The 67,691-nt window shown below is 63.1% G+C and overlaps 1 protein-coding gene across 1 annotated transcript; it reads left to right on the top strand.

Annotated features, from left to right (window-relative positions):
* The first annotated feature begins 2,729 nt into the window (after positions 1–2,729).
* KIF26A (kinesin family member 26A) lies at positions 2,730–46,989 on the top strand. The gene is made up of 15 exons (XM_064374516.1): positions 2,730–2,765; positions 3,027–3,263; positions 16,098–16,544; positions 22,110–22,297; positions 33,704–33,893; positions 38,489–38,701; positions 39,340–39,433; positions 39,785–40,047; positions 40,142–40,325; positions 40,513–40,675; positions 40,953–41,115; positions 41,783–44,708; positions 45,272–45,477; positions 46,373–46,523; positions 46,759–46,989. The coding sequence occupies exons 1-15, from the start codon at positions 2,730–2,732 to the stop codon at positions 46,938–46,940; spliced, it is 5,643 nt and encodes a 1,880-aa protein (XP_064230586.1). The 3' UTR covers positions 46,941–46,989.
* Positions 46,990–67,691: the final 20,702 nt, after the last annotated feature.

A 67,691-nucleotide genomic window follows, 5' to 3' on the forward strand; every position in this document is an offset into this window, starting at 1 on the left:
GTGGCGTGCGCAGGTCACTGGGCTCTGAGCGTTTCCACGGGCCAGGACCCCAACGCGAGGAGTCCTCAGGACGGACTGGAGGGGGAAGGGGCTGCGATTACGCCCCAGTCGGCAGGGTTTTACAGCAGCGGCGCTGCGCCCCCCGCCGGGCACCTGGCAGGAGGCGCCGACGTCTGGGGACGTGCGAGGCAGGTGGGTGCAGACCGCGACCCGATTCTGGCCCCCATCCTCGCCCCGTTGCGGGCGGGGCCGTCGTCCCCCACCTGCAGTCCGCGTGGCTGGTGTCTGGCTCGCCGCCCGGGCAGAGGGGGCGCTGTCGGCGCGGGCGGGCGGGCGGGGCCGGAGCGCGGGGGCGCGCGGCGCGGAGCGAGCGCAGGGCTCGGGGGCGCGGGCCGCGGAGGACCGGGGGTCTGGCGGGCGGCCCTGCGCGGTGCGGGGCGCGGCGGCGGCGGCGACGGCGGGCGCGCGGCCAGTGAGCGCGCGGGCGGGGCGGCGGCGGCGGCGGGAGGCGCTCGGGGCCGCTCCGCTCCTCCATGGCGCTGCCCGGGCCGCCCGAGCCGCCCCGCGGCGCGCCCCGCAAGGCTCCCAGCCTGCTGGAGATGGGGGCGCTCTGCCTGGACTCGGAGATCATCCTGGGCTTCACCAGCCACCTCCTGCGGCGGCGAGGCAAGGTGAGGGCTGCCGGGTGGGCGGGCGGGCGGCGGAGGCGGCGTCCCGCGACTTTGCGGCGCGGCTCGCGCGGCTGGGGGTGCGGCGCCGGGAAGGAGACGGCAGGTCCGGAGCCGCCTCCCGCAGCTCGGGCTGGGACTCGCTGCTGCACTTTCCCCCGTTAGCGTTGTCCGCCTCTCCCTCTCCCTTAGAGGCTGTGTCCCGACCAGACCCACCCGGAGGCTGTGGCTAGGGCGGAGAGCGCAGCGCGGGGACTCCCGGGCTCACCCTGCGCCTTGCTAGGATGGGCGAAGTAGGGGGTCAGGGGCTCCTGACTGTTGCTGAGCCCGCCAGGTGACTCCAGCCCCATCGTGCACCCCGTGTTCTGCGGATATGGGATGTGAGCTTGTGCTTCCCGAAGCGCCGCGGCGGTGGAAGCGCTGAAGTTGCGGGTGTGGCTGGCCATGGGCGCAGGACCCGGGCTCCCGATCGCCGCGAGCTCTGGGTCGCGTGTGTGGATGGGGGGACGGGATATAGAGGGTGTGTGTCCCGGAGCGGCGGGGGGCGGGGCTGTCTGCCGGCAGTGCGGCGTGGGATGGGGGTGTTGTCCTGGGTACCCAGATACGGATATGGGCTGACGCCCGTTTTCTTTCTCCAGGCTGCGATGCGATGGGTAGGGGAAGCGCTTCCGGGCCCCCAGGCAGGGTGGAAAGGGGCTGTAGGCTTACGGATCGCTGAAAGAGTGGAGAGCCCCTGCCACTTTATTGCACAGCCCCTTGCGTTTTCGAACCCCTAAGGTCATCAACGACCCGGAAAGCCGGCAGGGGATCACCCACCCCACTTTCTGGGGAGTGCATGCGTGGGCGGGGTCCAAGTAAAAGGGGGTGGGCAAAGCAGAAAGGGTCACTTTGGCGTGTTGGGTCTGCGCGAAGGCCTCACAGTAGGCGCCGCAGTCGCGTGTCCGGGTCTCCGCCGGGATCTCAACCTTCGGAGTTTCGGAGTGCGCCTCCAGGCCTGGGACGCGCGGCGCCGGGTGTCGCCAGTCAAGGAGCCGTGTGCTCGGCGGCCGGCAGGTGGCGCTCGCGTCACGGGGAGCCCGCCCGCCGCGCCCACCTGGCTGAACCCAGGCTTTGGGGCTGACCCGGAGCCTGGCCCCGGAGCCGCCTGCGGCCGCAGATGCCGGTAACATTTGGGGCCCGCTAGGGCCGGAGCAACTGGTCGCCAGGGAAGGGGGGCGACCTCCCAGCCGGAGACAAACAGGCAATTAATTCCGGAGCTGAGTTCCCATCTGCCAGGCCTGCTGACAACAGGTCCCGCGCACGCCCGCAGGGCCTCCCGCTTCCCGGGTGGCACGGCGCGCACATCCACTTGCGGGCACACGCGCGGCTGCAGACACGTGCCGTTCGCAGACTCGCCAAGGCGCAGACCGCGGCGACACTCACCCACGCATCACAGTTAGACCCAAAGTGGCCCACGACACGCAGAGTACGCTGGGCTTGCTAGAAAGGCGCCTGGGAGTCTGGGGGCCGGGCTCCCACCCCTTCCTCGTCCCGCCTCGCAGTGGGACTTGGGCAAGCGCGTCCCCTCCGCAGCCTCAGTTTTCCCGCCGGTTGAGGGAGGGGCGTCGGCTCCTCCTGGGAGACGCGCAGCCCCGGTGTCCCGGGAGAGGGGCGGGAGGCGCATGCGCGCGCGCAACTAGAGCCTCGCCGCCCCCAGCGCCCCTCCCCGGGGAAGGGACTCACCTAACAGGTTGGAGTCCTCGGAGTAAGAGGGGCGGCGCGGGGAAGCGGGGACCCCACCCCCCACGCGCCACCCAGCACTGGGCAAGGGCGGTGCACTCCCTGGGCTCCCGCCCCCAGCCGCCCGCCCAGGGAGCCCCGGCCCCGCCCCGGCCCCGCCCTCGCCTCCCGAGCTCGCCCACCGCGGCCACCGAGCGCTCCGCGCCACTCGCAGGCTCCGCGAACTTCCGAGCGGCTGGGCCGGGCCATGGGGGCGCCTCGGGGCCGGATCACTTAGCTGCGGCGCCCCCGGAGAGCCAGCGCGGCCCGGAGCGCCCGCCGGGCTCTTCCCGCGCCCCGGCCATGGTCGGCCGCGGCGTCCCTCTGTGCGCGGTACGCGTGGCCGGGCCTGGAGAGGGAGGCGGGTCGGGGGACGGCAAAGATACTCGCGGGGTGCGCGGCGTCACTGAGGGCTGGGCCTCCTGCTGCCGGTAGCGGACTGGCAGCCGGGACCTCCGGGGACGGAGGGCGGCGGTGAGCGCCGGTCGCGCCCAGCGCTCCTAACTTCGGCGAGAGCGTCACTTTGGGGCAGTGCGCGCTGGGGTCTGGCCCGAGGGACGTCCCAGGCTCACTGTCCGCTTCCGCCCCCACACCCTGCAGGTGGCCGAGGGCGGCCCAGCCCGTGCGCCGCCAGAGGTGTCCCCCCGCAAGAGGCTGCCCGCCGGGCCCGACCAGGACCCATGCGGCAGCCGCCCTGCGCCCGAGGGCGCCGGGGCCAGCGCAGAGCAGGGCCACTCAGCCGGCGGAGGCGGCTGGTGCCGCCACTGCCACACGAAGCTCGTGGAGCTCAAGCGACAGGCGTGGAAGCTGGTCAGCGGGCCCGGGACCTCCCTCCGGGTAAGTGACACTTCCTTAGGCCTACCCCTCTGGGCAAGGCCACGCTGAACTTGGGTAGACCTTGGGGCTTGGAGGGAAGCAGCGTTCCACTCCTTCCCTGCTGCGGGCTCCACGGAGAGTTTTCAGCCAGGCCTTCCCCTCTGCGGGCCTCCATTTCCCGGTCTGTAACACCCCGTGTGAGCTCGGGCAGCTCAACCCGAGGTGGCCTGCTGCCTCGGGTGGGAGGGGCCTGGGCTGGCGCTCCTCCCTCAGCCCAGATGTCCCACAGCTGGAATGCAGGTTTATGTGGGAGGGGGAGGGGAGAGAGCGGATGGCGGGGACTCCACCCAGGGTGGGACAGCTCCTGTTCTGCCAGCAGGGAGAGGTTAGCTGGTGCACTGTGGCCCTTGGGGCACCTGGGCTGCCAGCCAGGTGCCTGGAAATTACACACCTGGGGCCGCAGGGCCTGGCGGGTGAAAGAGTGGGCCACCCCCTGCAGCTGGGGGGTCCCTGCCTGCTCCTCTCCCAGGCTCCAGGTTAAGAACTGTTGTCCCACACCTCCTGCGACAGACTGAGGCAGAGGCTCCCGTAGGGAATGGAGTCTGGGTCTCCGGTTCCCCCGGCTCCAGCCTCAGGGGCGGGTGCTTGCAGAGGAGGGGTTCTCCTGGATTTCCAGCCAGTAGGCCTGCCTGGCTTCGGGGGAGCAGGGACCATTGTTCCAGGAACAATGCATGCTGGAAGTTTGAAAAGGCTGGGGGCCTTTGGGGGTCTCCAGAGGAAGCCCGCTGCCTGACCTTCAGCCTTTATGAAAGAGTTCCTGGGAAGTCCACATAATCCCCATTGAATCTAAATATAGCTCTCCAAGGAGGGCTGTGGGGGTTGGAGCGAGCTGAGACCCTGACTTCCCTGTCTGGGGCAGGGCAGGGTGTGGCAGGGTACCAGTGTGCTCTCTGTCATGGGCACCCTCTCTGGGCCCTCAGGAGTCTTGGTGAGGGACGGGAGTGCTGAAGCCTCTCTCTCTGGCCCGGGCCGGGGCCTGTGGGCCTGTCCTGGGGTGGGACTGGACCCGCCCTGTCGCTGCTCTGGGCAGCCTTGGCCACACTCTCAGAGACCCTTCAGGGCCCCCTGGAGAGGGCCAGCCAGAGCTAAAGGCCCATCTTGCTGCCCCATTAGGGAAACAGGCCAGAGACAGGAGGGGCATTAGTGACTGAGCTGGTCTCCCCAGTCTTGGAGTGGGCTTGGTCTGCTGACGCGGCCTGGCCCCAGGGCCATGGTCCTGGTGTGCACTCGTGGAGGGGAGGGGGCTCCCAGTCGTGGGCAGGACAGGGGTCCTAGTGGAGAGGGCTGCAGGCCATACTAGTCCCCGGCAGATTTGAGGTTCCTCATCTGGGGGGTGTCTTGGTGGTTTCTTTGGCAGACAGGTCATCAAGGGAGCCCCAGACCACCCATCTGCAGCCTCCCCTGAGCTTGGCCTTTGACACTGGAAACTCCTCTTCAGTGCCAGCTGGGGGCTCCCCCTTCCCTGGCTGGCGCTGGCACCCAGCACACCAGGGTCCTGGGCTGGGCTCAGCCAGGGCTATGTTCCGCTCTGGGCCCCCTTCTTCTGCTTTGTCGTCTCCTCTGTCACCTGGGGTCTGTTCTGAAGTGCCGTCCCGCCTGCAGGGTGCTATGCCCCCAGGAGAGAAGGCCCCATCCTCCACTGTCTCGCCGCAGGGTATAGGGGGGTGCTGTGCCTGCGACCGTGGGGCCTCACGGGTATCACTGTCCTGTTCCCTGTGCAGGCCTGGGCTGTCCTCAGCTTCCCAGCACAATTGCAGCCTGCGGCCCTGGCCTGGCCTCCTGGGCCCAGATGTACAGACATAGCTGCTTCTGTGTTTGGGTTTGGAGGGAAATCTCTGTGGGGCGGCCAAGGGGACCCCAGCGTGCTCCCCAGAGTCCGGTGCACTATTGGGGGCCCTGGCCTCTGCTCTCTGAGGCCAACGTGGCGAGGGGGATTTAGAGTTGGTGTTCTAGGATTTTCCCCAGGGCTCCATTTGGTATTTTTAGGGGAGAGATGAGCTTCCCTGAGGCTAGTTTACAGTTTACAGAGAATTTCATTAACATCTGTCTGTCTCATGCTTGGATCTTCAGAGGCCCAGAGAAGCGGGGAGGCTTGCTGGGACCCGGCCTGGCTGCTAGAGGCTCTCACCTCTGGGCTCCCTGCCTGTCTCAGTTGTAGATGGAGGCTGAGAGGGTCCAGGGCCAGCCTGCCGGGGTCCCCTTGAACGTGTTGCTCTTTTTTTTCTCTTTTTGAAATAGAGTCTTGCTCTGTTACCCAGGCTGGAGTGCATTGGCATGATCCTGGCTCACTGCAACCTCTGCCTTCCAGATTCAAGCGATTCTTCTGCCACAGTCTCCCAAGTAGCTGGGTTTACAGGCACGCACCACCACGCCCAGCTGATTTTTTGTGTTTTAGTAGAGATGGGGTTTCACTATGTTGGCCAGGCTGGTCTCAAACTTTTGACCTCATGATCTGCATCTGCCTGCCTCAGCCTCCCAAAGTGCTGGGATTATAAGTGTGACCACCGCGCCCAGCGGAACGTGCTGCTCTTTAGCCAGCCTGTGAAGACACACAGTCCCGCCTGCACTCACACCCTGCCGGGCCCTCGCCCACCCTCCTGGCGGGAGGCAGTTCCCTTGAGCAGGTTCCTGAGAGCTCTTGGCTACCGTTTCCTGCTCTGTGACATGGGACCGTCTTTGTGGCCGTCGCACAGGTGCATAGTAGTGCCCGGAAGGGGTGCACTCTCACCTTGGTGGCAGCTGCTGCTGTTTGCTGAGTTCGGGACCTCGAGTCACTGTGCCTGGGGCTGCTGGAGCCCAGCTGGCCGGCGGGTTGCCCAGGTTCCAGGCCTGCCTGTCCCTGGCTGCCGTGTGCTCTCATCTGCCTGAGCCTGCCTCAGTTCCCTTGTCTGGGCAGTGAGGGTGACCATGGTTCCCTCATCTGGGGACCTCATCTGCGTGGCGTGGATAAGACTGTGCCCTTCCCCCCTTTTCTGAGCCCTGGTGCCCGGCTGGGGGTGTGTGGGGGGGCACAGGTTGGGGCTCCAGGGGATTTTCTTTGCCGATTTGAGAAGGGTGTTTGGCCCTGGGTGTGGAGGGAAAGCCCCACGATGAGTGTGGCATGGCCCCTGCTCCTCCGTGCACCCCACACTGTGCACCCTGCTCTCACTGGGGTCCTCAGGCCTCGTCTCCAGGCTGACTGCTTCAGGACCCCCATGGCCTGGCCTCCCGTGGGCTCCAGGGCCCTTTCTCTACTGGGCTTCTCTGTTCTACCGTGCCACTGACGCTGTCCTCCTCCCCAGAGCCCCTGGCCTCCCTGGACTGGAAGCCCTGCAGTGTCCCCGCTCTGGCCTCCGGGGCCCCTTCTCAGGGGCCCCCAACTCTGAGATGTCCCTGTGGGAGGCAGCAGCCCGGTGCCTCCCACTCAGCAGGCAAAGCTGCGGCCTTCCTCTTTTTCCACATCCGAGGCCCCCTGCCCTCCCCATGCTCACCCACCACCTTGAACAGCTCCCCAAGTTCTCGCAGACCCCTTCCCTCTTCCCAAGTCCAGTCCTGGTTCCCCACAAACAGAGCTCTGCCAGGTCAGGCATGGGGTCCCGGTCATCTGGAGGTGTTTGTTGAATGACTGAGTGACCAGGGTTTTCCTCCCACACCCCACTTGCTGGTGGTCACCCCAGGCACTGCTGGGGCTGGATTCTGGCTCTCTGCCCCTCAGAGTGACAGTTCCCATGGAGGATGACGATCCCCCTCCCCCACAAAAGATAGTTCCCTGCTTCAAGGAGAGGGTCCCTGCTTGGGCATCCATTCCAGCTGCTGACAGACACGTCATGTGAGGTGTCGACCCCGTGACATTTGAAGCGTCGATACTGGCGAGGAATTGATTATCACCCCTGACGGGGAAAGTGATCAATTCTCATTTAGCTCCTGTGCGTCTCTTGCTCACCCAGGCGGGAGGCTCATCTTCATGGCCCCTGAGAGCTCCAGATCCGCTGCTGTGCCGCCTGCTGGTGCCATGCAGCTCAACAGCAAGGGAAGCTGCCCAGCTGCCCGGCTCTGGCTCTCCTCCCTGCGAAGCTCCGAGGCGGCCCCCGTGTGCCGGGAGTCATCTGTCGTGGGTCGGAGGCCGGGAGCCCTCCTGCCACTCTGTGTGGCCTGGTGGGTCCTGTTTCTCCTCGGAGGCTCCTCCTGGGCCTCTGCTTCTCCTGCTGCCTCTCTGCTTTGACTGGAGGTGACTCCTGCCAGCTCTTCATTCCTCTTCCGTCACTGTCCCCTGGGCAGGTGGAGGCACCTCTGTCTCCACAGCCCCCAGCCCTGATGACACTGTGATTTGGGGGTTCTGGGTCTGTTGCCCCCAAATAGGCGATGATCCTGGGAGGGTGGGAGCTGGGCTGAGTGGTCCAACGATGGAGGCTTGCCACCTGCGTTCAGAGTCCCTGGACCCCGGGCTGGGGCTGCCGCCTTCCCTGGCTGCTTAGAGCCTGGCCCAGCTTCCACTGCTGCTGTGGCCACCTCTGTGTCTGACAGTGGTGCCTGCTTTGGGGATCGTGGGGTGCCTGGCATCAGCAACATTCCCAAATGAGCCCAGGTGCCACCGGCTTCAGTGGTAGCCTGGGAGGTGAGAGGGCGGGGCTCCCTGGCTGGCAGGCAGGGCACTGCTGACTCTACTGGAAGGACTCTGTTCGGGGGGCCATCAGGCCCGGAGCTCCCAGTTACTGTTGGGGACGGAGCCTAGGCAAGGGCAGGGAGGCAGCCTTGCCGCGCAGCTCCTGTGGGGCCCGGGCTTTCTCCTCCCTGGACGGGCGGTGCTGCGTCCGGGATTCCCTGCGGTTCAGCCTGTGGTGGGTCGAGGGCCCGTCCTTGTGCCTGTCTTGTGCTTTTGTTGCTCTGGGGTTCCAGGGGTTGAGGGTGGGCATTTGGGATGTGAACCATTGTCCTGCAAACACCAGTCAGAAGCAGAGACGGAGCCCCAGCAGCTTCGGGTGCGAGCTTTGTGTCGGGGCAGGGACGCGCTCCGGGGGAGTCTGGCCTTGGTCACACGTAGGCTGGGTGGGGATGCGGTTGTGGCCTCTGGCCTCACTGCCTCTCTGCTGCCAGGTGGAGGACAGGGAAGGAGGGAGACTGCAGGCCACCCCCAAACCTTCAGCTGCTCAGTCATGTCGGAGGGGCTTGTGGTAGTTGGAAGTGGGTTAAGGGAATGGGTCTGGGGCTTTCCCAAAGGTCCCTCAAGTGCCCTGGAAGGATCTCTTATTTGGGAATCGGAAGAGCTGGTTTTTGTCTTAAGTAACAAAGAAAGTCTAGTTCTTCTCTTCCTTTGCCTGCCAGGAAGCTCACGACAAATGTGCTGCTCAGCTCTGGACCACTCGGGACTTTCCTTCCGTCTCTAATGGGAACCGTTCATTCCTTTTGTTCCGGGTGTGACTGTGGGTAGCCGCAGGTTTTTTTTAACTTAGGTTGTGTAGTTACATCTTTGTGCGGGACAGTGCTGGTTATCAGTAAATACAGAGCAGAAGTGGACTGACGGTGCTTTCGGCGTGTCGGCCTGCTCGTCTGGTCCGCGGAGGCGGAGCCTGTGCTGTGGAGGGGAGTGGCTATCAGGCCAGGCTTTCCCCGGCTCCTGGTGGCAGCCAGGCTGGATGGTCCGGCCTCGGAAGTCCTGGCCGAGGAACGGGCAGTGTTCGTCTGCTTCTGAGCTCTGCGCCCTGGCCGCTCCCTTCCTGCAAGGGTGAACGCTGCCTGATGTGACTTTCTCAGGGCAGGCTCTGGAGGCCACCACTGTGGTGTGGCCATGCCCTGCAGGGCCTCAGTTTCCCACGTTGGGCTGCGTCGTCACTGTCGCTTCTTTGGGCACTCAGGGCCACTTTTACTTCGGGTCACGGTGTCTCAGTTGTGCTCACGGGCGTGTTGTGGCTACAGCTGCCTCTCCAGGATGGCACCTTCTGGGTGAGAGCCGAGGGGCTGGGGCGGCCCGAGGCCGTCTGCAGGGCTGCACTGTGCTCTGTGCAGACCCCCCAGCCCGCCTGTCCCATCCCTGGCAGCATCCTAGGCTTCGGCTGCGGGGCTGGGGAGGGGTGGGTGGCCTAGTCCGGTGGCCGGGGCTGATGGGAATGTATGTCCTGCCGGCCCGGTACCAGGACACTCAGCTCAGTGTGCTGCATCGGGCCCGGGAAGGACGTCCCTGTGTCCCTCCTGCGCTGGCCTCTGACCCCATGTGACGGGTGCTGCCTGAGCTTCGGCCTCTGTTTCCGGTGGAGCGTGCTGCGGGCTGGCCCTTGCCAGGTGCCCTCCGGGGGGCCCTTCCTAAATGTCCTGTCCTCCCTAGCTCAAAGCCGCGGTTCACGGCCACAGCCCAGCTCTGCCTCCTGGCGGCCTCCTGAACGCTCCCCTGCTGCCAACATGGCCCCCACCAAGCCCACGGTCCCCACCAAGCTCACAGCCTCCAGCCGCCTGACCTAGCCTGTGGGGGCTGCCCTGAGCTCAGCTGAGAGGCCCCTCCCGCTCTCGTCCCTGGGGCCCCTCCTCCCCTTCCCCCACACTTACCTGAATCAGGCGACCTGGCTCTAAGCTTTATCTTCCACTTCTGGGTTTTTATCTTTTTCTCCTGAGGGCGGGACTGGGCTCCCCCATCAGCCCAGAGGCTCCCCAAGAGGGGACCAACAGGGCGGTGGCAAGGGTGCGTCTCTTGGCCCTGAAGTCACCTGGGTTTCAGTTGGAATCCCAGCTCTGCAGCCCGGGCAGTGTGTCCTGAGGCAGGTGTCCCAGTCTTTCTGAGCCTCAGTCTATAAAGGGGTCGAAGACTCAAGGCAGCCAGCGAGCCAGGTGCTGCTTTTGCGGGGTGGGGGGTGGCCCCCAGGTGGTGTGGGGAGGCCTGGGGTGCCTGGCAGGGGTATGTCTGGGTGTTGGGTCTTGGGCTGGTGCCAGGGGCCCAGCCTGCCTGCTGGGTGATTGGTTGATTGGGAGAAGGCTCGTCCTGGTCCTGCCCAGCCTCCTGGCTGCTGCTTTTGGAGCTGTGGGAGGGGCTTCACCTTGTGGGGGATGGCGTCCCTGCCCTCTGTTGATGCCCCAGAGGCCTGTGAGGGGAGGGGCCTGAGGGTGGAGGGCGGGAGGGCTGAACTCTTCCCTGTGCCCACTGTGCCACGTGGAGGGTGTGGAGGGCTCGGGCCGAGGAGTGGGGCAGCAACCACCACGGACCTTCTGTGCCCGCCGCTACCCCACGTGGTAGAGAAGAACTGGGGGCATGGGGTGTGAGTGGCTTCGCTCGCAGCCACAGAGCAGGCTCTCCCTGGCTTCTCCTTTGCCACTGTGTTCCATAAGCAGAGTGCTGTGGCCCCGGGGAGGGCCTGGGGAAGGTGTAGTCCCGGCATCCGAGCAGCTCCTGGGGCGGCAGTGTTTCCTCTGAGTTAAACCCAGGGACAGGGTGAGGGTCTCCAAGGGGTGGGCACGCGAAAAGCCTGCGGTGGGCCTGGCTGGAGCTCAAGTGGAGACCGTCACGGGGCAGGCCGGAGACAGGATGTGGGTGCTCTAGGGGCTGTGTTTGGAGTGGAGCTGTGCTCTAGCCCTGGGGTCCTGGGCACTCCCGGCAGCCTCGTAGGAGGGGCTGGTGATGTGGGCAGTCCTGTGGCTGCTCTCATGCAGAGGCTTCTGGGTTTCTGCTCCAGGATACCCGGAGCCGCCGGGAGGCAGGGGCCTGATTCGAAACTGAGTCCACAGGCCCCTCACCTGGCCCAGTGGCTGCACCTGCACCAAGATGGACCAAGTGTCCTGGTAACCCCAAGCCCCTGCAGCATCCGAGCACCCCTCTGAGGGTTGGGGGTCCTGATGAACCTGCCCCTCTGCCACCCTGCTGGGGCCATCCTTGCCTGTCTGGCCTTTTTTTTTGAGAGGGAGTCTCGCTCTGTCACCCAGTCTGGAGTGCAGTGGCGTGATCTCGGCTCACTGCATCCTCCGCCCGTGGGATTCAAGTGATTACCCTGCCTCAGCCTCCGGGTAGCTGGGATTACAGGCGCGTGCCACCGTGCCCGGCTAATTTTTTTCTGTTTTTAGTAGAGACGGGGTTTCACCATGTTGGCCAGGCTGGTCTCCATCTCTTGACCTCGTGCTCCACCCACCGTGGTCTCCCAGAGTGCTGGGATTACAGGTGTGAGCCACTGCGCCCGGCCGCCTGTCTGGCCCTTAACACCCTAGGCTCCAGTCCTGGCATGCAGTGGAGGACAGGGGAGGCCATTGAGGGGACAAGGGTCTCAATGAGCTTGTCTGTGCCCCGAGCTGCCCAGCTGGGCTGGCGCCTGGCACAGGGCCTTGTGGATGGTGTGCCGGCCAGTGCTGGGTGGACTGGCTGCGTCCCCGCTCCCTCCCCTCCCCGCAGAGGAAGAAGAGGGTAGGAGGCCTTCAGATCTACAGACCAATACAATGGGAATGGACCCTGGAGTCCTGGCCGGTGGAGCAGGGAGGGGCTGGGCCTTTAGAGGGTGCCCAGCTGGGCAGGAGGGGCACCTGGGCAGCCAGGGATGGCCAGTCAGTTTCTAGACAGGAGCCTGCTTCTCACACCCCGCCCTGACAGGCTGCATCTGACGTAGAAACGTCCTGGACAGCAGGACGCGCGAGGGCTGCCTCCTGGCCGGGAGGCCAGTGGTCCCTTCCTGGACCTGTTGTCAGCTCCGGAAACAGCGGCTGCTTGGGGTTGCAGCCCAGCACGCTTTGCTGGGGAAGGAAAGGGAGGGCAAGATACGGAGGCCACGGCCCCGGGGTCCTCACGCTGGGCTGCCCACACGCGCACTGCTCACAGTGCGCCGATCGGGAGGGGCTTCCGAGCCTAGCTGCCCTCCCAGCGGCCCTGCCGGCGGGTGCTGGGGCTCCCTTTGTGGAGACTGGGGATGGGGATGGGGACTCGGGGAGGGGCTTGCGTGGCTGAGGTCTCGGGGTCCGATGGCGTGGCTTCTCTGAACTTGAGCAGGGCCCCTCACTGTCCCAGGGTGGCCTTGCCCGGTGGGAGGTTTGATCAGCTCCCGCTCTTTCCCATGGGCAGTGGCTGACTGGCTCTGGAGCTGGGGGGCTTTTTCCTGGAAGTGATGGGGAGTGGGGAGTCCCCGGTAAAGTCCCCCGGGCCTCACTCCAGGAGAAAATGGAAGGATTACTTAAAGCAACTCGGAGACCCCAGAAACAAAATAAACCAGAAAGTCATGATTTTTAAGTACGGGCGGGGGAGGCTCCGCACAACCCCGGCACGTGATGGGTGGGCTGTGCTTGACGCTAAATTGAATCAAATGAAGAAAAACATTTTCCAAATGCAAGTAAAGTATCTGTTTAATTAGACCATAAGGAGAAAATTAAAAGTCATATTTCGCAGTGGGGTAATTACTGTCTTCCTCAAGGCAGCAGGCTGTGGGGGCCTGGGTGACAGGCAGGCCTGCTGGCCGGGCCTTTCCGGAGTACAGATTCCTGAAACTGGAGCAGTGACCTGTTGGGGGCTTGGGCCGGAGGACCCGTGAGCTGCCAGGACGGCTAGGAGAGGGGCTCTGGCCCCTGCCGGGCTGTGCGGAGGTTGGAAGGTTCAGGAAGTGGCCACAGAGCAGGATTTGTTGTTGGTGGTGGGAGCTCTGTGCTGGGGGAAGGGGAGGGGGCTGGGGCTGTGTGCGTGGGGGAGGGGAGGGACAGGGCTGCCGGGCTGGGCCGCCTTTGTCTCTCTGAGGGCTGCGTCTGGGGCTGCCCTGCAGGGAGCAGTCAGTGGTGTGGGAGACCCTTGCCCTCGCCTTCTGGGGCCCCAGATGCCCATCCCTGGGAGCCACCTGTGTCAGCAGCGCCCTCCCTGAGCCCCTCCCTGGAGCCCTAAGTGCTGGCCCAGGGTGCTGGGCGGGGCGCCGGGTTCTCCTCCTGTCTTAGCCGGAGAGCGTGCTGAGCCCCAGGCTGGCTCCGTAAATGGGAGGTCTCTGGTCCCCTGGGTGGCTTGTGTGGCTCTGAGTGGCCCCAGTGAGCAGCCTGTGGCCTAGCCCCTGTGCTGTGCCAGCCTGCGTCAGCCTAGCTGGAGTGATGGCTCGGTGGTGGGGGTGATGGCGCCTGGTCCCATCTGATGTCTCCTAGGCAGGTCTTGAGTAAATGCCCAGGGTTGGAGAGATGACCCCTGCCCTGTGCCTATTCACGGGCTTGAATTCCTGGTGTCTGGGATGGGCATCTCAGTGCCCCCAACAGAGCCTGCTGGGTCAGGGTTGGGTGGTAAGAGTCCCTGAGACGTGGGCCTGGTGGCCTGTCCTGGGGAGGGGTGTGTGGACCACTCGTGGGCTTTGGCCATGGGGCCTGGCCTCTGGGTGCTGGCTGGCACCTGGGCAGCTGGGAGAGGGTACCCTGGCCCAGATGCCTGGGCTGCCACTGTTTCTGAGCAGGTGACTGGCAGCCTCGGCTTCTCCCCAGTGGGGGCTTCAGCTTGGCAAGCCCCTCTCCAGCGCAGACCCCCAAACACCTGGGACTTGGAGGCCCAGGGCTCCGAGGCCTCCATAGGGCTGGGCCCTCCCTGGCAGCTGCTGTCTGAATTCCTGATGGCGCAGCTGGGTGGGGGCCTGGGCGGGGGGCCCTCTGGCTTCCTGTCCCCTTTTCCCTGCCGCTTCCGCCTGGCCAGCCATTGGTGTAGCGGGAGGTCCATTCTCAGCTTGGTCGGGACTCCCTCTCTCCCCTCCCCTCTGCTCTCCTTCCTGCCTGCTGCCTGGCAGCCCTGGAGGGAAGGGCAGGATGGGCTCCCCAAGGCCTGAGGTTGAGGGACAGGCCCAGGCCGCCTGGCTTGTCCAGAGGCCCCAGAACGCGGAGCTGCTGGTCCTGGCGGGAGCTGGGGGCTGGACTGGAGGCGGGCCTGCCTGTCAGGTTGGGTTAATGGCTCCAGCAGGCGGGCACTTCCTTCCCCTTCACAGGGGCCTGGGCCCCCACAGCGGCCTCCTGCTGAGTGGAAAATCTGCATCATCAGAGCCCGACTGGAAAACAGGCCCTGTCTGCCCTCAGCCTGTGGCTGAGGACTGAGGCCAGAGGCTGGTTCTGAGTTCCACGTGTAGACCTATGTGCCCGCTGGCTGCCTCAGCAGAGCTGAGGGGGGCTCCTGCAGCATCTGCTCTGGTAGGGCCCTCCCCCTCCTGACCCTCCTCCCCGCTCCTTCCCCTCCTCCCCCTCCCCCCTCTTGCCTCTCCTTCCCCTCCTCCCCCTTCCCCCTCCTCCCCCCTCCTTCCCCTCCTCCCCCTCCTCCCCCTCCTGTCTCTTTCCCCTCCTCCCCCTCCCCCCTCCTCCCCCCTCCTTCCCCTCCTCACCCTCCCCCCCTCCTGCCCCTCCTCCCCCCTCCTCCCCCTTCCCCCTCCTGCCCCTCGTCCCCCTCCTCCCCTCCCCCCTCCTGCCTCTCCTTCCCCTCCTCCCCACTATTCCCCTCCTCCTCTTCAGTGCTCCTTGTGGCTGACCTCAGCGAATCCCAGCAGCAGCAGGAGGGAGGGGCATCGGCTAATCGGGACCAGACACACCAGGCTCTTCAGAGGCTCTGCAGGCCCTGGGCTGGAGGAAATCCAGGCCTCTGGAGTGGCCCATAAATCAGGCAGCTGGGCCTGGTGGGGGTCGCTGTTTCATGCGACCTGGTCTGCCTGGGACTGTGGGGAGTGTGGAGTGGTCCTGGAGAAGCATGATTGCCTTGAAAGCTGGGCTGGCACCGGCCACCCTGGACCGCAGCTGCCACCACTGTGAGCCTCCAGGGCAGCCCGGCCAGCCAAGGGCTGGCTCAAGGAATGTGGGTGGGCGAATGAGACACCCCCTGGGATGACAGGCTTCAGCTTCGTCATCTGAGAAATGGGCACGTTTGAGAAGGCTGTGGCGCCTTTTGGGGCCAACAGGGTGGCTGCACTGGAGATAGGTCTTGCCTGAAATCCCTTGGGGGCAGTGTGGCCAGGCGGAGAGCCAGCGACTGCCTGGGGCCAGGCGGGGTGGGGAGGCCCAGGTTGTGGGTGGTGGGAAGTTGGGGACTAATTTTTGTATTTTTAGTAGAGACGGGGTTTCACCATGCGGATCAGGATGGTCTTGATCTCCTGACCTTGTGATCCACCCACCTTGGCCTCCCAAAGTGCTGGGATTACAGACGTGAGCCACTGCGCCCGGCCCAAGAGGTTGCTTTTATTTATTTATTTAATGTTTTTGAGACGGAGTCTCGCACTGTCGCCCACGCGGTAGTGCAGCGCCGTGATCTTGGCTCGCTGCCATCTCTGCCTCCTGGGTTCAAGCAATTCTCCTGACTCAGCCTCCCGAGTAGCTGGGATTACAGGCGTGAGCCACCACGCCCAGCTAATTTTTTTGTGTTTTTAGTAGAGACGGGGTTTCACCATGTTGGCCAGGTGAAACCTCATCTTTACTAAAAGTACAAAAAAAATCTCCTGATCTCGTGATCCGCTCACCTCGGCCTCCCAAAGTAGTGGGATTATAGGCGTGAGCCACCTCGCACGGCCGACGCTGCTTATTTTAAGGGTCCCTGTTTCCTGCCAGCCTCTTGTGTGCCCCCGGCCAGGTGGCTTTAGCTGACAATTGTCCGGAAGCTGCAAACCCGCCTTGTTAGCCTCAGGCCGGGGCGGTTAATGATGGCTGGGGAAGGTGGACAGTTAACAAGGGCACTGCGCCTCACGATGAAGCCCGATAATTATTTTCCTGCTGGGCTCGTGTGGATGAAACTGTTTGGGCTTATTAATCCATTACGGATGGTGCGGTGGCCAGGCGGGAGCTTGTGGCTCACGGGGGGTGAGAGTGTTGGTGGGCTCTGGGTGCCGGCCCTCCCTCCCCCGTGCTGACCCTGCCTTTGTCCCTTGCTGTCCTCAGGATCCTTGTCTCTCTGCCCTGCTTCTTGACAAGCTCCCAGCACCTGGGGCCCTGCCAGCCTGCCGCCCAGAGGCCGAGCCCCGCTGCGACGTCTGCGCCACACACCTGCAGCAGCTCACACGGGAGGCCGTGCACCTACTGCCGGCCCCTGCCAGCCACGAGGACCTCGACGGCCCCCATGGAGGCCCCGGCCCCTCGCCCCCCAGCGCCATGACCAGCTCGAGGGACGCTCCAGGACAAGCAGGCCCTGCAGGGAAGCAGCCGGGCCGAGCCGGGCCAGACAGGACCAAGGGGCTGGCCTGGCCCCCTGGGCCCAGCGTCCAGGTGTCCGTGGCACCTGCGGGCCTTGGAGGGGCACTGAGCACGGTCACCATCCAGGCCCAGCAGTGCCTGGAGGGCATGTGGAGCGTCTCGAGGGTCAACAGCTTCCTCCCGCCGGCATGCCTGGTGAGTGTCTTGCTCGGCAGATGGGGGCTACCGGCCTCATCGGTCAGACCTGGGCTTCCTTCCGGGGTCTCTGTCTACAAGGCTATCCTGAAAGGAGGGGCCTGCGGGCTGGGGGTTCCCTGGACAGTCCTGGGGCCTCACATCAGATGCATTCTCGATGGCACTGGGTGTCAGTGCTCCCTGGGAGCAGCTGTTGGGGACAATTTGGGTCAGCTTTGCTCCAAGAGCCCTCATGAAGCTGTGAGCCAATGGAGGACAGCAGAGCCAGAGCCCCGGGGTTGGGGTGGAGGGAGCATCTGCTTGTGGGGGGCCCGCCCTGCCAGGCTGCCCCAGGAGCAGGGCCCTGGTGACATGGACCTGCCAAATGCACAGGTGACCCAGCCCACCCCCAGCCAGGCCTGGCGGTCCCACAGGGTCCTCCACATTCTGCCATGTGTCTGTAGTTGCCCCCCCACAGTGGGCGTGGCTTCCCTGGAGCCAGCTCTGGGCCCACCGACCTGTGTGGGCTCCCGGCCTGAGATGAGTCAGCTCTGAGGCTGCCTTCCCTTGGCCATGAGCTTTGCTGGTGGGTGGGGTTTTTCTTCCAATTGCCCCGGAGGGCATTGTCTGTTTGGGAGAAGGGATCCCAGAATGGAGCCTCCTGAGAGGGCAGGCTACAGGGTCTGCGCTGGAGGAGTCGGTTTGATTTGGGGGTGCATGGGCCCGCTGTGACGGGGCTCGGTGGGGGCCTTTCCCGGAAGGGCACAGCCACTGCTCTCAGGGCCTGGCCTGACTCAGGGAATACCTTCTCTAGGGGCACGGGCCCCTCCCTGTCTGCCTTTTGAGGGCTGGGGCTGAGGGCCCACGACTGCCCAGCACGGGGCTTGGTGATGCACGTGCACTGTACGTAGGACGGGGCTCAGCAGGCCGATGGAGCAGGAGGACCCTTGCAGCAGAGCAGGGGCCATGCGGAGGCCTCAGGGTGCGAGGCGTCTGTGGATGTGGGGCGGGGACCAGCAATTGCAGTCGACGACCACACAGGTGGGTGTGGCTGCAAGGAGAGGCCCTCTGCATCGCCCACCCCTGTGGAACCCCGGGGGCAGAGAGACGTGGGTGGCTGTGACGAACCCTGTTTCTGCCTGGTACACGGTCCGGTCACCACAGAGCGGCCAGCACAAGCTCTCCCTTCTCCCTCGGTCTCCAGGCCTGGCGGCGTTCCCGGGGTGGACGTAGGTGCAGGGAGGACCCTATAGTCTCTGGGGCAACGTTGGCCACTGATCCTGAGGCCAGGCAGGCCCTGCCCTTGCCTTCCGGGCTTTTGGCCTCTGTGACAGGTGAGGTGGCCTGTCTGGACATCAGGATCCTGCCCCAGCTAGGGGCTGGCCTTGGCAATGCCCTGGCACTGTCTGCTGGGCCAGTCCTTCCGAGGCTGCCGGGCTGCCCTCAGGGTCGAGGTACGTAGAGGCTCACGGGAGGAACTTCTGGACACCCCCGGGGCCCCAACTGGTGTGATGGTTCCCCCCTGTGCCCTCGGCACCCACACCCTTCACCTGTGACCTCCCTGGTGAGGCTAAGAACAGGGAGGCCCACCTTCGTCATAAGGTGTCTGCTGGCACTAGAGCTGGGCATCCCGGGAGGGGTGGGCGGGGATGGTGCTAGGCTGCAGCAGGTGAGCCAGGCAGCATCCTGGAGGAGGTGCCATTGAGCTGGGCCTGTGTGGAAGTCTCAGGGGCTGGGCCTGAGACCCAGGATGGGGGGCACAGGCGCCCCTGTCTCCTGCTCCTGTCTCCCTGGCTCACTCGGTCTCACTGCACCCTGCTGGTGGCTGAGGGCCCGACCGGGGAGGGTGGAGAAGATTGCAGGCTCCTTGCTGGGCAGCCCTGCTGGTGGACAGCGCACCGTGAGCTGCCCAGTGTTCGGTGCACATGGACCACATCCAGAGTGGGCGGGAATGGATTTAAAATTAGACAACAGTCCTGGCAATCAATAGGGAGATTATTAGAACCATAAATAGAACTTTAGGATTCAGATGAGGTAATTTCCCCTGAACCAGGGCATCAATCATTAGCGTGGCGCTGGAATGTTAATGGTGCCTGTTAGACTCTAGAATTAAGTACTTGTGAAGAGACGCGCTGCAAATCTCCCCCGAAGACCATCCGCCACCCCTGGGCCGAGCGAGATTGTTCCAAGCGAACACTGACGGGGCCAGCGGGCGGGATGGGGTGCTGCAGCCCCCTCTGTTACATGATGTGGAGAGGACGGGCAGGGCCCGGCCGTGGCACTTTGGCCTCAGCCTGGGCTTGGCAGGAGATGCTGAATGTGGCTGGGTCTGGCCAGAGGCTGGTCCTTGGAGGGTGGTGGGCGGCCTGGGGCTCCCAGGGTCCCTGCAGCCACAGGAGGGTCTGGAACATCCCACGTCTTGACTGTCCGGAGACTCCTGGGCTGTGGAGCCGCCTGGCCTGGCTCTCCAGCGGTTCTTTCTGGGATGTCGGGCCGGGGCAGCGCTGCCATTGCGGAGGACAGAAGCTGCCCACGGAGCCTCGCCCTGTGTCTGTCCCCCACCCCACCTGCCCTGCGAGCTCTGGACAGTGGTTGTGGGGGTCACCCCAGTGCCCTGCCCATGCCACCAGAGGCTGCCAGGGCCTGGGACACGCTGTGAACCGGGCTGCGAGACCCAGGCTCTGGACTTGAGAGCCACAGTGGGTTGGAAGTGGCACAGTGGAGCCCCCACAGAGGGCGGCCTGGTGGTCGGGGTGGGGTGCTGGAGGTATTGGCGGTGGCCCCGAGGAGCAAGGGTGCCTCCGTGCGTGGAAGTTGGGTGTCACCAGCTCGGGGGCTCCTGCCAGGCCTGGCTCCAGAGGGGTCCCGTGGTCCTCAGGGCTGAGATGGGCCGGGCAGGGGCAGATCTTGCAACTCCGGGCTGTCCAGGCCCCAGGGCCCTTCAGTGATGAGGCTGGAGCTTGTGGTGAGCGGGTGAGTCCCCCTCACGAGGCTCTGCAGAGTGGGCACATCCACACGTGTGCAGGGGTGACAGTGGCAACGGGGAGTTCGCTCTGAGCCTCCGGGCTGCTCCTCAGCCCCCCTCCTCCCTTTCTCCCCCACTTTTCAGCACAAAACAGCACCCAGGGACGCGTTTCTCTCGGGGACTGGTGTCTTTCAGGGGCCAGAACCTTACAGACCCATTCAGGCCTGGAGGGCTCCCGAGGAAAGGGTTAGCTTGGCGTTTCCTAAACTCTGTTCCCCGAGGTGGCAGGTGCTCTCGCCGGCTGCCCGGCGCCTGCTGTGGTTCAGAAGCGCCCGCTGGGGTGGGGCCCTTGGCTGTGCGCCCCTCGGCCTCACGCTGCCCTCTCTCCCGCCTTTCCTGCCGTTGCTGCTGTGGCGCCTCCATCACGTGTTCTGTTTGGCCGCCCGCCCCGCTCTCTTCTGCCCCCGTGTTGTGGTCTTCCCTCTCGCCGTCCTCCCCTGCCCCCGGCTCTCGCTTTGCCAGACGGCTTCTTTTGGCATGCCTGGGCTCTGCTTCCGGCAGGAATTGGCAGTGGCCGTCCCGGCGGATGGGGCGGTGTCCCGGCAGCGCGTGGGATGGTGGAGCCGAGGCGCGTGCCGGACTCCCGAGACAGGTCAGTGTGGGGAGGCGCAGCTGGCTGCAGGCCTGCACCGTTGCTGGGCGGGCCAGAACCTCTGGCTGGAGGCGGAGAGACTGGCCTGAGATGGGGGAGGGCTTGGGCTTGTGGGAGAGGCTGGAGGGGCCGGGTGGGCTCCGCACTGCAGCTGTGTCCCTGCTGCGGCCCCTCCAGCCTCGGTGCCCCTGTCCAGCGGGGAAGGCAGGGTGTCCTGGTGCCTCCTGGAGACTGATGGGGCCTGGCCTCGGATGCCAAATGTGGCCCCACGGTGGTGCCATCTTGACCAGCTGCCTGTGGGTGCCGTGCTGGCTGTGGGTGGTGTGCCCCCGGCCCCGGCCCCCTGGAGCGCTGGCCCTGCTGCTAGTGCCACGGCCGGGGGTGCTCAGCCTGATGTGGCTCTACCCGAGGGGCTGAGGACCTGCTGCTGACACTACAATTTTAAAGATAACTCCTTCCTGCGCCTGTCTGCTCAGCTAAGGAGTTTAGGCCTTTGATAGGGAGCATACGTATGTTAGGTGATAAAACAGAATTCACATTTGAAGCAAGGGGGCTGCTTGGAGAAGGAGAGGGCTGGCCAGGCTGGGTGCAGAGGGATGTGCGGGAGTTCCTGCCCTGCAGGCTGGTGGTGGGTGTGCCCTGCCGGCACGGTGTCCAGTGAGCTGTTCCAGGTCCCAGGTTCACCCTTTTCTGTTACTGGCCAGTCCTTCTGGAAGCCCCGGAGGAGTGGCTGGTGCCTAGGGTCTGGGAGGGTGCCCAGCCTCATCCAGCCTAAAGGTCTTGGGGCTGTCTGAGAACTGAACTTCCTGCCGCAGACATGGTTCTGTCCTAGCACCCATGGGGCCTGGAAGCTGGTGCCGGACAGGGTTTGGGCAGGTTGAGCCCTCCACGGGGTGAGGAGGGAGACTGCCTGGACGGCAGGGCCTCTGTCTGGAGCATCCCCCTGGGGCCCCGGGGCGGCTTGTTCTCTTGATGTGCCGTGCCTGGCCTCTGGCCTGTGCCACATGGGACACCCTGAGGAAGCTGAGCCCTCCAGACCAGCCCACGTCCCCTCAGCATGGGGACCCAGTCCTCTGCTAGCCTGGGCACACAGCACACCACGGGCCGTGGTTGTTGATTGGACACTTGGGGCCGAATGACACTTGGCACCCGGGCAACAGTGACCAGGCCGTGGTGCCCAAGGGGGTCCTTGGAGAGCTTGGGGCAGTGGGGGCTTGGGGAAGGGGCGGGGTTGATGGGTGACGGGCTGAAGCCTTCCCTGCCCAGCCAGGGGTTGCATGCCCCCACGCCACCCAGGTTTGGCTTGGGTTCGGGGCCAGGCGTGTGTGGGAACGGAGCGTGCAGAGGTGGAGCTCACGTTGGCCGGGCCGTCCCGGGCGTTTAATTACGTTTACGCTTCATCATGAGGCAGTCTCCTTTCTGGGATTTATTTGAGCTAATGAGTTGGAAATGCCAGGGTAGTATTTCAGCTGAGGGAGCATCATACATCACCATGCGTGGGCAATTAGCGCTCCTGCCAAATATTTATTGTGGTTTCTTCTCCAATTAATGCCCCTGGGTGCTCCCAGGCGGCACAGGGGTGAGAGGGTGGGGGTCCTATGTTCGTCGCTCTGGACCGTTGTGGTCACTGTGATTCTGGAGCTTGATGGGGGAGAGGCGGACAGTCCGGCTCCTGGGCCGCCATCTGCCTCCCCTCTGCCTCCAAGGAGGCCTGCTGGGGCCGACCACACGCACCCTCCAGCTGTGGAAGTGACTTCAGGGCCCGGCCAGGCCTTCCCCACTGGCCCTCTCTCCCAGCCCTGATTTCTGGGGCCTTCCCGGCTTCATGGGCTCGGTCCTGAGGGTGAAACCCCCCCGGGAGTGTTCTGGGCTCCGGGGTGCCCAGGCCTGTCTCTCCCACTCCTGGTGTCTGGGGGCGGTGGCATCTCTGCCCATGGGTTCCTCATACGCGCTCTCTCCTTCCCTCCAGGCTGAGGCAGCGGTGGCGGCTGTGGCGGTGGCAGACTCAGTCCGAGAGGGCGCCCCCATGGCGGGCCCTGATGGCTTGTCAAAGGCCTGGGGCCGTGGTGGGGCCTGCACGTCGGCCCTGGTCACCCCGACCCTGGGCTCGGTGGGGGGCTCCACAGGCCCCTCTGCTGCAGCCTCCTTCTTCATAAGGTACGTCCTGGGCAGCCTCGTGGGCAGGGCAGTGTGTGGGAGGGCATGGCCCCGGCTCTGGGTCCCAGGGGACCTGCGGGCCGTTCCTGAGGGACCTCGGCCATGCTTGCCGCCTAGACGAGCGGGTGGGGAGCCCGTGGGTCACAGCTGCTGAGCTGCTCGCCACCTGCCGGCCCCTCGGAGCCCATGCCAGGGCAGTGCTTGTCCTGTGGGTGTCAAGAGGAATGTTGGGGGCATATCACCCTCAGGGGAGCAGTGCCAAGGAGGGGCTCTGTGCCAGGACCTTGCCTGGGTTGGAGCCCGGTCCCTGCTCCTTCTGAGCTGTGCAATCTTGGGCAAATCACCTCACTGCTCTGTGCCTCAGTTTCCCCCCGTCAGCTGGGCTCCTCCTCATAGAGTCGTTGTGAATGCAGCAAGAAAATGTCTGTGAAGCTCGGAGAATGCAGCTGGCTGGGAGGGAGGCAGCTCAGCTGTGCACATGAGGGGCTGCTGGGGTGGGCGCGGGCTGGGGCCATGGAGATGACCAGGCCGGCCTTCGGGGCAGCACAAGGGGAGGGGCAGCAGGGGCCTGGGCAGGTGCCCATGGTGCCCACAGTGCCAGCCGGGCTCATGGTCAGCAGGGCCAGCTCCACCAGCAGCAGCCCACATCGGGTGACCATGTCTGACGTCGCTTGGTCCTTTCCCAGGCCCTGAGCTCGGGGCGTTTGGTTTCTCTATGCCCCCCTCCCCCACCACTGCCTTAGTGCCAAGCCCGAGGCCCTGCAGGCACCAGGTCATGGACCAACGGCTGGTGTGGATGTGGTGGGCCAGGCAGAGCGAACAGCAGAGCAGAGGTGGGAGGGGAGTTGGCGTGGAGGAGCACGGCGTGGGAGCCTCCTCTGGGCGCCTCCCGGCGGGGCCCTTGGTCCTGCGTACCCGTGGCAGGGCCTCCTCTCATCCCGGTGGTGTAAGGACGCGGATTACAGGATGTAATTGCCGTAATGCCTGGTAATGGCAGGCCCAGCCGCGGGTCGCTGTCCCATTAGCAGCCCCGCGAGGTACTGATAAGCTTGAACACGCATCGCACCCGGCGGCCAGAGAGGAGGGAGCCTTATCAGCGCCGGCCCTGGGGACTGTGCGGTCTGATTGCGGAGTGACGGGGCGTGTGATTAGGGCATTGTCGCTGGCGCGTGCCGGGCCGAGGGCTGACGAGCACACCACTGCGTGGGACCTCAGCCAGGCTGCGCACGTGACCGGTGTGGCCTTGGTGCCACCCCAATTAGGCACTCAGAACACGACTGGCTGGGACCCTGGTGGGAGCGGGTGGGGGTCCTGCCCAGGCTGTTCTGGGGTCCCGCGTGTGTGTGCCAGCCCACCTCGTCCCATCCTGCCTCGTCCTGAATGAAAGGGCTGTGCTGGGCTGGGCACGGCCCTGTGGCCACGCTCCTTCTGGTCCTCTTTGGCAGGAGGATTTGAAGTGTGGTGACTTCCAGAAAAGAAAGAATAGCTCCAGTGCTCAGAGCTCCCCCTGTCCCTGATGCTAAGGACCCTGGTGCCTGAGGAGGGGTCCTGACACTGGGAAGCAAGGGCGGGTGTCGGCCCCTGGGCTGGCTGGTTGGTGACCTGGAGCCCCCAGAGCGGCCCTGCTGCCTTTTGTCTGGGAGCCGAGGCTGGGGCTGCTCCCCAGCGGCGCTGCCTGCTGACCTTGGGCAGTTACCATAGAAACCAGTGCATAGGCTGGGGACCCGAGGCAGGTCTCCTGAGGTGGGGGTGCTGCCAGCTGCCATTGCTTCCAGCCTGTTAGGCACCCTGGGTCTCAGCGGCTTCTGCAGGGCCACTGCGGGTGACAGGTCATGCGTCAGGTTGTGGTGGGGGATGTCCTGGCAGGTGGGCTCAGTCGATGGGTGCCTGGCCTGCTGACATGGGCTGGGGTCAGTGGTGGGAGACCTCCTCTGTGGGGCAGCAGCACCCTGAACCCTCGGGGTGAGATCAGAGGGGCTGTCTGCTCCTGGGTTTTGTGGGTGTGGGGCGAGTCCACCAGGAGACAGTGGAGCTTCAGCCCCTGCCCCAGGGTCTCGGGCATGTGCTGAGGGTAGCTTCTGTGCTCCCGCCTCCACTCTTGCAGAGGACCCCGGAGGGGCGGTGCTGACCCCAGCCCCTGCCCTGCCCTTGGCAAGTTTCCAGTCTGGAGGGACCGAGGGGTACCTCTGTGGAGGCAGCCTTAGATGGCAGCAGGGGACCCATGCAGCAGCCAGGGCAGAGTGGCCTCTCAGGGAGTGGGCTTTGAGGGTTGAGTAGGAGTCTGGCAGGCAGCGTTGCCAAGTGGAGACAGTGTGGGCAGAGGTCAGGAGTTTGGGTTTTTGAATCCTGTGGGCCTGGGGTGAGTCTTGGCTCCGCCGCAGCCCACAAGGACCCCTCACCCCGGCTGGGGCACCAGCCTCGGGCTGCCCCCTGAGTCTTCCAGTGGTCTCTGGGCCCCTCATCTCCACACGTGGAAGCTGGGGTGTGGAGTGATCCCGTGGGTGGCCGGGTGCCCGGGTTTTGTTAATGCTAACAGGAGCATAGCTAGAGCAGGGGCTGAGCCCCGTGCCGTCACCCACTGGGGGTGGCTGGGGGGTGCAGGGACTGAGGCCACGTATCTGCGACAGAGTTCGGTATGCTGGCCTAGCGAGTGTTGGCAAAGGTGGGGTGTGTGGGCGGTGGCCTCAGGGTGAGGAGTTCTCTGAAGGCTCTAATGGCTCTGCCGACTCTGTCTGAGGCCCCGATCCTTCACGCCGGTGCTGGGAGCCTCTGCAGTGACACCTCTGAGATGCTTCCACCATCACACTCTCACCTGCCTGCTGCTGTGCTGGTATGGGGGTCCCTTCCCGGACCCCAAATCAAATGTCTCTGGAGGAACTGCCAAGGGAGGTTGCTTCTCTTGGGTGGGGGGCACCTCACGGCCCTCACAGGTACCCAAGGCCCCCACTCTCCACCCCACTGTGGCCTCAGCAGAGCCCCCCATGTCTGCCTGGACGGCCAGGCCCATGGACGGTCAGGCTGACACCCAGCGGCAGGGCCATGCTGGTGGGGGGGCACTGCCCAGAGGCTTAGCCAGGGACCCACGTGGAAGGCACTGTCTGGAGAGGGGTCCCCACCCATCTTCTGGCCTGTGGGTGAAAATCCAGGACATGGGAAGGGCTGGCCACAGCCTGGCTGGGAGTCGCAGCTGCTGATGCCTCCGTCCCCAGCTGCCTCCAGCTGGGGTCCAGGGTCCTCCTTGCAGGTGTGCAGGACCCCGCTGTGGGGGGCAGAGCCTGCTCTGGCTCCTTGGTGGGGCAGGTCCAGCAGGTGGCAGGTGCCCTGGGGTGAGGTGGGTAGGGAGGGTGGGTTCTGTCCACCAGCCTCACCCGGCCGGTGTGGAAGCTCTGGGTTGCCTGTAACTGATTCCTGCCACCACACAGGCTTTCGTGTCTCTTTGGGGTAATTAAGGGCCTTGCCATCAAGGCCAACTGCCTGTGAAATTACCCTCTTGTTTGGAAGAGGTGATTTTTCTCTGTAAAAAGGAAAATATTTCCCTTTCAGTTTACATGAATCGATGGCCAGGACCAATGAGCCAGGCGAGGCTGTGGATTGCGGCAAGACAGCCAGTGGCTCTGGGGGTGCGGAGCCTTCTCACTCATCCTCATTCTTGCGTATTCTGAGCGTCCTCTGTGAGCATCTGCCCCCAGGGCCCCTGCTGTCAGGGACACAGCTGTGTAAACTGGTTTCTCACGGCAGGGGGCGGTTCCTATAGAAGCAGGAGGTGCAGGGGCTGGGGACACCCATCTCGGGGCATCAGGGCAGGCTTCCTGGAGGAGGTCTCGTGAGGACAGGAGCTGCACATGCAGGTGAAGTTCCTGCTTTTTCTCAGTCTTCCCTTCAGAGTCCAAACCCTCAGGCTTGCCCACCGCCGACTGCCGCTCCCTGGCAGTGTTGGGTGTGGGCAGCGTCTGTTGTAGCCTGGGGGAGACTATCCCCACTGCCCAGAAAGCAAGTTCCTGCCTTCACAAGGCTGGGAGCCCTCAAGGGCTGTTGAACCGAAGCGTGGTCGCCAGGTGGGGGCTGCTGTTTCTATGTCTAACGGGTGTTTCCACGGGGGCCTGAATTTCATCAGAGGAGAAACTGCCTGTTCTCAGGCCTCGTTAGCACAGTGATGGGCCTTTGAGTCATGCCAGTGAGGTCAGCCCGTGAAAGCAGGCGCCGGGAGGGCCAGCAGACTGGGGTGCAGCCTGTTGGCGAAGGGCCCCAGGAGGAGGGTTGCCCCAAGTGAGGTCAGATTGTGGGGTGCAGACCTGGGGCAAACACCCTTCTAGACCTCCAGGGCCAGTGGAAGCACAGAGGATGCCGGGGCCAGCCTCTGTCCGGGCGGCCTGGGGCCTGTGTGTGCCACTGTGGCCCAGGCACACCTGAGGTCTGTGCTGCAGACTCGGGCTCCTGCGAGGGTCACTGGAGGGGCAGAGCCCTCGTGGCGTTTCTCGTAGCCGACAGGGCAAAGCACCCTCTTGGTTTTGGCTTCTGCAGACCTGAGGCCCCAGCTTCCATCTCCTTCTGGCTTCTCCAAGTGCGGCTCCATCTCCAGTGCTGGCCCGGTCTCCATGTCTCCTGGGGGCTTGGGGTGTGAGTGCCCATGCCCTATCGCCCACAGCCTCAGGTCGGAGCTGGTACCCTGACCCCGCCCAGCCTGGGGGGGCTGCAGGGGAGGGGCGAGGAGCCCGCTCTGGGTGGGCGTGACCTGCCCCACGGACTTGAGGCTGAGCCGACACCCTCCAGCGAGGGTACGTGCTGGGTGTCCCCACATCTATTTTCAGAGGAGGAAAGGGGTCCAGGGAGGCTCCCGTTCCTTATCAGGGCCCCCAGGGGACTGTCCTCAGCCCTGCCTGCCCAGATTATCAGCTAGGGGACTTCCTACCTGCACCTGCAGTGCCCCGCTCTTCCCCTCTCCCCATGCTGAGAAAGCTGGGGTCCCAGCTCTGGTGGCAGTGCGAGGCCGCAGGGTGGGGCAGGCTGTCCCGGTCTTGCCTGCTAGATGCTGATGTTCTCCAAGCCAGGGCCGTAGCTTCTTCCCTTGCGGGGGTCTGACAGGAAGCTGAGGCGGAACCCAAGGTTGTGGGGAGGGGGCCTGGAACATGAGGCTGATGCTGGGGTGCTGGGTGGGCAGGAAGACCCCCAAGAGCAGCCACTGGTGAAATCCAAGCCTCCTGCTGCCTGTGCCCCCAAATGGGCAGGTGCAGCCCCGCCTGCCTCCCTCTGGCCTCGCCCAGACCCTGCCCAGTCTCCCTGCTCCCTCTGGGGGTCACTCCGAGGTTTGCGTTGTGGCTCTGCCCCCTGCTCGTCCCAGACTTCCCCTCCGCCCGGGCTTCTGGCACCATGGAGAGACGCAGAGGCACACAGACAGCGCGGGCGACCTCCTCGGCCTCCATCCTGCCTCTGATCTGTGTGGTCTTTGGGCGAGGAGGGGACAAGGGACTGTTGTGAGGTCCTTAGAGACGAGGCGTAGGCATAGTGTGGGGTAAACGTTGGTGATGCCGGGTGAGGTCTGAAGGTCTCGGGCACACAGGCCTGGACGCCCGGATGCAGCTCCCACTGCTGCCACCAGCTGTGGGCAAACAACCCACGTCCCCAAGGTGGCGGGCCTCCCACACCTGGAAGGATCTGGGCTTCTCCTGGGTAGCCCTGGGTTTGGTTCCTGGAATTCTTGCTCCCGGCAGCCCCCGGCCTGGCCCCTCGTCTTGCCTGGGTGGCTGCAGACGCCGCCCGCCACCGCCCTGTTAAGGACTCTGTCACGTGTCGTAGATTACTTGTATTTTCCGCGATGACACCTCACTAGGAGGAAAGCCGTCCCTGGGGTCTCTTAAAAGACAACTCCTATTAAAGATGAAAGAAGCTAAGCAAAACGCCAGCGCTTAGCCGCCGCGGTGGGGGCAGCGAGAGGCCGGGCCTGGCACTGGGGGGCAGGTCCTTCCACACTGGGGTCAGTTTTAGGGAGTCAAGATAGACTTGAGAGGCCGAGAGCTGTGGGGGGCATGGGGCACATTAGGGGACAGAGGAGCCCAGGCTGGGTCGGGAGAGCACCAGTGAACAGGGTCAACCACGCCTTCACTGGATGGCATCCTGGCCTCTGGCCCTGTGTGGGAGTGCATCCTGTTTGGAGGTGGTGACACCCTGTGTGTGTGTATCCCTTCACCCCTGTGGCATCCTGGTGTCCCTGTGCTGGCGGGCCCACAAGCCAGGGTGGGGCTCTGGGTGGCTGTGGGACTCTGGGTGGGGCTCTGGGGTGGCTGTGGGACCCTGCGAGGGTGCGGGCCATGAGTAGGCATGGCACAGTGACTTGACCTGGGCACACGTCCCCAGCAGCAGGGTTAGCACAGCCAAGGCTCAGAGGCGCGGTGGGCCTGTACTCTGTGTATGCGTTTCTGTGTGTGTCTCTGCATTTCTCTGTGTGTGTGTATCCTTGTCTTTGTGTCTGAGTGTGTTTGTCTCTGAGTGTGTGCCTGTCTTTCTGTATGTGTGTCTCTGTGTGTCTCTATCTCTGCATGTGTCTCTGTGTCTCTGCGTGCATGTCTCTGTGCCTGTGTCTCTGTGTGTGCATCTCTGTATGCCCATGTCTCTGTATGTCTCTGTGTGTCTCCATGCGTGTTTCTATGCATGCCTGTGTCCGAGTGTGTCTGTATGTCTCTCCGTGTTTCTGTATGCATGCGTGTGTCTCTGTATCTGTGTGTGTGTCTCTGTGTTTCTGTATGTGTGCGTTTCTGTATGCGTGCGTGTGTTTCTGTTTCTGTATGCATGCGTGTGTTTCTGTTTCTGTATGCATGTCTGTGTTTTTATGTGTCCGTGTGTGTCTGTGTGTCTCTCTGTGTTTCTGTATGCATGCGTGTGTTTCTGTCTGTGTTTCTGTATGCATGTGTGTGTTTCTGTATGCGTGTGTGTGTTTATGCGTGCGTGTGTTTCTGTCTGTTTCTGTATGCATGTGTGTGTTTCTGTATGCGTGCGTGTGTTTCTGTATGCGTGCGTGTGTTTCTGTATGCATGTGTGTGTTTATGTGTGCATGTGTTTCTGTATGCGTGTGTGTTTCTGTATGTGTGCATGTTTCTGTATGCGTGTGTGTTTCTGTATGTGTGCATGTGTTTCTGTATGCGTGCGTGTTTCTGTATGCATGTGTGTGTTTATGCGTGCATGTGTTTCTGTATGCATGTGTGTGTTTCTGTATGTGTGCATGTGTTTCTGTATGCATGTGTGTGTTTCTGTATGTGTGCGTGTGTTTCTGTATGCATGTGTGTGTTTATGCATGCATGTGTTTCTGTATGCGTGTGTGTGTTTCTGTATGCGTGCATGTGTTTCTGTATGCGTGTGTGTGTTTCTGTATGCGTGCGTGTGTTTCTGTATGCGTGCTTGTGTTTCTGTATGCATGTGTGTTTATGCGTGCATGTGTTTCTGTGTGTGTGTGTTTATGCGTGCATGTGTTTCTGTATGCGTGTGTGTGTTTCTGTATGTGTGCATGTGTTTATGTGTGCGTGTGTTTCTGTATGCATGTGTGTGTTTATGCGTGCATGTGTTTCTGTATGCGTGTGTGTGTTTCTGTATGCGTGCATGTGTTTCTGTATGCGTGCATGTGTTTCTGTCTGTTTCTGTATGCATGTGTGTGTTTCTGTATGCGTGCATGTGTTTCTGTCTGTGTTTCTGTATGCATGTGTGTGTTTCTGTATGCGTGCATGTTTCTGTCTGTTTCTGTATGCGTGCGTGTGTTTCTGTATGCGTGCATGTGTTTCTGTATGCGTGCGTGTGTTTCTGTCTGTGTTTCTGTATGCATGTGTGTGTTTCTGTATGCGTGCATGTTTCTGTCTGTTTCTGTATGCGTGCGTGTGTTTCTGTATGCGTGCATGTGTTTCTGTATGCATGCGTGTGTTTCTGTATGCGTGCGTGTGTTTCTGTCTGTGTTTCTGTATGCATGTGTGTGTTTCTGTATGCGTGCATGTGTTTCTGTATGCAAGCGTGTGTTTCTGTCTGTTTATGCATGTGTGTGTTTCTGTATACGTGCATGTGTTTCTGTATGCGTGCGTGTTTCTGTCTGTGTTTCTGTATGCATGTGTGTGTTTCTGTATGCGTGCATGTTTCTGTCTGTTTCTGTATGCGTGCGTGTGTTTCTGTATGCGTGCATGTGTTTCTGTATGCGTGCGTGTGTTTCTGTATGCATGTGTGTGTTTCTGTATGCGTGCATGTTTCTGTCTGTTTCTGTATGCGTGCGTGTGTTTCTGTATGCGTGCATGTGTTTCTGTATGCATGCGTGTGTTTATGCGTGCGTGTGTTTCTGTCTGTGTTTCTGTATGCATGCGTGCGTGTGTTTCTGTCTGTGTTTCTGTATGCATGTGTGTGTTTCTGTCTGTGTTTCTGTATGCATGTGTGTGTTTCTGTATGCCTGCGTGTGTTTCTGTCTGTGTTTCTGTATGCATGTTTGTGTTTCTGTATGCGTGCATGTGTTTCTGAATGCGTGCGTGTGTTTCTGTATGTATGCATGTTTCTGTCTGTGTTTCTGTATGCATGTGTGTGTTTCTGTATGCGTGCGTGTGTTTCTGTATGCGTGCGTGTTTCTGTCTGTTTCTGTGTGCATGTGTGTGTTTCTGTATGCGTGCATGTGTTTCTGTATGCAAGCGTGTGTTTCTGTTTATGCATGTGTGTGTTTCTGTATGCGTGCGTGTGTTTCTGTCTGTGTTTCTGTATGCATGTGTGTGTTTCTGTATGCGTGCGTGTGTTTATGCGTGCATGTGTTTCTGTATGCATGCGTGTGTTTCTGTATGCGTGCGTGTGTTTCTGTCTGTTTCTGTATGCATGTGTGTGTTTCTGTATGTGTGCATGTGTTTCTGTATGCGTGCGTGTGTTTCTGTGTTTCTGTATGCATGTGTGTGTTTCTGTATGCATGCATGTGTTTCTGTATGCGTACGTGTGTTTCTGTATGTGTGCGTGTTTCTCTCTGTATGCATGTGTGTGTTTCTGTATGTGTGCATGTGTTTCTGTATGCGTGTGTGTGTTTATGTGTGCGTTTCTGTGTTTCTGTATGCATGTGTGTGTTTGTATGCCTGCATGTTTCTGTATGCGTGTGTGTGTTTCTGTGTTTCTGTATGCATGTGTGTGTTTCTGTATGCGTGCATGTGTTTCTGTATACGTACGTGTTTCTGTTTCTGTGTGCGTTCGTGTGTGTCTGTGTGTCTGTGTGTGTCTCTGTATGTGTGTGTGTCTCTGTTTCTGTGTGCGTGCGCGTGTTTCTGTGTGTGTGTGTGTCGGTGTTTGTGTGCGTGCGTGTGTCTGTGTGTATTTGTGTCTGTATCTATGTGTGTGTGTGTCTCTGTATGCGTGCATGTGTTTCTGTGTGTCTGTGTGTGTCTCGGTGTTTCTGTGTGCGTGCATGTGTGTCTGTGTGTGTATGTCTGCGTGTGTCTGTGTGTCTGCATGTGTGTCTGTGTGTGTGTCTGTGTCTGCGTGTATCTGTGTGTGTCTGTGTCTATGTGTCTGTGTGTCTGTCTGTGTGTGTGTGTGTCTGTGTGTGTGTGTGTCTGTGTGTGTGTCTGTGTGTGTGTCTGTGTCTGTGTGTGTGTCTGTGTCCATCTTTGTGTCTGTGTCTCTGTGTGTCGTCTGTGTCTGTGTCTGTGTGTGTGTCTGTATGTGTGTCTCTGTGTCTGTGTCTGTGTGTGTGTCTGTGTGTGTCTGTGTCTATCTGTGTCTGTGTCTGTGTGTGTCTGTGTGTGTCTGTGTGTGTGTGTCTGTGTGTCTGTGTCTGTGTGCGTTTGTGTCTGTGTGTCTTTGTGTTTGTGTGTGTGTCTGTGTGTCTGTCTGTGTGTTTCTGTGTGACTGTGTGTGTCTGTGTCTGTGTGTCTGTGTGTGTCTGTCTGTGTCTATGTGTGTGTGTGTCATCTGTGTGTGTCTGTCTGTGTCTGTGTGTCTGTGTCTTTGTGTGTGTGTCTGTGTGTGTCCGTGTCTGTGTGTCTGTGTGTGTGTGTCTGTCTCTGTGTGTCTGTGTGTGTCTGTCTGTGTCTATGTGTGTGTGTGTCGTCTGTGTGTGTGTCTCTGTGTGTGTCTGTGTGTCTGCACAGTCTGTGTGTCTGTGTGTGTGTGTGTGTGTCTGTGTGTGACTGTGTGTCTGTGTGTGTCTGTGCCTGTGTGTGTCTGTGTCTGTGTGTGTGTCTGTGTGTGTCTGTGTGTCTTTCTATGTGTGTATGTCATCTGTGTGTCTGTGTGTGTGTCTGTGTGTCTGTGCATGTCTGTGCGTGTCTGTGTGTCTGTGTCATCTGTGTGTGTCTGTGTGTGTGTCTCTGTGTGTGTGTGTGTGTGTGTGTCTGTGTGTCTGTCTGTGTGTGTCTGTGTGTCTGTGTGCGTGTCTGTGTGTGTCTGTGTGTCTGTGTGTCCGTGTGTGTCTCTGTATGTGTATGCGTGTCGAGGTCCCCTGGGAGTCCACCCCAGTGGCTCCCAAGCATGCCTCGGCCTCCCCTGGCGGGTGTGTTACACCCAGGTGTCAGCTCTACCTGGGAGGTCTTGTGGTCTGGGGCTTCGGGAGACTCTGTACCTTCTGGAGTTCCCTGGGGGTGCCGTGGGTGCAGGAATCCCCCGCCCTTGGAGGTGCTCTGGCAAGGCTGAGTTTCAGGGTGGGCTGCGGGGTCGGGAGGCACTCAGCCCGACTGAGGGGCAGGGTGGCAGTGGGGGCACTTCCCAGCAGCCCTGAGTTGCAAGGGTGGCAGGGGCCACAGGGGCCCTGGGGTGGGGCGGTGGCTCCAGGATGGCTCTAGGGCCACGGAGTATGGCAAGGGGCAAGGCTGCCTCACTGGGGACTAAGGCACAGTAACCTTGCCAGCAGCATTGATTGAGCCCCTCTTGGATGCGGGCACTGTGCTGGGCACCTTGAGTGCATCCGTTCGTTAGGGCAACACCCGGCCTCCATTATCACCTCATCCCACTTTGGAGATGTGGAAACTGAGGCACAGGCAAGCTAGGTGGACGTGCCCGGGTCACAGCTGTGCATGGCTGCCCACAGCCTGGGCGTTGGCGGGAGCAGCTTTCACTGTCCGGCCCCCACTGCGGGTGGGGGATGAGGGCACGGGCCTTGGTTGTGGGGGTAGCATTCAGTGCAGAGTGCAGGGAGGGCCTGTCCTGTGTCGGTCTGGACCCCGTCACTGGCCTGGACCCTCTGCCGCAAGCCCGGTCCAAATGCTGGATGGAACCCCCGGGGCACGTACACCACGGAGGCCGCAGCCTGAACCGTCCACTTGAAAAGTGGAGCGTGGGCCTCACAGCCGCATTTCGGGCTGTGCTTCCTGGGATGGTGGCTGATGAGGTCCCAGGTTGGGACCGCCTGGTGACTCGCAGGCAGGTGACAGGACACTGCCGTCACCCACCACTGATCCTGCCACCTCTCCTCCCCAGGGCTGTGCAGAAGCTCAGCTTGGCCTCCAAGCGCAAGAAGCCCCACCCGCCACCGCCTCCAGCCTCCCGCGGCGCCTCCACCTACCCCACCGACTTCAGCGGGGTCCTGCAGCTCTGGCCGCCCCCGGCACCCCCCTGCCTGCTCAGGGCCACCTCCAAGACCAAGGACAACCCCGGCAGCATCGGGAAGGTAGATGCAGCCCAAGGTCGGGGCCCCGGGTGGGGAGGCCAGGGACATCTGAGAAGTCACGGGAGGGGTGCAGGAGTGGAGAGGCCCCCACTTCCTTCTCTCTGTTGGTTAAGGGTGGTCGGTGGGGTGCCATGGGGAGACTGAGGCCCAGGTGGCAGCAGGGAGTTGGGGGGCCTGTGCTGGGCTGGGGCTCCCCAGGGGCATGTGCTAGGTTCAGCATGAGGTCAGCCAGGTCACGGGACTCCCAGACACTGAGGGTTGAGTTTGATCCAGGGAAGCCCCTTTTGTAGGCTCCACTGAGATGCAGCCCAGAGGGGGCTGAGGGCAGGAGGGGACCCTCTGCTCTCAGGAGTCACCGTGTCCAGGCGGGCCCGCACTGTGGGTGAGGGATGTGTTATGGGGTGATTCCGGTGCTGCGCTCCAGATGGGAAGACTGCGGCCTGGGAGAGCACAGGGCCTCGATCACTCATGGGACAGGCTGGCTCCTGGTTGTCCCCTGGCTGTCCCTGGAGCTCCGAGCCTGAGGTCTGGGGCTTGCTGGCTGTGTCCACCGAGTCTTGGAGAAATACCTGTCCCTGGCTGGATGGCGGCCCTGCCATGTGCTGGGTGCTGGCACTACCTGGTTCTTGGGCCCGTGGAGTGAAGTGGGCCCTTCGTGCCCATGGAGGGTGGGAAGTCGGTCACATGGCTCTGGAGGTGAAGATTGGACCCCGCACCTGCGATGTGCCCCCTGTGGCTTTTTCCCGCCCTTCTGCCTGCTCTGTAGCCAGCCCCCTCCCACCCTAGCACCCCGAAAGCACTGCCGTCTTCCAGGCGGCTCTGCGTCTCCAGGCCTGGAGGAGGCCTTGCAGGCTCCGTGCCCCACATGGGCCATCAGGCTTCGTGCCCCCTGGACTCAGTTGGCCTACGCTTCCCAGGGGCTCAGCTCCCCAGGGACAGGATCTGGAGGGGACGCTGTGCCTATGTTCGAGACCCCTTGGCAGAAGGCCCCTGGCCCCGGGCCTGGGGGTGCCACAGGTCCCTCCCACTGCCCTGGCTGTCCTGGGTCCAGGGTGCCTGATCCCCACAGCTGTGTAGTCCTGGAGGGGCCTCCTGGCACCCACACCTTGGGGTTTTGATAGAGCTCGGGAGGTGTCAGGCTAGCAGGAGGTTTCCGAACATGCCGGCTGTGGGGAAGGGTGTTTGGTGACTGTGTGCCTGGCCCCGCCCTCAGGTGCAGTTGCTGGGCGGCTGTGCCCCCTGCCCGCCCGGTGGCATCGTGAGCATTGTACTTAGAGCTCCTGGAACGCTCAGTTCAGTGACTCGAGCCCCCCACCTCTCCAGGCCACCCTGGCCTGAACTGATGGTGGCTACTGGTCTGGGGCAGCAGTGGGTCCCCGGGGAGGGCCACTGTGGGGCACAGGGGCTCTGGGGTGGCCTGTGGGGCGGACCTGACAGCTCCTACCAGCCTGGAGGCCATGGCGGGTCCAGGTGGGGGTGTCAGGCGGTTGGCACCGTGGAGCTGCATGTGTGTCCAGAGGGGACCCTGTGGTGCGTCCACCGGGAGCCACCTGATCTCCCTGACTTCAGGTTCCCACCCTGAGCGCCCCGCCGGCTGCCTGGGTCTGAATGGATAGCCTGTCCCTCTGTTTGTGCTGAGGAGGGCTTGGCGGGCACCTGGCACCTCCGTCCTCCGGAGGCCACATTCTGCACCCGAGGCCCCACGGCAGGGGAAGCTCTGTGACCTGGGCGTGGACTTGTGGTTGCTTAGCTGGGGTTGGGGCAGGCGGAGCCTGGGGTGAGGTGGCGGTGGCGGGTGAAGGCAGGGTTGGGGGCTAGGCTGGGGGTCGCTGCCTCCCTGGACATCTCTATGCCCAGCACTGCCAGGGGAGGACGGGGCTCCTGACCTGCGTGCGTACACCCGGCACGGGCTGTTTTTCCGCAGTCCCCTGGGATTTGAGGCTGCGGCGTCAGCCTGTGTTTTGGGCCCAGGCGTGGCTGGCTGGGTCATCTGGATACTCCCCACCCTCAACAGTCCCCTTGAGACAGGGCAGGTGGGTGCTGTGGGCTGCAGAGCTGTGCTGAGAGCCAGGGGACACTGAGGTCAGGCGTGGGCGGTGGAGGGCAGGCAGCATCCAGGTTCCCGCCCAGGCTGGGATCAGGGCCCTGGCTCTGGCCCGGGCCTGGCACTCAGTCCGTTTGTGCCATCTGTGTGGGGGGTGCGCAGAGGAGTCAGCAGCTCTTTTAGGAGCCCACTGCACTGAGCCGCTGCTGTTCCCAGGGCCCCGAGTTTCTTAGGGGGACAGCTGCTGTCCCACCTCCTCGTGGGGGCAGCCTTGGTGGGGCTTCTCCCTTCTCCCCGAGGCAGTCACACCCCCACCCTGTCCCTGAGTGCTCAGTGCTTCCCCAGCGACATGGAGCCCTTGGCCACCAGCCTTCCAGCCCCCCATCCCCCCCACACACCAGCTCCCTGCCCCTCACGCCCCCCAACCCCCGCTCCCGGTGTTATTAGCACTAATGTCACATAGTCAGAAATGCCGCCTGAAAGATGTTTAATATTGTCACAGAAAAGAAGTTAGATTACGTTCAATTTCTGACATTAATGTGCTACTTAAGATAATTCATCACATTGTGGTATTAAAAAGACATTCCTGTCTGGGTGGGCGCCGAGCAGCCTTCCCCCCCCACGCCTGGGCCACCTCTCCAGAGCTGGAAGCCCTTTTTTAATGCAAAATGTGTTTTTTCCCTACCAGGCAGCTATTCAGCGGGCTTTGTAATGTCTGAACATTTAGGGGAGAGACTTGCTGTGCCTTCTCCTGCAAAGACCCTGTCATTTCCCCACCGTCCTCTCCTGGCAGACAGTGGCCTGCGCTGGGACCAGGGCAGTGTGGGGCAGGCTGGACGGCCGGTGTCCCCACCGTGGCCTGCTCTGTCCCCTCCCTGGGGAGGCCTGCACCCCTCTCCTGGTTGTGAGTCTGCTCTGGGATTAATGGTGCAGGTGGAAGGGGCGGACGGATGTCCAGAGCCGAACCCTGGCTCCTCCCGCTAGGAATGCGCTCAAGTCTGCAGAACCCATTTGGCTCCTGAAGTGTGAGGAGTTCACGCTGGAAAAAAAATTGCCAAAAATTACCGGGAAGTGCACGTTTTCGTCTGCTTTGTGGCGGCGTCTGGAAATGAAGTAGTTTTGTTCTTGTCGTCGGGGGAATAAAAGAATCGATTCTCGCCTAATGGAGCCCAGGTTCTGAGCAGTACAGTAGAAAAGTGTTTCTTCACGCTGCTCCCCGGAGAGCGGGCACTCCCGGCTCCAGCGGCTTGCATATCAATGTGCCCTGTGCCCAGGGGGAGTAGATGGCGCCTGGTGTGAACTACCCATGGTAAACCAATTTTGCCGGCGTTATGTATCTGTCACTTACAATTAAATCCGTGAAAAATATTGGCTCCGAAATGAGTCTTGGGTAATTTGATTTACGCTGTAGTGGAGAGATCAGAGATTTCAGCGCCGAGTGGTCTGTGGTGTCCTCCAGCAGGAACTGGGGCCTGTGTCTGGCTCCGCGTTGGAGCCCTGGTTCAGGGTGGTTCTCAAGGGTGCAGCCTCTGCCAGTCAGAGCCCCCACCCCGGTGTCCACACACAGGATCTGCCTGTCGGGGCGTCCGTGCTGCACGTGGGTTTTGGAGTGTTTGCAGTGCTTGCTCTGGGCTCTGGCCTCCTGGGTCCTGCCACTCCCTGGCTTCTGTCCCCTCTTGGGGTGCTGGGGCTGCTGTCAGGGTCTTCCCAAGCCCCGTGCCTGCCTGTGTGGGGCACAGTTTGAGATCTGTGTGTTTGCTTTGGAGACACTGTTGCTTCTGCCCAGCATGAGGGCTGCCTGGTTCCCTGCCGGCCTGGGAGGCCTGGGAGGTCAGGCTGGAATCCCAGCGCCACCCTCAGCCTGCCCACCACCACCCCCGCCTCAGCCTCCCTAAGTGCCGAGGCGTCAGAATTTGCGTCTTCCTCGGGTGGGATGCTTCCTGTCTTGCCCCTTCTCGTTTGCCTTCGAATGGGCTCCCCCGCTTTCTGCTGACCCTAGTCCTGCAGGCCACGGGGTGCCAGGGCTCAGTTCCCTCAGCTGGCCCAGGTCGGAGGAGCCATGGCCCTGGAGCCCTCCCCTGGCAGCACCAGCCTCTGCGGCTCTCACGCCTCTGTGGGGTGGTTCATTCCCTTATCTTGCAAGTGTTCGGGCTCAGCCTGGGAGAGCAGCCTGGAGGGTCTGGGCCTGGGGGCTTTGCTCCTCCTTCCTGCCCTCTCCTGGACTGACCTGCCCTACAGAACCTGAGCATCCGTCCGTCTTCTCACGGAGGCGTCCGGAGCCTGCCGCCCCCTCGTTCTCTGTGCCGCTCGTTGGGTGCTGACAGGCCGTGCATCCGCCTTGCCTCTCCCTGGCCCTCACCTTCTTGCTCCGCTGACCTCATATGGGATCTGCTCCTGCCTGGAGCAGGGGTGTGGCGTCCACATTCCTGCAGTGGGGGTGCCCATGTGAGGCCTGGCCTGCTGTCCCCGCCCGAGCTGGGCCCCTCCTGCCCTGTAATTACTGGCCAGCCAGGCGGAGGCAGCTTCTCAGGTGCTTCCCGCCTCCGCGCAGGTGAAGGTCATGCTGCGGATCTGGCCGGCACAGGGGGCCCAGCGCTCGGCCGAGGCCATGTCCTTCCTGAAGGTGGACCCCCGGAAGAAGCAGGTGATCCTCTACGATCCGGCCGCCGGTCCCCCGGGCAGTTCAGGGCCCCGGCGAGCCGCCACGGCTGCGGTTCCCAAGATGTTTGCCTTCGACGCCGTCTTCCCCCAGGACTCTGAGCAGGTACGGGCAGGCAACCTCCTGGGGGCCTGGGGCCGGGCTGCTGGCTCAGCACGCAGGTCCGATCTGTACCTGCTTCTCTGTGCGGAGTGCAGAGGAAGAGTGAGCGAGGGGGGCCCACTGCCTGTGGCGCCTGCCGGCTAGCCTCCCCCATCACCCGGGCCGGCCTCCTTGGTGTCCTCACCCGCCCCTGCTGCGGCTCTGGGCCAAGTCCGCAGGGAAACGCCTGGTTTTCCGGAGCCCGCCCTCCCGGGATGCTTTCTGAGCAGCTGTTTGGCTCTGCGCTCCGGGGCGCTCAGTCCTGCTGCCGGTGCCGTGCGGTGCACCTGTGGCCGTGTGCGCCCATCTCCGTGTCGTGGTCTGCCCCCAGCAGCGGGTCTGCTGTGCTTTGTGGGTGCGTGTGCAAGTGTCTGACCAGTCCATCCTGCGTGTGTTCTGGGTCCTGTTTTTGTTTGTCCTGTGCCTTCCGTGAGCACGTGGGAGGTCTGTCCCTGGTCCCGGGCGTGCAGCCCAATCTCCTTGTGAGCCGACTGCCTGCATGTGCCAGGACAGAACGCCCTCGGGCCCACAGATGTGGCAGAAGGAAGGGGCCACCGCCCCTGGGCCTGGGCACCTGCCTGACTCTCTGTGCCCCACCCCAGGCGGAAGTCTGCTCGGGGACCGTGGCCGACGTGCTCCAGTCGGTGGTCAGCGGGGCTGATGGCTGCATTTTCTCCTTTGGCCACATGAGCCTGGGTGAGCACCCTTGCCCCACCCTAGATGGGTCCTGCTGGCCACCCCCTCCCATCCTCGTCACAGTGGTTGCTGATGGCTTCTGGTGGCAAAGGAGGCTGGTTCTATGCATGGGCAGTGGTGGGCATGTGGGGTGAGGGGCTTGTGGAGAGGAAGCTGAAGCCCCGCAGAACTAAAAGGCGAGGCTTAGGATGAATCCAAGTGGCCTGAGATCTCCGTGCCCCAGGTTGGCCCTGGGGACCCCAGGAAGGCTGGGCTTTGTGGGCTGCTCGAGTGGTGTCCCTCACGTGGTGTTCCCCGTGTGGCACGTGGCGCATGGTGCGTGGCGGGGCCTGATGCCTGTGTGGTCCCCAGGCAAGTCGTACACCATGATCGGGAAGGACAGCTCGCCCCAGAGCCTTGGCATCATGCCCTGCGCCATCTCCTGGCTCTTCCGACTCATCGAGGAGCGCAAGGAGAGGACGGGCACCCGCTTCTCCGTCCGGGTCTCGGCCATGGAGGTGTGTGGTCGCGACCAGAGCCTGCGGGACCTGCTGGCCGAGGTGGCCCCCAGCAGCCTCCAGGATGCCCAGTCTCCGGGAGTCTACCTGAGGGAGGACCCCCTGTGTGGGGCGCAGGTGCGCCGGCCTACTGTCCCACCTTGGGGGAGCGGGCAGGGCTGCGGGCGGCCCCGAGCCGCTGAAGACGCCGCAGCCTCTGCCTTTCCCGCAGCTCCAGAACCAGAGCGAGCTGCGGGCACCCACGGCCGAGAAGGCGGCCTTCTACCTGGACGCAGCCCTGGCAGCCCGCAGCACCAACCGGGCGGGGTGTGACGAGGACACCCGTGGCAGCTCCCACATGCTGTTCACGCTGCACGTGTATCAGTACCGCGTGGAGAAGTGCGGCCGGGGAGGAAGTAGGTGCCACGCCTGCACTCTGGGTGCTTGTGGGAGGCGCGTCAGTGGAGACCCAGGCTCAGGGGCCCGTCACCCAGTGGCCCTGGGGATGTACCCTGGGGTCCCCTGCTTGGGGCTGGGGTGGGGCTGTGGAGCAGGGTCTGGGGGCCCCAGCTACACGGTCATTTGTTTGCCTTGCGCTTCCAGTGTCCGGAGGCCGCAGCCGCCTGCACCTCATCGACCTGGGCAGCTGTGAGGCGGCACCTGGCAGGGCCGGGGAGGCCCCTGGGGGTCCCCTGTGTCTGTCCCTGTCAGCCCTGGGCAGTGTCATCCTGGCCCTTGTCAACGGAGCCAAGCACGTGCCCTACCGGTGAGTGTGAGCCCTGGGCAGGCGCCGGCCAGGGTGGCCCCTTGGTGACCTGCCAGATTCCTGTCGGGTGTGCCCGGCACTGCTCTGGGCCCTGGCTCCTTGGGCCTTTGCTTCTCTACCACCTGACAGGCCTCACTCCCTGTGGGCTGCCTGGGGCCCCATGCCGGGCTGCTGCCAAAGCTGGGTAGGAACCCGACTGGACCCAGGGCCACCCCCCACCAGCCTGCCCTCGAAGCTCCCTCTGCAGCCCTGGTCTCTGAACCCCCTTGGCCTCCAGGGACCACAGGCTCACCATGCTGCTGCAGGAGTCCCTGGCCACCGCTGGCTGCCGCACCACCATGATCGCTCATGTGTCGGACGCGCCGGCCCAGCACGCGGAGACGCTCAGCACTGTGCAGCTCGCTGCCCGCATCCACCGCCTCCGCCGGAAGAAGGCCAAGGTGCGCCCCACCTCCTGCCCGCTCCATCCCGGAGCCCCCCGGCTCCTGTGTCCACTGCAGACCCCTGCTGGCCTGGTGGGGGAGGGGCAGCAAGTGGCCTGGAGCCTGGGTACTACCTCCTGTGCGTTCCGGTGTCATGAGGCTGTGCCCATGTGGCCCTCCCCGGCGGGCAGGGAGCCCAGCTTGAGGTCCCTGGATACCGTGGGCAGAACCAGAGCTGCTGTGTGGCCTCACTCCAGCCTGCTGCCCCTGCACGGGCCCTGGGGTGCTCGGGAGAGCTGCACCAACTCTGCAGGGACTTCTGGGGGCCCTTCTCTGGGGCTGGAGAGTGGAGTTTGGGGTACTCTGGGATTACGCGGCCCTCAGTCTGAGTCTGGGCTACTGAACTGGGCACGCGTGCTCCCCTTTTGAGCTTCTTGTTCCTCCCAATGCGGGTATAACACCGTTTTCCTTGTGAAGTTGCTAAGAACGGTCACTTAGGTTCTCCACCTGAGACTCAGGACCGCTCCCAGCGTTTGGTGGGACATGGTCGGTGGTGGCTACTGTGGTTTTCATCACGGTGACCACAGCACTGGGCCTGTGCTCTGGGGAGGGTTAGGGGATCGCGGGTGGGATGGGGGAGTGGGCGCAGGGGAGCCCGGGCTCAGCAGCTCTGTTCTTTCCCCAGTATGCCTCCAGCTCCTCTGGCGGGGAGAGTTCTTGCGAGGAAGGCCGTGCCCGTCGGCCGCCACACCTGCGGCCCTTCCACCCGCGCACTGTGGCCCTGGACCCCGACCGCATGCCCCCCTGCCTGCCCGGTGACCCTGATTACTCCTCCAGCAGCGAGCAGTCCTGTGACACAGTCATCTACGTGGGGCCCGGTGGGGCGGCGCTGTCAGACCGGGAGCTCACTGACAATGAGGGCCCACCTGACTTCGTGCCCATCATCCCCGCCCTGAGCCGCCACCGGCCCTCCAAGGGCCCCCGAGACGCAGACCACTTCCGCTGCAGCACCTTTGCAGAGCTGCAGGAGCGGCTGGAATGCATGGACGGCAGTGAGGGCCCCTCAGGAGCCCTGGGCGGCACCGACGGAGCTCAGGCCAGCCCCGCCCGAGGGGGCCGGAAGCCCTCGCCACCAGAGGCTGCGTCCCCCAGGAAGGCCGTGGGCACGCCGATGGCTACCAGCACCCCTCGAGGCAGCCCTGGCCCAGACACCCGCCAGGGTACCCCTGAGCTGCCTTCCAAGGCCAGTGTCTGGGGTCACCAGAGAGAGGACAGCAGCACCCGGACTGAGCTGCTGGTTCCGGACAAGGCCACAGTGGGCGGAGGCAGGAGGCCACTGCCCAGCCCAGCCCCCCCACCCCCGCAGCTGCTGGAAGCCTGCAGAGCCCCAGAGGAGCCTGGGGGAGGAGGTGCTGATGGGGTGGCACGGACCCCTCCTGTGGGCATGAGTGGGCAGGCGGCCAGGTCCCCGATGCTTCCTGGGTCCACCTGCCCCCGCCTGGCTGCCAGTAGTCGCCGTCCAGAGCAGGGCCTGCTCACCACCACGGTGACCCTGCAGCGGCCCGTGGAGCTGAACGGCGAGGATGAGCTGGTGTTCACAGTGGTGGAGGAGCTGTCCCTGGGAGGCCTCTCCGGAGCTGGGCGGCCCTCTAGCTTGGCTAGCTTCGGCAGCGACTGCTCCCTGCAGGCCCTGGCCTCGGGGTCCCGGCCAGTCAGCATCATCAGCAGCATCAACGATGAGTTTGACGCCTACACCTCGCAGGCCGCTGACGGGGGGCCCCTGGAGGGGGTGGCCTGGGCCGGCAGCAGTCACGGCTCCTCCATCAGCTCCTGGCTCAGTGAGGTCAGCGTCTGCACTGCCGACAGCCGTTGCCCCACACCACAGCCCCGCTTCAGCCCCGACTCGCTGGCAGGGCCCGACCCTGGGGGCCCCCCTGCCCTGGATGGTTCCTTGGGGGACGGCAGCTCCAGGTTCTTGGAACTGGACAGACCTGGCAGTCCCAGGCCAGCCTGGGGTCCATGCCCTGGGGAAGTGGCAGCGGTGGCCCCATCCCTACCCGGCAGGGAGCCCCAGGCCAGGCCCTCTCGGGGGGCATCCGCAGCACAGACCATCCACTCCAGCCTTCCTCGGAAACTGAGGTCTGCCTCTGCCACCAGCCACGTGGGTTGCACTCGCCTGGGCCAGAGCCCACCTGGCCGTGGGGACCTCTTTGAGGACCCGTGGCTGCTCCGGGCGGGAGAGTGCGACGCCCAGGCAGCTTCTGCCAGGAGGGACCCCAGCCCCACCCCGGGCTCCCCCCGGCTGTCTGAGGCCCAGGCCATGCTAGCCTGTGCCCAGAGGGTGGTGGACGGGTGTGAGGTGGCAGCTAGGGCCGCCTGCAGGCCAGAGGCCATGGCTCGGATCCCACCACTGCGGAGGGGTGCCACCACGCTGGGTGTGACAACACCAGCTGTGTCCTGTGGGGATGCTCTGGCGGAGGTGGTGGCCTGCTCTAGCAGCCTGAAGGCCTCCCCCACCAGCAAGAAGAGCGTGGCTCCCAAGGCGGGCTTCCTCCCGAGGCCCAGCGGTGCGGGCCCCCCGGCCCCTCCCACTCGAAAGTCCAGCCTGGAGCCCAGGAGCAGCCCGGCCTCAGCCCCACCCCACGCCGTGAGCCTGGCGCGAGCCGGAGCTGCGGCCATCCTTCGTGGGGAGGAGGAGTCCAGGCCTAGCAGCCGGGCCGACCATGCTGTCTTCAGGGCCACGTCCAGCCTGAAGGCCCGGGCCGGCAAGGTAGACACGGTGCACCGTCCCGCCGGCCACGCGTCTCTGGAGCGGTGCGAAGGCCTGGCACACAGCAGCAGCAGCACCAAGGGCAGGGAGGCCCCTGGGCGGCCTCCCCGGGCCGTACCCAAGCTTGGTGTGCCACCCTCCAGCCCCACGCACGGTCCAGCTCCTGCCTGTAGGAGCAGTGTGGCCAAGGCTGTGGGGGCCCCCAAACCCCCTGCTGGTGGGGGCAAGGGCCGTAGCCTGGTGGCTGGTGGGTCTCGGGCTCTGGGGCCTTCAGTGAAGCTGTCGGTGGCCTCTGTGGCGGGCAGGAGCCCCGGCGCCCCTGCGGCAGGTCCCAGAGCAGCCCCACGGGCCGGGCCCAGCGTCGGGGCCAAGGCCGGCCGGGGCACCATCATGGGCACCAAGCAGGCGCTCCGGGCCGCTCACAGCCGTGTCCACGAGCTGTCTGCCAGTGGGGCCCCGGGCCGAGGCGGTCCCTCGTGGGGCTCGACGGACTCGGACAGCGGCCACGACAGCGGCGTGAACGTGGGGGAGGAGCGGCCTCCCGCGGGCCCGGCCCTGCCCTCCCCCTACAGCAAGGTGACCGCCCCGCGGCGGCCCCAGCGCTACAGCAGCGGCCACGGCAGCGACAACAGCAGCGTGCTGAGTGGGGAGCTGCCCCCCGCCATGGGCCGCACCGCCCTGTTCCACCACAGCGGCGGCAGCAGCGGTTACGAGAGCCTGCGGCGTGACAGCGAGGCCACCGGCAGCGCGTCCTCCGCACCGGACTCCACGAGCGAGAGCGGGGCTGCCTCCCCGGGCGCCCGCACCCGCAGCCTCAAGTCCCCCAAGAAGAGGGCCACAGGTGGGTGCAGAGGCGCACAGCCCTCTACCGTCTACGGAGTGGGGAGATGTGGACACGTGGGCATGGCCTTCAAGGACCCAGTACAGGCCTGGACGGTTGACAGGCTCCCCTGAGGCTTGTGTGTGTGGATGGGCACGGCACAGCCTCTAGTTTATAAACACCCTGCACTTGCGCTTCTGTGGCCCCGCCCTGCTCCGGGGGCTGATCCTGGTCTGTGTCAGAGTGAACACAGGGACGCCAGGCTGGGACACTGGACTTGGGGTTGGGTCCTGGGCCTGGTGCCTCCCTGGTGAGTGTCCAGATGTTTGGAAGGCCCCCACCAGGGCTGCCCCAAGGGACAGAACTGCTCAGGTCACAGCAGGAAGAGTGGGTGGCCCTCGTGGGGGTGGGGGTGCCCTCCAGAGCTGTGGGCCTGGCTTGGGGTTGGCTCCCTCCCTGACCTGGGCAGAGCGCCGGGCTGAGGATTCCCGGACTGGACCCCTAAGCGCTCGCGATCGGGACTCCGGCTGGCTCCTCAGCCCCTGCAGAGGCTGTGCTCACCTCTGCCCGGCCCTCCGTTCCAGGTCTGCAGCGGCGGCGCCTCATTCCCGCCCCACTGCCTGACGCCGCTGCTCTGGGCCGCAAGCCCAGCCTCCCCGGGCAGTGGGTGGACCTGCCTCCGCCGCTGGCTGGCTCCCTGAAGGAGCCGTTCGAGATCAAAGTGTACCAGATTGATGACGTGGAGCGCCTGCAGCGGCCCCGCCCTGCCCCGAGGGAGGCCCCCACCCAGGTAGGGCTTGAGGTGGGCTGGGGTCTGTGAGCCCCGGTGGGGAGGCCTGGCCAGGGCCATCTGGTGGGCTTGTCAGGCCTCTGGAGGTGCAGCCGGGCAGCCCTTGACCTCGTTTTCTGTCCACAGCCCTCCCAGGATGCGAAGGTAGGAGCGGCCCTGCCTAGCCCAAGCCTGTGGCAACCCAATGCTTCCTTTGGGCAGCGGGTGGGTGGGCGGCTGGGGGTCCTGAGGCCACTGCTGCTGTCTGCTGGAATTCTCCCCAGTCGTGGGGAGGGTGGTCCTAGAGCTGTGTCAGGACCCAGACAGGCATGGGTGGGCTGCCCCAGCTCCGTCCCCTGCCCGCCCTTGGTGCCCCCACTTTGTGCCCGCTGAGGCCTGGTGGGTGAAGGGAGGCAGGGGATCACAGCAGGGCTTCTGGGGCCCCTGGAGAGAGGGTCCCGTGCCTGAACCCCCACCCACCCTGCCTCCCAGGGTCTGGCGTGCATCAGCACAAGGCTGCTGGGGCCCCTGGGGAGAGGGTCCCGTGCCTGAGCTCCCCGACCTGGCCCACCTCCCAGGGTCTGGCATGTGTCAGCACAGGGCTGCTGGGGCCCCTGGGGAGAGGGTCCCGTGCCTGAGCCCCCACCCACCCTGCCTCCCAGGGTCTGGCGTGCATCAGCACAAGGCTGCTGGGGCCCCTGGGGAGAGGGTTCCGTGCCTGAGCTCCCTGACCTGGCCCACCTCCCAGGGTCTGGCGTGCGTCAGCACAAGGCTGCTGGGGCCCCTGGGGAGAGGGTCCCGTGCCTGAGCCCCCACCCACCCTGCCTCCCAGGGTCTGGCGTGCATCAGCACAAGGCTGCTGGGGCCCCTGGGGAGAGGGTCCCGTGCCTGAGCCCCCACCCACCCCGCCTCCCAGGGTCTGGCGTGCGTCAGCACAAGGCTGCGGCTGGCGGAGCGCAGACAGCAGCGCCTTCGGGAGGTGCAGGCCAAGCACGAGCACCTGTGTGAGGAGCTGGCCGAGACCCAGGGCCGGCTGATGCTGGAGCCTGGCCGCTGGCTGGCGCAGTGTGAGTCCCGCCCGCCTGCACACCCAGCCTGCCGCGGCTCCCTGGCCCACTGTGTGCCCTGAAGCCTGCCCTCCCCTCCCTGAGCCCCGTTGCTCTCCTGTACCTCGTGGTGGGAAGGCCGGGAGGCAGGGTTGGCCGGGCCAAGATGCCTTTCCTGGGACTTCTAGGGGGACAGGTGGCTGCCCCCAGCCTCGGGCCTGACCCAGGTGCCCCTCCTCTTCCCTCCCCTCCCCAGTCGAGGTGGACCCAGAGCTGGAGCCTGAGTCGGCCGAGTACCTGGCGGCCCTGGAGCGCGCCACGGCGGCCCTGGAGCAGTGCGTGAACCTGTGCAAGGCGCATGTCATGATGGTCACCTGCTTCGACATCAGTGTCGCGGCCGCAGCTGCCGTCCCGGGGCCGCAGGAGGTGGACGTCTGAGGCTAGGCACCGGTCAAGAGGCCGGGACGTGCAGGGGCCGGAGGACGGGACGTGGGACAGAGCGAGGATGTGGAGGGGGCTGTGGGAGGAGGGTGCAGAGGGATTTCTGTGCAGGACAGGGGTCTCGGAGTGGAGACGGGGTGTGGCGGAGGGAGGGCGGCCACGTGGCGGAAAGAGCGAGGGTGCCGGAGGGACCGGAAGACCGTCACCACCCAACAGCAACGCAAGTGCCTTTGACCTTGATTTGGACGTTTCTCCCTTTTGCATTTGGTGCTACAGACTCGAGACACCAGCAGCTGTGCTCAGCCCGGCCCCGCTGCGTCTTTCGGGCCAGGGCTGGCGCGGGTTGTGTTTGCGTCCATCTTGCCTTCTTTGCAGCCAAGCGGTTTCGTGGAGCGGGACTTACCTGCGTGCCCCGGAGCCTTTCAGGATTCAGGATGACTTTTCTTTTACAAAGGTTTCCTCAGCAGAGCCCGGGTTGTGGGGATCTGTGTGGGGTTCCCAGCGCAGATCCATCCCGGGGTCTCCCGGGCAGGGACAGCTGACCCTCAGGTCCCCCACTTCCCGGGAACCTGCTCTGTCCCGAGAGCAGCTAACAAGGGCTGAGCCACAGGCACAAGTGGCCTCTTCCACGGCAGGAATTTTTACCAAAACCACAAGCAAAAAAACAAAACAGACCACCACAGTCAACAGCAGACATGGGGGTGAGGGTCTGTAAAGGTTCTGTTACGTGCATATTTTTGTATCATTTTGCCCATAAATGCGGAATTTGCCGTGGGAATTTGAAGACAAATGATCTATGTTTTTATGGTTTTCTAGGGAAGGTGACCTGGGGGCCGGGCTCTCTCCAGCTGCGGGAGGCCGGCTGCCTCGGGGGGCACCCTGGGCAGGGTGGGGGGCCTTGGGAGGCGCTTCTTGCCAAATGCAGATGAGGGGTGAGCGTTGGCGACGTTCCCCGTGTGACAGGCTCACGTTTTCTGAGGGTCGTGCCTCATACGGGACGTCTGAACCTTTGTACAAATGTGTAGATGACATCTTGCTACAGCTTTTATTTGTGAATTAAAGATGCATCGATGGTTCACACGGCTGCCAAGTTCACCGGGAGTCGGCGGGACCCTCACGCCCTGGTGTGCCCCCCTGAGGGTCCCTAGGCTGAGGGGCAGTGAGCGTGGGAGGGATGCAGCCACAGAGTCCCAGGGCTTTGGGGTCTGTGCCAGGGCCTGCCCTACAGCCCCTGTGGGGCCCATGGCACCACGAGGGCCCTTCAGAGAAGGTGGCACGCGGCAGGGCTGGGATTCCAACCTGTGCTTCATCTCTGACCGCTTTCTTGTTGACTGCCCAGATCTTCGGGTCCTCTCCACCAGGGAGCCAGGCGTGGTGGCTGGGCTGGTGGGAAGCAGCCTTGTGCGAGGGGCTTCTGGCACCCTTCCCATTAGGTTATGCCATGTGGGGAAGTCGAGGGAGAAGTGACAGCATCACTTTTCTCCCACAGTCTTACTGCCATCCTCTGCCCGCTGCCTGCCCCCCCGAGCCACAGGAGCCCCCTCCCGGGGCAGCCTGGTTGGAGGTGCTTCCCTGGAGGACTCAGGCCTGGCTCTCTCTTGGCCCCAGACCCTTTGGGGGATCCCCAACCCCTTGAGCTCTCTGAGCTCGCTACCTCCCTGGCCTACACATGTGCCCTCTGGGACCGCCTTGGCTATTGCTGGGGCTGTGTCCTGGCCTGTGTGGGTCCTGTTTGCTTGCTGGGGCTGTGTCCTGGCCTGTGTGGGTCCTGTCTGTCTGCCTGCTGGGGCTGTGTCCTGGCCTGTGTGGGTCCTGTCTGTCTGCTGGGGCTGTGTCCTGGCCTGTGTGGGTCCTGTCTGTCTGCCTGCTGGGGCTGTGTCCTGGCCTGTGTGGGTCCTGTCTGTCTGCCTGCTGGGGCTGTGTCCTGGCCTGTGTGGGTCCTGTGTGTCTGTCTGCTGTGGCTGTGTCCTGGCCTGTGTGGGTCCTGTCTGTCTGCTGGGGCTGTGTCCTGGCCTGTGTGGGTCCTGTCTGTCTGCCTGCTGGGGCTGTGTCCTGGCCTGTGTGGGTCCTGTCTGTCTGTCTGCTGTGGCTGCGCCCTGGCCTATGTGGGTCCTGTCTGTCTGCCTGCTGGGGCTGTGTCCTGGCCTGTGTGGGTCCTGTCTGCCTGCTGGGGCTGTGTCCTGGCCTGTGTGGGTCCTGTCTGCCTGCTGGGGCTGTGTCCTGGCCTGTGTGGGTCCTGTCTGTCTGCTGGGGCTGTGTCCTGGCCTGTGTGGGTCCTGTCTGTCTGCTGGGGCTGTGTCCTGGCCTGTGTGGGTCCTGTCTGTCTGCCTGCTGGGGCTGTGTCCTGGCCTGTGTGGGTCCTGTCTGTCTGCCTGCTGGGGCTGTGTCCTGGCCTGTGTGGGTCCTGTCTGTCTGCCTGCTGGGGCTGTGTCCTGGCCTGTGTGGGTCCTGTCTGCTTGCTGGGGCTGTGTCCTGGCCTGTGTGGGTCCTGTCTGTCTGCCTGCTGGGGCTGTGTCCTGGCCTGTGTGGGTCCTGTCTGCTTGCTGGGGCTGTGTCCTGGCCTGTGTGGGTCCTGTCTGTCTGTCTGCTGTGGCTCTGTCCTGGCCTGTGTGGGTCCTGTCTGTCTGCCGGGGCTGTGTCCTGGCCTGTGTGGGTCCTGTCTGTCTGCCTGCTGGGGCTGTGTCCTGGCCTGTGCGGGTCCTTTCTGTCTGCCTGCTGGGGCTGTGTCCTGGCCTGTGTGGGTCCTGTCTGTCTGCCTGTCGGGGCTGTGTCCTGGCCTGTGTGGGTCCTGTCTGCCTGCTGTGGCTGTGTCCTGGCCTGTGTGGGTCCTGTCTGCCTGCTGGGGCTGTGTCCTGGCCTGTGTGGGTCCTGTCTGCCTGCTGGGGCTGTGTCCTGGCCTGTGTGGGTCCTGTCTGTCTGCCTGCTGTGGCTGTGTCCTGGCCTGTGTGGGTCCTGTCTGCCTGCTGGGGCTGTGTCCTGGCCTGTGTGGGTCCTGTCTGTCTGCCTGCTGGGGCTGTGTTCTGGCCTGTGTGGGTCCTGTCTGCTTGCTGGGGCTGTGTCCTGGCCTGTGTGGGTCCTGTCTGCCTGCTGGGGCTGTGTCCTGGCCTGTGTGGGTCCTGTCTGTCTGCCTGCTGGGGCTGTGTCCTGGCCTGTGTGGGTCCTGTCTGCCTGCTGGGGCTGTGTCCTGGCCTGTGTGGGTCCTGTCTGTCTGTCTGCTGTGGCTGTGTCCTGGCCTGTGTGGGTCCTGTCTGCTTGCTGGGGCTGTGTCCTGGCCTGTGTGGGTCCTGTCTGCCTGCTGGGGCTGTGTCCTGGCCTGTGTGGGTCCTGTCTGTCTGCCTGCTGGGGCTGTGTCCTGGCCTGTGTGGGTCCTGTCTGCTTGCTGGGGCTGTGTCCTGGCCTGTGTGGGTCCTGTCTGTCTGTCTGCTGTGGCTCTGTCCTGGCCTGTGTGGGTCCTGTCTGTCTGCCTGCTGGGGCTGTGTCCTGGCCTGTGCGGGTCCTTTCTGTCTGCCTGCTGGGGCTGTGTCCTGGCCTGTGTGGGTCCTGTCTGTCTGCCTGTCGGGGCTGTGTCCTGGCCTGTGTGGGTCCTGTCTGCCTGCTGGGGCTGTGTCCTGGCCTGTGTGGGTCCTGTCTGTCTGCCTGCTGGGGCTGTGTCCTGGCCTGTGTGGGTCCTGTCTGTCTGCCTGCTGGGGCTGTGTCCTGGCCTGTGTGGGTCCTGTCTGCCTGCTGTGGCTGTGTCCTGGCCTGTGTGGGTCCTGTCTGCCTGCTGGGGCTGTGTCCTGGCCTGTGTGGGTCCTGTCTGTCTGTCTGCTGTGGCTGTGTCCTGGCCTGTGTGGGTCCTGTCTGTCTGCCTGTCGGGGCTGTGTCCTGGCCTGTGTGGGTCCTGTCTGTCTGCCTGCTGGGGCTGTGTCCTGGCCTGTGTGGGTCCTGTCTGTCTGCCTGCTGGGGCTGTGTCCTGGCCTGTGTAGGTCCTGTCTGTCTGTCTGCTGTGGCTCTGTCCTGGCCTGTGTGGGTCCTGTCTGTCTGCCTGCTGGGGCTGTGTCCTGGCCTGAGCGGGTCCTTTCTGTCTGCCTGCTGGGGCTGTGTCCTGGCCTGTGTGGGTCCTGTCTGTCTGCCTGTCGGGGCTGTGTCCTGGCCTGTGTGGGTCCTGTCTGCCTGCTGGGGCTGTGTCCTGGCCTGTGTGGGTCCTGTCTGTCTGCCTGCTGGGGCTGTGTCCTGGCCTGTGCGGGTCCTTTCTGTCTGCCTGCTGGGGCTGTGTCCTGGCCTGTGTGGGTCCTGTCTGTCTGCCTGTCGGGGCTGTGTCCTGGCCTGTGTGGGTCCTGTCTGCCTGCTGGGGCTGTGTCCTGGCCTGTGTGGGTCCTGTCTGCCTGCTGGGGCTGTGTCCTGGCCTGTGTGGGTCCTGTCTGCCTGCTGGGGCTGTGTCCTGGCCTGTGTGGGTCCTGTCTGTCTGCTGTGGCTGTGTTCTGGCCTGTGTGGGTCCTGTCTGTCTGCTGGGGCTGTGTCCTGGCCTGTGTGGGTCCTGTCTGTCTGCCTGCTGGGGCTGTGTCCTGGACTGTGTGGGTCCTGTCTGTCTGCCTGCTGGGGCTGTGTCCTGGCCTGTGTGGGTCCTGTGTGTCTGTCTGCTGGGGCTGTGTCCTGGCCTGTGTGGGTCCTGTCTGTCTGCTGGGGCTGTGTCCTGGCCTGTGTGGGTCCTGTCTGTCTGCTGGGGCTGTGTTCTGGCCTGTGTGGGTCCTGTCTGCCTGCTGGGGCTGTGTCCTGGCCTGTGTGGGTCCTGTCTGCCTGCTGGGGCTGTGTCCTGGCCTGTGTGGGTCCTGTCTGTCTTCTGAGGCTGTGTCCTGGCCTGTGTGGGTCCTGTCTGTCTGCTGAGGCTGTTTCCTGGCCTGTGTGGGTCCTGTCTGCCTGCTGGGGCTGTGTCCTGGCCTGTGTGGGTCCTGTCTGCCTCTTGTTTGGTTGATGTCCAGCTGAACCAGTGGCTCCCTCAAGCCAGTTGGTTACCCTGTCCCCATGCCACCCCCGCCTGCCTGGCCTGCGTCTGGGCCCCTGCTCCTACCTGTGGCTTTGTACTGGCTTCCAGCTGCCCCACTCCACGCTCAACTCGAGGTCCTGGCCATGAGCCCCCAGCATCCCCCATGCTGTGATCCCCTGCCCAGCGTGGGCTGTGTAGCCTCTCCCTCCCTCGGGGATTCCCTCCACCCCCGAGCCAGCTTGGTTAGGTGCCCTTCCCTGGCTTCAGGCAGGGGATCATCGGGACCCTCCTTGGTGGCTGGGCACAGGGCTAGGCCCAGTGGGCCTGGTGTACACCAGCTGATGAAGAAATGAATGAACAAATGAATGACTGCATTCCCTTAAAGAGGGCTCCGGCTGTGTGGAAGCAGGTCCAGGACTGCTCTTAGCCGTCTGCAGAAAGCCTTCTGCCAGCCCTGTGCTGGGTCCCACAGGCCCAGTCCTTCATGTGGGCACATGGCCCCCAGGTCAGGCCGCAGGGTCATCACACCCAGGCCCCCAGTGCCCGTCGCAGGTGGCTCATGGGATGCCAGCCTCTGGGATTGGGGTCCGTCCCAGCAGGAACTCAGACTAATGTGGAGGGCAGGGTTGTTCCCGACCAGCCGAGGGCCACGCATGCCGGCTCTGTGCTGGGTTTGGAGAACTAGGCAAGGGGGCTGGGGTAGGGGCGATCGCCTCAGGACCCTGCTCTCGGGAGACCCAGAGAAGCCTGCCTGGTCTGTGTCTTGTGAACCCAGTCCAGCTGGCTGTGACCTGTGACCTTCTGCACAGAGGCACTGGCCAGGCACTCTGTCCGTGGGAACCAGGACAGTGCTGGGGTCTGAGTGCGGGTGGGTGCGCCAGGGTACCCCATTCTCAGAGACGGGGGGAGCTGCCCTCGGGGTGCCCCCTCCTGGTCCCTCTGTCATTACAGGGGTCCGAGGGGTCCAGAGCCTGCTGCTTGCTGGGGAGCTGCCATGGACCATGGTCCTCCCTGCCTGCTGGGCTGGCCTGGCTGGGGCTCGGGGATGGTGGCCTTTGGGCAGGCCAGGCAGGGCCCGTTTCCCACAGTCAGGCCTGCCTCTTGGAGGGTGGTGCCTGCTTTACTGGACGTGGAATCCACTGTCCTGGGGCCAGCCCAGGAGCTGGGGCGGCCTTTCATCTGGGACATCAAAGCCCTCAGCCCTGTCATTAGGGGCCGGGAAGCTGACTGGGGTAGGACTCACCCATTTTATGGATGGGAAAGTGGCAGCCGCCCAGGATCCAGCTCTTTGACTGAGGCTGAAGCTGAGGCAGCAGCACCGATGCCGCCTGCAGGGAGCCTCCACCTCCTGCTTCCGGAACTTTTGGGGAAACTGAGGCCCTGAGAAGGCAAGGGCTTCCTGAGCCTCCAGTAGGTGTTCCTCGAGGAGTAGGGACGGATTTGGAGCATGCCGGGGAGGATGGGAGGGGCTTGCAGGAAGGGTCAGGGCCAGCTGACGCGGGAAGCCAGGCGGCTGCTGACTGGATGGCTGGGGCTGGGGCGGGGTTGGGGTTAGGGGAGTGGACACAGGAAAGCAACAAAGGACCTTGCTGGGATGTGCTGGCACCGGCACGGTCCCCCCAGGTGGTGTCTCTTGTGGCCTCTGAGGCTGGCCTGGCAGCTGGCCAGCCTACCCCTGCCATGGGGCGAGGTTCCCACCTGGCTCACCCAGCAAGTCCAGGCCTGCCCTGACAGCCCTGCCCACCCCAGCCCTGGCACGGGAGGCCACGTTGGGGGGTGGGCCAAGCAGGGGCAGGGACCATCAGGCGGCTGAGAAGAGGCCAGAGCTGGTGGGCTGGGCAGGCCAGTGGGACAGGAGCTGAGCTGCATGGCCTGGGGGCTCACCGGAGCCGCTCCACAGCCCGCCCTGCTCCCAGAGCCGGGGAGAGGTTGTGGGCTATGGCCTAGTTCCCTGGGGTTCTGCCAGGCTGGTTGTCTCCATCCCTGCTGGAGGGCAGGGGGTTTCCTTACTCTAAGGACTGGGATCCACAGGAGGCAGATGAGCAGAGGCCCTTCACCCCTGGCCTCAGGATCCTCCTATCTGGGCAAAGGGGCACAGTGACCCTGGCTGGGCATGGCAGGTGTCTGGGAAGCAGCCTGCAGCTTCAGTAGCAGGCACTGGGCTCAGAGTTCCCTGTGAGCCTCCTCCTGTGGTCACCAGCCCAGGGACTGCACGTGCAACCCATAGCAATGGCCAGGGGGAGGTGATACTTGGGTGGTGTGGGGACAGTGGCAGCAATGACAGTGGGAATGGTGGCAGAGGAGAATGGGTGGCACGGAGGCTGGTGGCGGTGGCCAGCGTGGGGCCATTGGCAGAGCAGCAATATGGGGGTTGGTGGCCGCAGAGACCCCACCAGCCTGGCCGATGGGCAGCGTCCGGAGCAGAAGTGGAGCGTCAACTCGCCCCTCCTGGGCTGCGGGTCCCTTCGCTGCTCTTGGGCGTGTGTGTTCCTCGTGAGGCCAGCAGGACGTGGCCCGGGCCTGGTCCTTTCCCGACCCCTTTTTCCCTGGGAACTGGGAGTGAGGTCACATCAGCAGCCTCCACAGGCTTCTCACTGGGCCCTGAGCCCCAGCAGCTGACTGGGGGTGGCCGGGGTGTCCGAGATGAGGGGCCCTGAATAAGCAGCGGGGCATTGCCCGGTGATGCCTACGTCTTCCTGGGGTCCCGGGACAGGCGGGGAGGCCCTGCCAGTCTCCCTGTGTCCTGAGCTTCAGTGTCCTCCTCTGCCGAGGTCCCTGTTCACATGTGCGGTCATGTGTGTGAACGTGGCTCAGCATCTGTCCGCATCCGAGGACCCTCCCGGGCCACCCCTGGCTGCTGTGGGATGGACGTGGGACGGGGTGGACTGTATGGGAGAGGACCAGTCTCGGGCCTCCACCGCCATGGTTCCCTGGGAATTGAGGGGGCCCCTGCCCAACCCCACACCCCAGCGCCTCTCGGCAGGCCTGGCGGGAGGCTGATTCCTGGGATGGAGGCCCCCTGCCGGCTCCTCTCCTGTGAACCAGCCTTGCCCCACGGTGCCTGGGGGCCTAGGGGGTGCACCCAGCAAACAGGAAGCCCAGGGTGATTTCTTCCTCCTGACATTGTGTTTACCAAGGCGGGATCCAGGCCTGTTTCCACACAGGAAACCCAGGAGGCTGGAAGAGGCCGGGAAGGAATTCCCTGGACCGGCCAAGAAGCTACAGCTTCCTGTAGGATAAGCAGGCAGTGCGGGGTGGGGGTGGGGTGGGGTGGGGGTAGAGGTGGGGGGTGGGGTGGGGGTAGAGGTGGGGGAGTGGGGGTAGAGGTGTGGGGTGGGGTGGGGTGGGGGTAGGGGTGGGGAGTGGGGTGGGGTGGGGATAGAGGTGGGGATGGGGTGGGGGTAAAGGTGTGGGGTGGGGTGGTTTGGGGTTGAGGGATGGGGTGGGGTGGGGGTAGAGGTGGGGGTGGGGTGGGGTGGGGGTAAAGGTGTGGGTTGGGGTGGTTTGGGGTTGAGGGATGGGGTGGGGTGGGGGTAGAGGTGGGAGGTGGGGTGGGGTGGGGGTAAAGGTGTGGGATGGGGTGGTTTGGGGTTGAGGGATGGGGTGGGGTGGGGGTAGAGGGGGGTGGGGTGGGGTGGGGGTAGAGGTGGGGGTGGGGTGGGGTGGGGGTAGAGGTGTGGGGTGGGGTGGGGGTAGAGGTGGGGCGGAGGTAGAGGTGTGGGGTGGAGTAGGGTGAGGTAGAGGTGTGGGGTGGAGTAGGGTGAGGTAGAGGTGTGGGGTGCAGTAGGGTGGGGTAGAGGTGGGAGGTGGGGTGTTGGGTGAGGTAGAGGTGTGGGGTGGAGGTAGAGGGATGGGGAGGGTGTGGCAGAATTGGGTGGGGTGGGTGTGCGGGATGGGGAGGGGTGGGTTTGGGGAATGGTGTGGTGTGGGCTGGGTGTGGGGAGTAGAGGTGGTAGGCAGCTAAGAGCCCAGAGAGGCTCTGGGTGAACGTCCCTGTGCCTCCATGCTGTCACTGGGACCTGGAGGCCCAGGCCCAGGTCTGTCTCCCTTCAGACAGGCCAAGGCAGAGGGACACAGGGTCTCCCTCTGCAGAGTCCTTGTGGCTGGCACAGGGAACACGTGAGCAGGGACGTTTGTGGTTTCAGGGTGGTGGCTCCCAGGAGGGCTGGGAGCAGAGGGGTCCCTGAAGGTGCTCACTCCATGCCTGGGTGTAGGGCAGCTAGAGGGTCCCCACTAAACGCCCTTCTGACCGGAGGAGGTGTCATGTCCCAAATGTGGGTCTCCCCCCACCCTCCCCCGTCTACCCGAGCCCAGTTGCACCAGCCCTTGGCCTTCGGCGGTGCTGTTTGATTCACAATCATCTTTTAAAACGAAGCCTTCCTTTGGGCTTGCAGAAAAACTCTGAAGCCCACACAGCTCCCACACCTGACCGCAGGCTCCGGTGGCCCTCCCAGGAGCGTGCAGCGTGGCCGGTGGTCATAGCGGCCCCAGCTCAGGTCGCCGGAGTTCCCCGGGCCTTTCCAGTCTACCCCTCCCTCCAGGCTCCACCTCCCACGGCAGAGATGTAAAGCACTTGAAATTCTTCTGCCCGGGAGATCTGTCTCTTCTCTTGTTTATTAATTTACTCAGACACTTTGAGCAGCATGGACTTGGAGATGTTTGTTTCGTACTTTGGGTTACATTCTTACTGTTAGTTTCCTGACTAAGCTGTTCCAGCTCTGGCCACTGGGCGCATTTCAGCTGGCCGCGTCGGTTTTGAGTCCCCCTATTGCCCCCAAGCCCCTGTGGCCCCCATAGGTGAGCCGGCGCTGCCCAGTTCCTCAGCCTGAGGGCATGTGCGCCCCCTCCCCCTGCCCACCACACATGTGGCTCTGGAGTCCCCGCCTTGACGTGTGAAAGGGTCTCCCTGTCTTCCAGGCTGGAGTGCGGTGGTGCCGTCACGGCTCACTGCTGTCTCAAGCTCCCAGGTTCAAGTGATCCTCCAGCCTCAGCCTCCCGTGTAGCTGGGACCACAGGTGTGCGGCCATGCTTGGCTAGTTTTTGTATTTTTTTGTGGAGACGGGGGTCTCATTTGCTGCCCAGGCTGGTCTGGAACTCTTGGCTCAAGCAATCCTCCTGCCTTTGCTCCCAGAGTGCTGAGGACACAGGTATGAGCCACTGCCCTGGCCCTTGGGTGACACGTCACACCAGTTGTCTCACACGGTCCTTAGCTGGCTGTGCCTGACAGTCCCTGAGCACACAGGCCTGGGGGCCACCACCCCTCTGAAGGGGCAGAAGTGAGGGGGTGTCACGGTGGAGGGGCCGGGGTCGAGGTCTGAGCACCCAGGTGGAAGGGAGTGCCCCTGGGCCCCTGCTGGGAGCTCCTGCCAGGAGTTGTGCCTGGGAGGAGGGACCCCACCCCTGCCCAGGACCCTGAGCAGCCCAGGACCCTCCCCTCAGGAGGTCTGAGGTGAGATGAGGCCCCTGGGGATGCCCGAGGAGGGTGCTGTCCAGGGCCGAAGCCCCATGCCAGGCTGAGGCTTCCTGGTGACCTCGGTGGCCCTGAGTGGGTGAATGGCAGGCAGGCACCTGCTGGCCACCAGGGCAGGTGATGCTGGGCTAGTTGAGGTGTGACACAGGCCCGGCCTGGCCCTGGGGCAGTGACGTTCCTGAGAACCCACAGGGTGACATCACCACCTAGCTGCCTTCTCGTTGCCGTCGCCATCACGGGAGTGTGAGGTCAGACGGACTTGCTGCCCCTGGGTGTCTGCCTGGCCAGTCTGCCCCACCTGCCATCGGGGCTTCACGCGGCTCTCCACAGCATCCCATGGACCTGTCGGGGGATGGCCTGGGGTGGGGAGGGCTGAGACTGCTCCGACTTCCTTGCCGTTTCTGGGGGGCCACACGGTCACCATTTACTCCCCGCGCTGACCGGGAGGAAGGCAGCCTATCTCCTGGTGGCTCCTGGTTTTCTCAGCCCTTCGGGGAAACACTTGTCCAGGTTCACAAAACAGCTCTGCTGCCCTCAAGGGAAAGCCCATGTGCCCCGCAGAGGAAACTCCCAGGCGGGGCCGCTGGTGACACTGGCACCCTGAAGGGACCCCGAATAGCTGTGCAGGAAGGGACCAGGGGCTGGGGGAGGGGCGCAGGGGTGGGGCCCGGTCTGGTGCCCCCTTCTGTGCCTTGATTTCCCCTCCTACAGCAGGGGCAGCCGTCTGCTGCATCTAAGCAGCTGATCTGGAATAAATCTCTGCTGTTTCTCCAGCCCCGGGGGCGGCGGGCCGTATTTCTTGCAGCCTCAGTGGCTGTTCCTCGAAGCTAATCCGCCTGGCAGAGGGGTGATGACACTCTAAATCCTGCGCCCGGGCTGATTTGTGGGTCTGCCTGTGCTGGCGCAGGGCTTGATGGCATCTTTATGAGGCGGGATGAGCCTCGCTGAGAACCAGGGCAGCCTGGGTGTGATCTACAGCCTGGGCAGCCCCTGCCTGCCAGTGGCATCACACACCCACAGGCAGAGTGCTGTGGCCCAGGGCAGCCAGGGGTCCACCTCCTCTTGCTCCACTCCCCTGCCCCGGGAGCCTTGGAATTCACCTTCAGGAGGTAGGTTTCACAGCACACAGCTGTCCAGGGAGCACTTCCCGAGCATCGTGGGCTGGGCTCTGGGCCTGGCTGAGCTGAGAGGGAATTGATGAGGGAGACCCAGGTCCTGCTTATAGGGAACCCAGGCTCCCTGGGGCATGGGCAGGTGACATCTGTCTGCCAAAGCAGGAGAGATCAGTCCGTGCTTGCCTGGAGAGTGGGGGGCCAGGAGGGCGTCTCCTCCTGAGACAGCCTGCAAAGCATCGGTGCTGGAAACCGCCCGGGTTCCAGTCCCAGCTCTGCCACTTACCACCTGGCTGCCTGAGAAGTGCCCTGGGATGGGCAGGGTTGGGGACTGGAGAGCAAGGGGTGAGGCACCCTGTCTTGGGGGGACCCCAGGGAGGCCCCTATGCACGTGCGTTCGCTGTTTCCTCAGCAGCCCAGAAGGGTTAGCCAGCCCGTTAGCTTTACTCAGCGGGCTGGCTGCGCGCGTGGGAGGGCAGTTCCTCAGGGCTGGTCGCTGTGTGAGGGGAGCCAGGGGCCTGGGGACAGTATGGTGGTTGAGGAGGCGGGCAGCAGCTCCCCTGTAGCCTCGCAGCACCTGGGGCTGGCGGCATGGCCAGGGCTCTGAGCCTTTGGTGTGGGAGGGGCACCCAGGCTCATACAGTCCAAGGTAGGACCTGGAGGCTGGTGCGGGACCCAGGTGAGGCTGAGCAGGTGGCTGGTGCAGGCCGCTCTTTACTTCCTGTCACGCAGATCTGCCCGAGAAACTCAGTCCCCAGCTGCTTGCGTCAGGCCGTTCGATTTGTTAATAAGGAATAGAGGAGAATAAAACACCTCCTCCAGGTGGCCAGATTTATCACTCGGCATGTGCACACATGTGCAGGGACACACATGGGCACACACATACACATGCACACATGTACACACACATGTACACACACGGGCACGGGCACACACATGGGTACACATGCATGTAGGGACATACACACACATGGGCACATACATGCACACATGGGCACATGTACACATGTTCACATGGGCATACATGCATGTAGGGACATGGGCACACATGCACACATGGGCACACATGCACACAGACACGTACGCACATGCATACGTGGGCACACGTACACATAGGCACACATACATGCACATAGGAGCATACATGTACACATGGCACACACATACATGGGCATGCACACACATACACATGCATACATGGATGCACGTGCACTTAGGGATGTATGCACATATACACATGGGCACATGGGTGCACATGCATGTAGGGACAATGTACACACGCACACATGAGCACACACACACATGCATTTGGGAGTCATGGGCCCCAATGCCCTGCGCTATGTCCACCTTCTTGGAGCCCTGGCACGGGGGCTCCCCAACCAGTCCTCGCCCCCAGTTCTTCTTGGCAAGCCCCTGGGGAGGGGAGGAGCTTGGCCTCGGTTCCCACAGACAGGCACAAAGAGCAAATCTGCCCAGCAAAGGTTGGGTGGTCTGGGGACACCTGAGCTCAGGTGCTAGACCAAGAGCTGCTGCTTGTGGGCGGAGGAGGGAGGCCAGGCTCCAGGGTCGGGGGTTCAGGGCTGTGGGTCTGGGGATCTGGGGGTCCTGGGCCTGAGGATCTGAGGTAGGAGGACCTGCGAATCTTTCAATGAGCCCGCTCGCAGTTCCTGCCCTGGGGTCTCTCCGTAGACCACCCTGCACACACGGACTCCTACTAACGGTTGGGGCCCCAGCGAGGAGTGTGAACCCCGTACAGGGTTCTCGTGCAGCCGAGGACAGCAGCGGCCACCGCAGCCCACCTGAGACAAGTCCCTGCAGCAGTGGTGGGAGCCGAAGGCGTCCCGGGGACAGCAGCAGCGTCTCTTGAGGTTTGGAAATCCTGCCTGTGCCCAGACCACCAGCAAGCCCTCTCCTTCCCAAACCATCCCCCTTTCTAATTCTGGGGGCATCAGAGACTTCTGGGGGCCTGGGGTGGGGCAGGGAAGGCTGGTGCGGACGGCTAAGTGGGAGGGAGAGGACGGGTTGAGGCCCTGAGTGGTGGACAGGACTCCAGTGAGTCCCCCACGCCAGAGACTCTGACTCCCAAACACAGAAAGGACCCACGGCCGTTGGGCATCCCCAGGGCTGAGCTCGTTGGGCCCAGGGTGGGCCAGGCTGCCTCTTGCCCGGGTACTTGGCAGACCCCTGGCTTGCTCCAGGGTGAGTGAGGGTCTATGGTGGGAGCCCTGCCCGGGCCAGCTGACCCCACAGCCCTCTCCTGCAGACGGGGCAGTTGAGGAGTAAATGAGTGAGAAGGAACCAAGCAGCCCCGGAGACACGGGTGACACTGGGTGACCAGAGGAAGCTGGAGACGGGGCCTCGTGGTGGGCAGTGGCGGGGCTGGTGTGTGGGGTGAAGGGGGCTGGGGCGTCCGGCGTGGCAGAGGCAGTGGGAGTTTGGCGGAATGCTGGGGTGGGGCCTGGGGCCACAGTAGGCCAGCGTGGCTTGGGGGCCCCATGAGGTCTGAGGTGCTCTGGGTGGTCCGGGAGACTGTCCCACAGGCAGCTGCAGGCGGCAGCTTCGGGCTGAGGCAGAGGCTTCCCGTGCACTCGGCTGGTTGACTCATCGTTCATTCTTGCCGGCAGCCGGCTCTGGGCGGACAGGAGCCAGTGGTTCCACGTATTTGTCATTAAATAGTGTAGAATCAGATCATGTCCTCATCCCCGCCACGGTGCGGAAAGCTAACAAGAGTCAGCCCGGCTGCAACCTGCAGCAGCAGCGGCTCCCGGTGAATGAATAAAACGGGCGTGAGGGGGAACACGAGGTGGTTGAACAGAGCACCCGTGAGGCGTCGCGACAACGAGCTTCCTGGGAAAAGAGACCCGGCTTCCTTTGTTGAATCGCGGGAGTGGCAGCCGCGGGGCTGCTGGTGGATCCCAGAGCAGAGCCAAGGAGCCTTCAGGGAAGCGGGGCTCAGGCCTTACTGTGCACACGTCTTTTATGGTGGTAACATGTGTAACCAACGTGCATTCACACACACAGGCGTCTGTTCTTTTTTCACAGAGCCAGTGGTTAAAACATTTACCAGCACAGCCCTGCGGGGCCGGGGGAAGGTGCCTTGGTGCGGGGTGGGACGCCTGAGGGTGGCGAGAGGGTGTCTGGGAGGCACCAAGGTAGAGAAAGAGAAGGCAAAGGCAGGGCAGGTGGTGGCTAAATGAGGGCAGAGCTTACCAAGGAGAGGCCGGGGCAAGGAGGAGGGGAGGTGGCCGTGGTCATGGCTGGGTGGGAAGGAGGGCGCAGGAGGCAGGGCCGGGAGGAGGCAGCCATGGGGTTCGGGCTTTCATTTCCTTGTCTTTCTCAAAGCATGTTCCAGGCAGTCCCCCGACCCCGCCATTTCTACCTTTGTCTTCATCCTTTGTCATCATCCGGCCTCTCTATTAGTGTCAGCTCACCCGTCAAGCCTGCCTTTGCTTGTCCTATGCCCGCAGGTGCCCGCAGGTGCCCCCGACAAGAACCTGGTACGAGTGGGACCAGCCAGGACAAAACAGGAACGCACCTGTGGGTCTGCGTGCGAAGCTGGCCACGTTCTCTGCGGGACAGCTGCTTCCTGGCCTCCTTCCAAGGCTGGGCAGACCTCGCCTGCGTGGAGCTGGGACCAGAGGGTGAGGGGAGGGGCTCGGTCCTGGCTCACCGAAGGAGCTTGTTGTACCGATGGAGGCCTGAGAGGCAGGGCTGGGCCGAGAACCAGGGCCTGGTGGAGAGGCAGGGGCCTGGCTGCCCTAGCCCCGCTCAGACATGCTGCCAGGCCGAGGGAGAGCCCTTTCCTCTCTCTGGGCCTCGCCATCCCCACTGGATGAAGTGAGGCCTGGGGTGCTGGCCTTGAGATTGGTCCCAGTGGTGAGATGGGTGGAATTGCTGTCCCCACGACCCCACCGACCCACCATTCCCTGTCCACTGTTTTATTGTTCGTTTGATGAATATTGATTCAGTACCCACTTGGTGACAGAAAGTAGGACAAGTGCAGTCCTTGCTGTCCTGGGGCCAGCCCCTTCTCCCAAAAGCTCATCTATCTACCTGAATCTCTACTCTTCCTTCCTCCCAGCTTGTCAGCCAGTCACCGATCTATTTTCCATACTCCCATCTATCTATTCAGCCCTTCTTTTATCTACCCATCCATCCATCCTTCCATCCATCCATCATCTATCCATATATCCACTCATCATTCAACCATCATCCGTCCATTTATCTATCATCCATCCATCCACCCACCCATGATCCACCATCCAGGCATCATCCATCATCCATTCATTCATTCATCCATCTATAATCCATCCATCATCCATTCATTCATCCATCCATCATCCATTCATTCATCATCCATCATCCATTCATTCATCATCCATTCATTCATCCATCCATTCATTCATCCATCCATCCATCATCCAGCATCCATTCATTCATCCATCCATCTATCATCCATCCATCATCCATTCATTCATTATCCATTCATTCATCCATCTATTCATTCATTCATCCAGCCATCATCCATCATCCATTCATCATCATCCATTCATTCATCCATCCATTCATTCATTCATCCATCCATCATCCATTCATTCATGTATCATCCATCCATCATTTATCCTTCCATCAGCCATCTATGGCCATCCATCCTTCATCTATCCATCTATTCATCATCTAGCTATTATCTTTATATCCATCATCCACCTTGTATTCATCCGTCCATCCCCTTGTCTACCCATCCTTCTATCCATACATCATCCATCTATCCACCATCTCCCTATCCACCATTCATCTATCCATTCATCCATCCATCGATCCATCATTTATCCTTCTATCAGCCAGCCGTCCTCTATTCGTTCATCCATTCATGCACTCACTCTTTCTCTCTCCTTCTACCCATCCATCTATCCACTCATCCACCTACCTGCTCATCCATCCATCCATTCATCCGTCTTTCCATTCATCTATCCACTTCTCTCTCCATCCCTCTCTCCATCCATCCATTTACTCACCCACCTACCTACCCACTTACCCAATGGCAATCAAGACTTGTTTCATGCTGGACTCAGGGCTGGGAATGGAGGTAATAGCCATGGTTCCTGCCCTTGTAGACCCTTTAGCCTGTGGGAGAGGCATCTGTGGACTTCTTACTGGTTACAGCATGGGAGATATGCTTGCGGTGTCTGCACAGGTGTGAAGGCATTTAGGCCACTTAGGTCTCAGTGGAAGCTGGCCTGGGCTGGGCTTGGCCAACCTGCTGTGCAGCAGAGGATACCGTGATGGACAGGGCTTCCCTTGGTAGGGCAGTGACTCTCTGGTTTGCCGTATTGCCTTTTGGGGCTGCATTTGAGAGGGTGTGTCCTGGAACATGACCCGTCTCTCTGGAGCCCAGCCTAGGTCAGGCCTAGGTACCCCCGATGGCTTGGAGAGGCCCTGAGAAATGACTTCGTGGGTCAGGTGAGTGTGGCCAGAGCTGTATCCGAGGCTGCCCAGGGAGTCCAGCCACTGGCCCCTTAGGAGGCCGATAGCTGCCTGCCGCTTTCCATTTGGGGCAGATGGACCCTGTCCCCAAAGGGCCCTTCGCCAGGTCACCAGAGCTGTGGCGGCGTCTGCCTCCCTGCCGCTGCAGAGCCCTGCGCAGAGCTGCGCCCGGGAAGCGGCATCAGGAGGGCCATGTCTGCTGAGAGTGGGGATACTGGCATCTGGCAGACCCGAGCCTGGCTCTGGCACCCTTGCTGGCAAGGCCCTCAGCCTTCCTTGGCCTCATTTTTCTCATCCATAGAGTGGGAATGGCTGTGCGGAGTCTGTTTAAGCAGCTCCAGGTGGCCTGCAGCACACGGCACGTGCCTGTGCGTGGGAAGGGCTGCCTGTGGGCGTTGGGCAGGCTCTGGCGCTGGGGTGCTGGAAGCTCGGGGACTTGGGCTTAGCAAGCCACTCTTGGGGGTGCTTTGGGTAACTCTGTTGCTCCCCTAGACCTGTAGGATTGATCTGTGGTGTCAGCACCTGTGCCTGCGTACAAGGACAGCATAGTCCCCTGGGCTGAACGCTTTTCAGTGAGAGAGCAGCAGCAGCGGCAGCGGGAACATGCATCCGTTGCGTAGACCTGGCTGGCCCCGACTCTCCCCAGACTTGGAGCGGCAGAGGTGTCAGCTTCTCTTTCCCGGAGAGGTTTCAGGGCAGAGGCAGCGTGCCTGGGGCCCCCTTGGGATACGGGATACGCTGTGTCTGAGCTGCCCTCCGCCGTTTTCTGGGTACCTGAGAGGCAGGGTGGTGAGTAGGGCGTGGCCTGGGCACAGGCAGACTGGTCAGGGCGCTGGGAGCTGGCCTGGCACCCGCTGCTGGGCTCAAGACCCACCGACGACGCGGAACCCTCAGGAAAGGGGTGGAGCTTCGCGCCGGCTGTCTGGGGGTGATTTGCGGGGAAGCCGATGTGGGGCTGCGTCCTGGATCACGCTGGGGTGTCGCACGCGCTCGCCGACAGCCTTGTTCCTAAATTACCTTTTATGATCGCCAGCGAATCTGCGGGGAGGGGGCATTTGTACCCGGACCCAGCCGTTATTTGTGGCGGCAGACACGGCATTAATTATTGACGCGCCCGGCCACCTCCAGTTAAAATTCATGGTCCAGCCGCTCTGCAAATATTGATTCTGACCCAAGTTGATGTTTTCCCCTTAACATTATTATAATGAGGGATAAAAATCAAATTGCCTTCGCTGAAACTCAATCATTCCTCCGTGCCATTCCTCATCGATCTTTCTTTCCCCAGGTTTTACCATAAATTATTCTATTCAATTAAGTAAACTCACACATAATGGCATTCTGCAAACTGAATAATTTATTAACTATGTTTGGCAAAAGGCTGGTTTGGGGTGGGCTGAGGAAGGGAGGGGGTTTGGTCCCCCGTGTTCCCAGGGTTGGCGGGGCCGGGCAGGGGCTGTGGTGCGGGTGGGGGTGGAGGCCGTGGGGCTGTCTGGGGCTGGGGTCCTGGCGGCCACAGTCAGGCGCTGAGTGTCGTCCCTCTGCCCATCTGCCCACCGTCCAGCCTCGGCTTCGGCCTCATGCCTGGTACCAAAATCTGCCTTCATCTGCTCAGGCCATCATAACGAGTGTGCAGAAGGGGCGGCTGAAAGAGCGGGCCTTCGCGGCTCACAGTTCTGGAAGCTGGAGTTGGAGCTCACAGTGCTGGCGGGCTGGAGTCTTCTGGGTGCACAGACAGCACCCCCACACTGTGTCCTCACAGGGCCTTCCCTCTGCACACGTGTGACCCTTGTGTCCAAATGTCCTCTTGTAAGGACACCAGCCAGATTTGATGGGGGCCCGTGAAGGGCCTTATTTTAATGTACTTGCCCTTTAAAGGCGCCATCTCCAAACACAGCCGCATTGGAGGCACTGGGAATTACAGCTCCAGCATATGGATCTCGGGGACAGCATCCCTGTGGCGTAGCCTCTGGCCAGCCCTGTGTCCAGGTCCTGCTGGTCTTCTGGCTCCCGCCTCTGCAGCGCCTCTGCACTGGAGACTGGAGTGGTGCCCCTCTACCCCGGGGTCTGCCTCCCTCACCCCTCCCACCCTGCTGACCCAACCTGGGTCCCTGCACCCTCCTGGTGCTCTGCTGGGGCAGGCGGGCAAGGGGCAGGGTAGTCCTCACAATCCGGGCTCCTCGCTTATCTGGGGTTTGGTGATGGAGCTGGCAGCCTGACCCAGCTCAGCCCATGGGGAGGCACTCAGACCCACTGAGCTTCAGTTTAAACCCATTTCCAGCAAATGCCACTCTGGTTTCTGACTGGAAGCAGCAGGTGTGGAGGGCACACAGCAGGGCTGTGGCTGGACAGGAGGTTTCGAGGATGGCAGGGAAGGCCAGCGTGCTGCTCGGGAGCATGGTGCGGGCGGATCCTGGACGCCTCCCACGCCAGCCTGCCACGCTCAGCGCAGCCCCAAGACTTCACCAAGAAAAGCTGTGTCCGCTGCTCTCGGCAGGAGCAGACGGCGGGATATCGTCACAAAATGCTTCAGCTCTGGCGTGTTCCTGGAAAGTCTGCATTTGGAGAACATCTCAGGTGAGGACACTGGAGGTGGGGGGAGGCAGGCATGCTCTAAATGCCTGCTCCTGCAGCCGTGACCTCAACCACTCAGCAAGCAGCAGCCCTGCGGGGTCAGGCGAGGCGGACTTGTGCCAAGGGCTTTACGAGAGAGGCTGTGCCTGTCCCCTGGGCACGGCTGGGGGATGCAGCCGGGGCTGCCCAGCGATGGCTGCCAGGTTCACATCCCGGGGCCACCTGGCAATGCTTTAACCGCTGCGCCCTCCTTCCTCCCTCTGCGTAAGTGTTGGTGAGGCAAATACTTCGAAGGGCTCCTTTAGGGTGTATAATTCCCAACTGAGTGGGAGGCCTCCTGACACTCCAGGGGCTGTCATCATCCCTGTCTTGTCTGTGGAGGGTGCTGTGAGAGTGGCTGCATACCCGGAGAGAGTGACCTTGGGCTGCATGTCTAAGCAGAATCAGCATCCCCAGAGGCCCATGGGCTGCCAGAGCGGGGCTGTGGGTGCACTGGGGGTGGCAGGCACTGCGTGTGCACTGGGGGTGGCCGGCGCTGCGGGTGCACTGGGGATGGCCGGCGCTGCGGGTGCACTGGGGGTGGCCGGCGCTGCGGGTGCCCAGGGACCATCCCCCAGCCCTCTGTCTGATCTGCACTGTCACAGCGACCCCCGGAAGGCGCGGCTCTGATTGCTGCCCTCCCTTGCTCACACCTCCCACGGCTCCCTGCTCTTCAGGCCTCCCCAGCCTGATTCCCGTCACTCCCCTTCCTTCCCAGACCCTGCTGCTTTGGTTCGCCCTTGTCAAGCTGCTGTGACGAGGTACTACAGGCTGGGTGGTTTAGACAACAGGAGTGCATTTCCTCACGATTCTGGAAGCTGGGAGTCTGAGATCAGAGCGTCGGCAGGTCTGGTTTCACAGGTCTCTCTCCCCGGCTCGTAGAGAGCCGCCTTCTTTACGTGTCCTCCCGTGGGCTTCCCTCTGTCCTAATTTCCCATTCTTTGGAGATGGAGTCTCGTCTGTCACCAGGCTGGACTGCAGTGGCATGATCTCGGCTCACTGCAACCTCCGCCTCCCAGATTCATGTGATTCTCAGCCTCCCGAGTAGCTGGGATTACAGGCATGCACCACCAGGCCCGGCTAATTTTTGTATTTTCAGTAGAGACAGG

The sequence above is a fragment of the Aotus nancymaae genome, unplaced genomic scaffold, assembly GCF_030222135.1.
Source record: "Aotus nancymaae isolate 86718 unplaced genomic scaffold, 86718_ANA_hifiasm-v0.15.2.pri h1tg000011l, whole genome shotgun sequence".
NCBI classification, from domain to species: domain Eukaryota; kingdom Metazoa; phylum Chordata; class Mammalia; order Primates; family Aotidae; genus Aotus; species Aotus nancymaae.

What these genes read in the sequence shown, in the direction of transcription:
- KIF26A (XM_064374516.1), top strand. Translation starts at nt 2,730, where the DNA reads ATGGTCGGCCGCGGCGTCCCTCTGTGCGCGGTACGC. An exon ending in CTTTGGCCACATGAGCCTGG is followed by an intron (nt 39,434 to 39,784) that starts GTGAGCACCCTT and finishes TGTGGTCCCCAG; the next exon opens with GCAAGTCGTACACCATGATC. An exon ending in GCCAAGCACGTGCCCTACCG is followed by an intron (nt 40,676 to 40,952) that starts GTGAGTGTGAGC and finishes CTTGGCCTCCAG; the next exon opens with GGACCACAGGCTCACCATGC.